The following is a 69,979-nucleotide window of genomic DNA, read 5'->3' as shown; positions in this document are numbered from 1 at the left end:
CAGCATGGCTTGCCAAGTGGTGCCATGCCCGAACCTGGGATCCGGGCCAGCGAACCCAGGGCCACAGAAGCGGAACGTGTGCACTTAACCGCTGCACCACCAGGCCGGCCCTTCTCTTTTTAAAATTAGATAAATCTTAAGCATTTCTGGAGTCAAGATTAGTTCCAGAAAGCCTAAAGCAAACCGTGAAAAAGATATACAGAGCCTCAAATCATTCCAGCAATAGAGTTTTCAACCACAGGCTTCAACATACTAGCCTGATTACCACATTAAAATAACTGAGAATTTGTTTATCTTGTTTCAGTTTAGTAATTTAATTCCCAGTATGGAAATTTGCTAGGATCTTACTGACCAGCTCCAAAATAAATAAATAAATAAATAAGCCCCTCCTCCTAGATACAAAAATGTTTTAACTCTCATTTAAAAGATTCTTAGTTGTTCCTAAGGAGGGTGAGAGTAGGGGACAAGCCAGACCGACTTTTAAAAATAAAAAACCTAATTATTTCACTCACTGATTCACTCACTCAGCCTGTTTATGGAGTTCCCAAAAGAAGGTCAGTTTGGAGCTCAAAGAGTTTGACTGCATCCTGATTTTAGCATCACCTGGCTGTGTGATTTGGTTAAAAACACGTTAGGCCTCTGGTTTCCCCATTTACAAAGGAAGTTGTTCTTTGATCCATGAAATGTGCAACAGAACATCATCAAGCTGAAGGCGTCCACGGCATTAGAGTATGTCAGACAACAACAAAAAGGTCATCTTTATCCTAACATGAAGCCAGGGTAAGAGTGAACAATATAATAGGACTTCAGTCACTTTGTGGCTTGAACAGATATCAGTGCAAGATAGATTTGTATGCAGTATTCTCGCCATTTTCATAAGAAATAACAGGAAAAGTTAAATTGACACAAAGCCCTGCCTAGTAGAGGTAAGCAAAGCAGCGCTAATGCTAGAAACTGGACAGCAATTTTAGCCTTAGGATAGTACACCTGCAAGGTGTAGCTCTCAAGGAACAGCGTCTGCAGCACTAGGAGTTTGGAGAATGGGCTTTTGGCAGAAGAGAGGTACCGGAGCAGATGAAATTTAAATCCCAACCACCGCTTTAGGGGAATGAATGTCCCACCTGGTGTCTAGGCGACAAAATAAAGGAATTAGGCCCTAGCTTTGTTTTCAGATGACAAATTAGCTAGCAGAGCAAGCCAGCTTTCTAAATCAATTCCCTAAACCCACTGCAAGGCCCTCTGCGGAAAGACCTCGCGCATCCCGGTGGCAGCAGGAAGGCGCACCGCAGGCGGCTGGCTCGGGGCCCGGAGAACCAGCGGGGCACCTGGGCGGGGCCAGCGCCGGGCCCCGGGCACTGCCGGTTGCCGGCGCGGTGGACTGTCACCTCCCTTTTGAGGGGGGTTCTCATCACGCCCTCGGCCTCTGGCTGAGGCAGGGATCCTTCGAGCCAGCCGGCGTGAGGCTGCACGCCCGTGACGTCGCCGCCCAGAGCCCGGGCCCTGGCAGGTTCAGCCCTCCGCCGTCCGCCTCGTGCGGGGCGAGTGAATGGAGGCGGCGGCCTCGGCAGCTGACGCCGCAGGGTCACCGCTCCCGGGGGCCTAAGCTCTCCACTTTACTATCCAGGAGCTCGCCGGCCAGCCCAGTCTTGGGTGTGACAGCCAGGGTTGCGGCCTTTGGGGAAGCAAGGGACGATGTGGACATCGACCTCGGAGCTGGAAGGGCATCCCGGGGGTTCAGAGCGCGGCCCAGGCTGCCCGCCACGTGGCACCGGCCTCTTCGAGGCTTTGACCCCAGCCAGAGACAAGGCCTGTCGCACGCCGGACGGAGGGTCCGCGGTCGGGGGCGGGCCCCGCTGGGCAGGCCAGGGCCGGGAGCAGCGCCGCGGGCAAGAGGACCTGGGCTGGTCCCTGCGGCGCCACTCAGCAAAGGGCTGCAGGAAGGGGCGACTTAGGAGGGCCCGGGTCGTTCGTGCTTTTAGAAGCCCGGCGATGGGACCGCCGGAGAGACGCAGGAACTCCTCCCACACCTACCCCTCGACGTAACGAGAATGAGAAATTAATGATTTCCGACAGAAAATGCTGGCGGGTCGCCTTCTCTAAAACCCCTGACTGGCCACCAGGGGATACGGTTCCCTAAGCCTGGTCATAGGAGGCTACGTGTACTAGGCTCCTGCCGAATTCCTTTTCTTGCTTGAAATTATTTTTGCCCGGGATTAAGAAAGACTGTCAAGGTTAAAGTTTAAGCGTTTCAGATGAGGCAGCGCTACAGATGTATACACTGGAAATAATCTCTATTGTCCTGTGGCCTGGCACAAGTATTAAAAATGTTTATTTTCACACATGGAGGAAAAAAGCTTACAATATATGACATTTATTTATTTATTTATTTTTAAAAAGAGAAAAGGCATTGAACTCAAAACCATAATTTTTTTCATTCATACAAATATATGCATGTACATGCACACAAAATAGTTGTGGTATACTTGGTATACTTCAAGTTGGTAACAGTAATTACCCTGGGAGAAGACTGAATAATAAATTAAAAAGACCTTTTATTTTATCTGTATTACTTGAATCTTTTACAATGAAGAATGTATTGATATTTGTAATTTAAAATTTTTCTGCTATAGAATTCCATCTTAATTAAAATGCATATGTAAGGTGAGGTTAATTATCCCAAGTGAAAACATTCTATTAAACTGCTCTGTCAAGAAAGAAGGGTGTATATATAAATCTTGAATTTTTTAAAACAATCTCATTTTCAAATATCTTATCCCACTTACCCCATAAATAAGATCATAATTGTCATGTATCCTGATTTGTGAATCGAAAATATTTGCCGCTGAAACCATATGCTCACTAGACCAAGAATTTCTGGTTTTAGAGCCTTTTAACAATCCTGTTGTCTTTGAAAAGTACTTGTTAAGGTCCCTCTCTCTTTGGAGAATATATACATATATGCCTGACCCCCAGTTTTAGAAAAAGAACTCAAGTAATCTTGACTTCTGCCCCCAAATCCATCATTATAGTGGCTGTGAATATTGGATTTTGTGCATATCTGCTTGTTACCACTTGAAGAAACAGAAGGCCTTCTACAAGATTTCTTCTTCCCAGTCTTCAAAGACCATTTAAAATGAATGTACATAATAGGTTAGTTATACTTTGAAATAAGAAGTCTTTGTGTTTTTAGCTGGCTGAAATATGTAATAGGTTTATACAAATATTTTTTAAATGCTCAGTTGACGAAAACATCTATTTGCTTTCAAAATTCTCTATTGGCCTTTCTTACCCTGTGGGAAGTACATTGAAGGTTATTAGGTGGACAAAGAAAAGAACAATGGGCTGAATTTCATTATATTTTCTGATTTGTTTTCCGTTGTTTTCTTTTTTAAAAGTGTCTCCAATTAAATTTTTTTTAGGCTTCAACTGCTTTGAGCCACTAAGCTTCAAGGAAAAATTACTGGCAGCCATTAAAAAAAAATCAATATGTTAAAAATAGTTCCTTATTTTTTTTATCATTTTAAATGTGAACTCTCCAATTTGGTTTATGGAGCCTCCATTATGTGACCCTAATTTACCCTTAACTTTCCAGTAACCCTCTTCATGCAGCTCTGCACAAGAGGAGCATGTCTCTTCTGGCTAGAAGGCAGTAGAGCCCATGGTCAATGAAGGCCATAGGCTTTGGAGTTTGGACTGACCCAGTTCTCCCATCAACCAGGTATATGTCTTAACCTTCCCGGGTCTCAATTTCCTCATCTGAAATAAGAGCTAATATTTGAGAGTTTAAATAATGTAAGTGCTTTACTTGGATTATCTAATTTAATCACAACAGTGCAATGAGGTAGTTTCTATTATCACTATTATTATTATCCCTGCTTTAGAGATGAGGAAATAAAGGCATAGAGAGGTTACTAACTTACCCAAGTTCATACAGTGAGTGGTAGAGTCTGGGATTTACATCTGTAGACACATCCTTGAGGATACACTACCTTTTATGTCACTTAATGTTTCTTAGTGGGAGAAATTGATTTCTAAGCTTTGCTTTTATGAATGCTGTAAATTTTGTGTAACTGATTGGGTTTACTTCTTTCCATAAACCACTAGAAAACATAAGACTGAATGAGTGGCCCAATTAAGGCGATTATATAGGACTTCATAATAAGCACTATTGTATTAGCCTCATTTCTGGCTCCATTTTATGGATACCTTTTCTCTTTCTCCCTGTGAATTCACATTTACTATATTTTATGTAGCTTTGTAACAACCTGAAATTCTTTTTGAAATCTTAGAGACAGGTGGCTACATATAGTCAACTTTGAGGGGAAAGTGACCAAATATCTCTAGTCAGTGCAGGTCATTTCTAGGCTACTTTATCAGTAAGAGGAAATGGAGTTGTAGGGCTGTCCCTACACCTAGTGCTTTAGTACAGAGATGTTTAGTCATCATCCTCATGCTTAGCTTCTGATGCTCTCTTTTTGGCTCTCTTCTCTCACCCTCCCAGCTGCTTTCCTTATAACTTCATCCTGTGATTCCCCCATCCCAAAGGCATCTCAAGGGTAGCAGGATCATCTGGGAGGGAGTTAAAGGAGAGGCTCCAAGAATTCCCATCATAGAAAATTATACTACATAGTGAATAACTACATTTGACACATATTTTTGACAATTGATCAAAATTAAGTTACTTCTAAGGAATCCTTCTTTTCATTAGTTAATGTCTAATGAGCATTTGCTTGGATACTCAAATTGGTGAAAGATTTTATATGTGCCCAGCAAACCACGTGATGTGTCTTCCACTCAAGGAAGACCCTCTTTTCTTGTCTCTTATGACTCTAGATAGTGCTCAGTGCATTGCAATGGGTTGAAGCAGACCGATCCCAGTCCTTCCCAGTAGAAAGGTAATAGGAGCAGATGGTGTTGGAGGAAGTCTGATTTGGCAGGCATAACATGACATCCAAAGATTACGGCAGTGGCCCATAGGGCATAGTCCAGAAAATCTGTTGCCACCAAGGCGTTACTCTAGGCAGGCAAGATTGAGAATTCAGGCAGACAGTAAATATAGAGGAAGTATATCAACAATATATGTCAATATACTGTTTTGCTTACAACACATTTTGTCATAAAGGATTCAACTTTACTTTGTATGTATTCAGGAATGTGTACTGGCAAGAATGAACCAGAGCCCACTCCTTAAGGGACTCAAATAGGCAGGTTCCCAAGGTTCAGACATGGTCAGTTAGGGCCCAAAGGGGATCTGGGAGTCTTAGCAAAACAGGAGCTCAGTCCTCAGAACCAGAACACAAGGCCAAAGCTAGGCCAGCAATTGAGAGTTGGGCAAGCACTTCTTACATTTATCCTGCTTAAAGTTCAGGTTGGTCCTACAGATAAGATAAGGGTTAAACCTACACACTGGGTAAAGTTCAGGGGAGAGACGGGTGGACCCAGCAGTGAAGAAAGGAGGGTTGCAAAGGCTGAGAATCCAGTAGGACTGACAAGGAAGCCAAGATAGTTCCTTTGTTACAAAAAGGTTCCCAGGTGCTCGGGAAAACCCAATAGATGTTGTATGAATAGGATTTTTGTTAGTAGTATCTGGTCTATGATTATAATGTTATATTTTGCTGGGCTTGACAGATTTTTTACCATTGAGATGTTTATGGAAGAAAGTTTGAATTTGCTGCCAGGCATCTACCTGTGCCCTTGAATGAGCCTTTGGCTCACCTCCATAGAATATTGCTTGGCCTAACAATGCATGCACAGAGGCTCTAGAAGGAGGAAAATAAGGTGGGTCAATACAGTGACCAGTACCTGGATAGTAGATTATCTGGGGTTTGTCTTTCCCATGGGCTTGTAACCGTTCAGAGGCTATACGAGCGTAGCATTCACTCTTCCAGTTATGATCATCCATGCCAACAATAAACAGGAAGGGCCCCTGGGCCTTTTCCAATGGAATAAGACTTTGGTGGTTGGGTTCCTCCAGTGGATTGTTCCAAATATCCATGAAATCCAAAAGGCCTGATTCAGTGATCGCATGTTTTCCTGGGTCATTGCTGAGATTAGGAATAATCATACCCTTGTAATGCAGAGGAGCTATTGTGTTGGCCACACAGGCATTGATAAGTACGGTGGCTGTGATGTTCTTTAGGAAAGAGGCCATTGAGAGACACAGATCACCTCCTTTGGAGAAGCCAAGAAGCCCAACACTAGGTCCTTTCACCTGATGAAGAGAGAGAGAGAACAAGCCTAGAATTCATAAATGGAGGACATACACGAAGATTTTACATTATCTAGGTAGCTTTCTCAAATATCATTTGCTTTCCTTCCTTATGCAACAACCTATAAAGTTCAAGTGTCTTCTAATAAGCAAATCAATTGATATCCTAGTACACAGGCCCTCCACTAATATTTATGGCTTAGGTCAAGAGTACACACAGAGGCCCTTATACCCTATACTTAAATTTTGAAAAGTTATAAATCAAATGAACAAAGTGTTAAATAAAATACATTCTTTTCTCCTACCTTGATAAATATACCTCCATAACAATTTATAAGGTCAGGCTCAAATGTAAAATCTTGGAACTCCTTGGAGTTCTGTGCTGGAACATGGCATAGGGAAGAGCCAACCCCTGGCTCTAGTCCCTGGTCCCTAGCCCACCTCCTTCTCTTCCCATCTCTTGGCTCCATCATGCACCTTGAGGGGACTCTCACACTTGTGTGTGGACACCTAGACAATATGTTTAAGGCCTAGGTGTATTCACATTGCTGGACCCAGGGAAGAGGCATAGGGCCTGGAAGCAGGATCAGTGCTGTTCAGCAGAATATTCTGGGGTTCCAGATGCTAAGGGCGTGGTTGGGGGGCACATGGGTTTTTGGTGGACACATTCCCTTGGTCCCTCGGATTCCTCACCCTATGAATGGAGATGCAGCCAAAGGAAGGCCAGAGTGTGGCCTAAAACAAGAGGCCCAGGCCAGAAGCCCCTCTTGCCTAGGTCTAAGGGTGGAACTGACCTTATATATTGGTCTCTTCTTTTCCCCAGGGCCTTATCTCCCGTAAATAAACCAATCATCACAATTCAAGATCATCTAGATTTTAGCAGCTCTGCTAAGAGACCAGCCCCTGAATTCTAACAGAGTTAGACGATCCTACAGACCTTGCAGAACATCTTACTCCTTAACATTAGAACGTTTGGGTCTTTTTAAGTCCAGATAGGAGCATAGAGTATGTATTCCATTTATAAACATGCCAAAATATTTTAATTAATTTTTTCCAGTCTCAGATAAGAACTTCCTCCATAAAACTACAATACCGTTATCACACTTAACAAAATTAATGATTCCTTAACATCATCAAATATATAGTCCCTATTCAAATGTCACCAATTGTCTCAAAAATGTTTCTTTATAGTCAAACTTTTTCTTGTATGTAATTACATTAATCTTATAAATGAGAAAAACAGAGAGAGCAATTGCCTTATTCAGGATTATAAGGCCACTTGGTGGTAGATGCAGAACCAGAATTTAAGGGTAGTAACTTTTTAGTCCAGCTCTTTGAATTATGGTTTAGAATTAAAGGGAACTAAACAGGTGAGTCTTGAGGGATTGGCGAGAGATGGGTAGAAATGAAAATATAATACTAGTAACGTTTGAAGGAGCCTTTGTGTCTCATGGCATACTTCCAGCCCCTGGCGTCCTGGTAGGGCTTTTAGATCCAGCCCTGTGTCCACTCCAACCCCTCTCCTCTGCGTTCAGGCCAGAACCCACCTTTGGATGCTGCAGCATGAAGTGCACGGCTTCGTCAAAGTACTCCAGGTGCACATCATTTAAATATTCAGGGAGGTCTTCAAATCTGAAATACGCCAGAGCAAGCACAGCAAAACCATGTCCAGCCAGGAGGCTGGCCCTGTATTCACAAAGGCCACCACCAGTTCCAAACAAATCGATGATCCCAGAGAAGGGCCCTGTGCCTGGAGAGCACCACATATCATAAGGAGCTTTAGACTTTCAAAATACACTCTTGGGGTTCAGATTTTGGCAGTCAGCAAAGAGAAATTTTTGAAGCAAGGAAGGCTAGGGCTGGGCGGGTTGGTGGAAGAAGGACTCTGTTTACTCTGCCCCCCCCCCTTTTTTTTTAGTTACCTTCGAGGAGAAGGGAGGAGGAACAAAATACCTTATTTTCTCCAGAATTTTTCATAAATTTTCAAAAAACAATAATATAAATAAACCAAATTAGAAATAACATATGATGATGAGATGTACATTTTCCACAAAATTTGATTTGAGAATGCTTTGAGAGCTGTCACGCACTCTACTATATAGGGGATTATTAGAACATACTCTCCACTTCAGAGCACCCTCTGCTCCAGCCTTAAAGAACACCAACCCTAAGTGTGCCATGTTCTCTTTGGCCCCTGAAAATGGGATATACTGTTCTCCTCCCCTCTCCACCTTTATTGACCTGGTTGACTCCCCATTCTTCAAATCTAAGTTTAGATCCCCCTTCCTGGAAGCCTTCCCAGATCCCCACCAAGGCTGAGTTGCCTTAGATAGTCTTCTCAATGTTCCCACCAGCACCCTAGGCTGTACTTCCGCAGACACAGCACTTACCACACTGATAGGTACCAGTATAGTTGCCTATATCCTCTATTAGGCTGTAAGTACAGTGAGGCCCATGTCTGATTTTGCTAGCTACTGCATCCCAGTATGTAGCACAGTCCTTGACTTAACGCACATTTGTTAAATGATTGAACCCAGCTACATTATTTACAAGAGACTTGGAGATAGAAAACAATGAATTTTAAGTGGACCACATAGTAGACACTGAAATAGTTACAAGATTGACTTGACTGGAATATCACATACCATAGCTAGGAGGTGAAAGATATTTTTTTTAAAGAAAGTTTTTAGGAGATTCTTAGTGAAAGAGTCAGTATGATTTATCGAGCTCCTTACTCTATGCCTGTGAAGCCTCTAGGAATACAGAGATGGGTAAGACCCAATTCCAGCCCCAGGAGTTCACAGTTGAGTGAGCATCCACTAGTTAAGGTTGTGAATTGTAGAAGAGCTATAAGACTACAGCAGGGCTTCTTGTATTGGAGAATAATAATCACAGAATTGAGTTTAGGGATTCTGTGAGCTCTGGAAACTCCAGCTTCTATATAGTACAGGTTTCAGTCAAGAATCTGGTTGGAAGCGGGGGGTCAGGGGTCTCGTTCCCAGGCCACTTTTACATAGCAAAACCCCTTGTTTTAACTTTAGGGTTTCTCCACTAAAGACTAAGTGCACTACAGACGTTTGAATAAGATATTTCTTTGATGTGGGGCTGTCCTGTGCACTATAGATGTTTAGCAGCATCTCTGGCCTCTATCCACTAGATGTCAATACCCTCCCACCCCCACCCCCCAGTTGTGACAACCAAAAATATATCCAGATACTGCCAAATGTCCCCTGGAGTGGGGGGAAATCATCCCAGGTTGAGAACCACTGACAGACTGTTTATGGTAGGGGGAGAGCGGACCATCAGAGAGGTTTTTGTTTGTTTTGTAGGATTATGGGGCACTGCCTCTGTCTGTGGATTTTAGCCTCCTTGGAAATTGACGTGAAAGGAGGCAAAAATCACTCTTGCACAACAGCCGAAGTCATTACCTACTATTGGTATCTGAAACACAGTCACACGGCTGGCACAGAGTGGCTCTCAATAAATGCACTTTTAGTATAGTTATGGGAGTGACAATGCCTCCAGGAAGTAACCTGAAACTTAAAAGAAGAAAAACTTCTCCCCAGAATCCATAATAGAATCTGCAGCGCGGTGACCACTTTAGGAAAGTTCCACAACCATGTGGGTTCCCGGGACAGGCAAGGGGTCGCCCAGGGTCTTGGGACTCCACTGGTCTCTCCAGAACAGCCTGGAAAGGGAGCCGCTCACCTGGCGGCAGGAAGAGCGTGGCGCGCACCCGGCCCGCGCGCACCGGCTCCCGCCGCACCCCGGGCCCCAGGAAGGCGCGCTCGTGCACCGCCCGGCCCAGCAGCCGCCCGGCCTCGGGCTCGTGGCCGTCGAGCACCTCCAGCTGCACGGCGAACGGCGTCTGCACGTCCCGCTTCACCAGCCGCAGCAGGGGCTTCTCGGGCTCCAGGGCCCAGAGGAGCCCCATGGGCTCGAGCCCCACGAAGCTGCCGCCCAGCGCGGGCGCGCGCTCCAGGCCCAGCTGGCCCGTGGCGTCGGCGCGGTAGCGCGCGTGGGCCCGGAAGAGCGCGCCCTTCTCGTCGCGCAGGGACGCGCGCAGCGTGACCGGTTGCCCCGGGGCCAGGCCGCGCACGGCGATGCGCACGGGCTCGTCCCAGAGGCAGCGGCCCGCGGGCTCCACGGTCACCGTCGCCGCCATGCGGATCTGCGCCGGAAAGGGGCGGCCTGGCTCGGCGGAGTCACGGGTTGGCGGGGCGTCTCTCCACCCCGCTGGGAAGCAGGCGCAGTTGGAACCTTTGTCCTTACTCCGTTTGGGCGGGCAGGGGACACTCTCTAAGCTGCTGTGTGAGATCGCCTAGAGTGGGGGCCAATCCCCTCGCGCCTGAGTGGGAGAAAGTGTCTGCCAAGATCAGAGTTAATTACTAATCCTGCAATCCACTGTGCCGAGTGTCGAAACAGAGGTACAGCGACTGTTGAGAGCTAGTGGATTGGGAAACATATTGGCAGTTCCAAGAATCTGGAGTTTTAAAAATCATCCCAGGTAGTTGTAATTCGGGTGATCAGTGGAAAAACATAGTCCTAATCCCTTTCTCATCCCCCAATCCTTTAACAAGCCTTTTTCTTAGAACTAAGGCTACCTGGAATGTCTTCCAGAGCATGTAGATGTTTATGCAGTGAAACTTAACTGGTTTCCAGTCTGACCCTGCTCTTTAATAGCATGGTGATCCTTGGCAAGGCACATAATGAAGCCTCTGAAACCAGATTCCTTATCTGTAAAAGGCTTATTGTGATGATTACATAGGTTAACACATGTGAACACACCACACTGATAGACCTAAAGCAGGTGCTCAGAGTTTTGGTCCTTGTAGGGGCTTTAGCTGGCGTGCGCCTTTAAAAACCATGTGTCTTTGAGGCTCCTTGTTTGGGCTACACCAGCACTCACAACGATAACAGTCCCGGGCTTGGCCAACCCAGCTGGTTTCTCGTGAGAGAGTTAGCACCAAGACCCTCGGGTCTGAGGGAACACGGAGGCCCGGGGCGGGGGAGGGGTGGCGCTCTGATCCTTGGACTGTGGGTCATACAGGGGCGGTCCCGCTTGGCACACTTGCAGCCTTTGTTCCTCTGCCTACTTAAGCAACCTTCTCTCAGGGTGGTAGCTTGTGGTCGTTGCTGTCCAGCCGGCCTCCACTGGACCTTCCCTCTAAGTAACTCCCAATAAACCTATATGTCCTTTTCTCTGTCTCCGGGTCTTGTCTTTGGTCTCTCGGGAGCCTATCCCACACTGCTCACCCAGATGGGCTTGTGGAGAACAGTCCTTAACTCTCGGATCTGGCCACCACAGTGTCCGTGTTGAGTTGTATCAGAATTGTGGCAGGAAACAAGTGGCGCTTTCAAACTGGGCAATTTGAGGAGAGTTTCATAAGGGACTGTTTGCAAAGGTATGGGCAAGGTTAAATAAAAAAGCCAACAAGGTTTGGTGCAGAACCTTGGGCCTGTAGGCTCAGGGGAGAGGATACCTGGCAGGAGCTGTCGCCTTCATGGAGAGAGGCAGGCAACCTATCGTGAGGTGGCAGGAGTGAGGAGAATAGACACCTTGACCTCATTCTCCTCATGCCCTTCAGTATCTTGTGCGTGCTTCTCTTTGGCTGAAGCCAAACATTAGCTGACCCTTCTCACGCACGGAGCAGGCTGGATGGAGTACATGGAAGATGCCCAGGAAACAGAAGCTCAATAAATATTTATAAATGAAACAAAAAGATATCAGACTAGACCCCAGATCTCAGAGTTTAGTGAGAACACCTATTGTTTATAGTGTTACAGGCTGTCGTCAACTAGGAACACTGAGCTTGCAAAGAGTTTTACCTGAGTGCTGTGGCCACCAGCGCAATAATTGGCATCTGCACTCAGATTTCAGAAAAGGCTGGGAGAAACGCGGCTTCTCCCTCTCCCTTCCCTGATGCCGAGGTGGCTGTGAAGAGGCACAGAGATGGCTCCCAGGCACACGAGGGAACAGCAGCTAAGGAGGAGCCTGGGCTGGGCCATTCAGAAGTGCCCTCCTCTGGGGAATTGTGCCCTTGGGGACTCCACAGAAGAAGCAGAGGCCAAGCAGCCAACTGGCAGTGGGACCGGTGACCTGTACCTGCATCAGCTGCTAGAAGAACAGACTTTGCCCTCGAGGGAGGGGAGTGGCCTCAGAGACATTCCAGTGCTTGTCTGGTGACTGACTGAAGTGGCTGTCACTTAACACCCAGATACATGACATCTCCAGTATTACACATAAAAATTAATTCCTGTGCCTCTGTTTAGGCGGAGCGACTTCATGGATGGACAAAAGCCTTTGCATGTACAATTCCTCTGGTTTCCCCGGGCAATGACACTTCCAGAAAGGTTTCTATCTGAGCAAGGGCTCCTGAACTTTGCCATGCTTAATAGCACACTGCCTTTCAATATAAATTCAATATGGAAAGGCTGAGCTTCAGAAATGATTGCTTCTGAGTCCCCTCTGATCAGTAGGCCATCAACCTAAGGAGTACTTTCAATATCTGAATCAGGTTTAGGACGTCTGTTTAATTCCCACCCTAACAGAAGATGACAAATGTTAGAGAACTGAAAGATCTTGGAGGCGAGACTGGAAACCACTCGCTGCCAAGTGAGAGCAAACTGCTGTTGATGTCGAAAATGTACTGGGATTGAAAGCAATGCCCTAGTAAGATCGATAAAAGGATGCCAGTCAGGGGTGATTTAGAAAGATCTTCCTACAGAGGAACACTGGCAGCCACAGTTAACACAAGGTCAGCTAGTTTTCTGTAATCTTCAGTTAACATCTGCGCTCCATGTGCTTTTCAGATAACCCAACTGAGAGCTAAAGGGGAAAGCTGGAGGTGGGGACAGACTCCCAATTACTCCCGTCTCACCTGTGGTCCTGGGCCTGGTACTATTTCATCTTTACAGGTTTGTTGGGACAAGACAGCTCTACATGTTTCCATTTTTAGCAGCCAATATACCACCCTTTTGAGTAAGTCCTTTCTCCAAGTAACAATTAGTTAATTCCAATAATACTGTCATGGTTAGTAGTATTATATCAATGTTAATTTCCTGATTTTGATATTTGTACTATGGTTTTGTAAGTATGGTTAACATTAGGGGTAGCCAGATGAAGGGTAAAGGGAATCCTGTACTATTCTTGCCACATTTCTGTAAGCCTCAAGTTATTTAAAAATAAAAAGTCTTTAAAAAAAGAAGTCAAGGAGTGATGAGACCACTGTAGAGGATAATTGGTCCTCAGTGTCTGACTTGTAGGCCTAGTAAAACCTGTCCACCTCTGATCCTTCCTCCTCCATATCCTCAGACACAGTCTTTTCCATTTGACTGGAGTTTCCAGGAATTTGCATTATCCTTGAATCTGTATCTAAAATCCCCTGAAATACGTGACTATTTCTCTTGTCCAGCACATCTGGACAAAGGCATATGGTTTCTCCAGAGGAATCTGATGTTGTAACGGGTCTAGAGAGCAAGGACATCAGGGTCACGTGTCTTTTACGGGGCCTCACCCTTAGTCTGTATGGAGAGTCTCCCTACAGTCAAAGACATTAGGTGAAACAGAAGGCATAGCTTTTGAAACAGCCATTTACTGTGTGGGCACAAAAGCAGCTTCATCCTTAACCTGGTGAGCCCTCTCTTGCTCACTTCCCAGAACTTTGAACTATGGACATTACCCAGTTGAGTGCTTGCCGAGAGTTTTGCCCTGGTAGCAGCTGTCACTGGGGACCGTGAGAGATCCAGTCCTACAGGTGTTACGTCCGTTCCTTTTGTAGTTTAATTAAATCACCAGTGAGCAATGACCAGATAGTGACTGAAACTGGCAGAGAGTTACCCATTGATGATTAAGTACCTAGGAACTAAGAAGTTTTTTTCCTTTTTGCAATTACTGCTTATAGCTTTTACCCACCCACGGTTAACTGTGCTGCTGAGGCAATATGCTCTCTGACTCCCACTAGGTTCCTATAGATAACATCTTCCTGGAGCGTGGGTCACCATGGTAATGATGTGTAAGCTGTTTTTCAGGAATTATAACTCCTTGTCCACTTCAGGCCGGTTGAGACCACCAACTCATCAACTGGCCCCGCACAGATGTTTGATAGGTGACCTTTTGACGTCAAGAGGCTAAAAACTCCACCCTCAGATCATGCTAACATCACCATTTTGTGAACATGGGTCCTATGAAGAGGCATGAAGTCTGACCACGCTTTCGCAGATCATCAATTACCTCACCTCTCCTCACCTCCAATTACCTCTCTCCGCATTTCAGACCACCTTGTCCCCTATCCCATAAATATCCCTGAGTCCCTATTTTCAGGGAAGCGAATTTGAGGCTCATGCTCTTGCTTCCTCACATGGCTGCCATGTAAGTAAACTCTCTCTATGCTGCAATCTCGTCATCTTGCTGCTTGGCTTTCTAGGCAGGGGGCAAAAACGAACATGGTTCAGTACCACAACTGTTACATGAACGGAAGGAAACAGTGGCTCACAAAAATACATTCTTATTTGTCAGTTCTCTGACGGTTCACCACCAACACAATCCATGCCCTGCAACAGTCTGCCTCTCAGCATCTGGAAGAGCAGGATGTACATATTTGGCAAAACAGGAATGCCAGTTGTTTTGCATTTTAGTGAAAAGCAGACCTTTTGGACAACTGGGGCAGCCTGCCTCAGGCTGGTTCAAATGGCCTCTTTTGGATCATTCCTGATTCCTTCTATTGCGATTCTCTGTGACTGCACTTGTTTTCCAACATCTCATAATTGGGCTCATAGTAATCTCCATAATTTCATCAACACCAAAACAGTTCAGCTATCACTGGGACCGTCAAATACAGTTGAGTCCTCACTGTGACACCCTCACTTCCCCAGTTCAGCCCAGTCCATGTGACTGTCCCTCAGCCTTCATTCCATGACCCTAGTAACCAATGTAAGGTAGGTTTTCCAGAAGTCTGGTTGGATATCACAGTGAGAATTGGATTTCCTAGTGAGTCAGTAGGCGTCTTCTCAATGCGTGTCTGTTAATTGGCCCTTCGCAGCCTTGCTCTTCTTCCTCTAGTGTTGCTGTTACCGAAGCTGAAGTGAGTTCGCTCACCAATTGCGCAGCAAGGCAATTTCTGACACCAGGTGTGGTGGAAGAAAGTAGGAATTTTATTTTTGCACAGCGCTGAGCAAGGAGAGAGGGCAGCTAACGCTGAAATCCCAAACTCCCTGAAAAGCTAAAAGGAAAGGTTTTTATTTGGGGTTTTAGGTAGGGGAGGGGGAGCATATGGCCTTGCTGGTCGGAGAGTTCCCACCAGCCTGTCTTTGGCCTTGAGACACTTACAGAGAGGAGGGAGCCCGTCACCTGACTGGTCAGCAGCTTTCCCACCAGCCTGTATCTCTTTGCGGGGAGGAGATGATCCAGGTGCTTGTCCTTGATGGTGTGTGTCTCCATGGAGGATAGTGGATTCTGGAGCCAGGAAGCCAGAGAGTAAGCAGGGATGAGTGTTTTGGTTTTAACCCCATATATGCTGGGTTTAATGTGGGGAAACTGATATCAGGGTCTATATCATTACTGGGTTAGTTTGAGGTGAGTTATGGAAAAAGACTAAGTCAATTTGCCCTTCAACATCCTGAGGAGAAGAGAAGCCAGAGAACCTGGTGTCGGGGGAGGCCAGCCGAACGCTCCCTGCCCGCTGTGGTTTCGTTCTTGAAAGCCCAGGAAAAACAGCCAGGAGACAGAGCCCTCATCCCCTCATCTTCCCATCCCAAGCTGGAAACTCCAAATCTTCTCCCCAAATAATCTTCCTCTCACAACATCACAGCTTTCTATTCCTCCATGTCCTCTCTCTCGAAGTTGTTTTGTAAAGATTTTATCTGTGAATTTGCCTTGCGAATGGTCACATCTCTCTTTAAATTTAGATAAGGCATATTAGGTGAGAAACCCATGAAGAAGTTACTGTCTAAAGCCCTAGCCAGGAAACTCAGTAGTGTCTGACAGTGCTTACTGGGAGCCTGTGCCTGTTTTCACAGCCAGTATCATTTTCTCTGTTTATTACCTGAGTTTACTACTGGCATCTTTTCAATTTTGTCCATCTCTGGTGGCAAGATCTGACCATTGTGACCACTGGTGGTGTAGGAATTTTAATCATTCTGTCCCATGTAATGGGCAAAGTGGATATCCCTTTGGATTTCTGAAGCGCCTTTTCAAAGTACACCACGTTTAAAATTTTTCCTGATCACCAAATACAAAATGAGCACAAGGAAACTACCAATTATCCCAGCCTATTTCCACACACAGCTATCATTCCTTGAAGAGGGGGAGCCTCACAGTTTAAACAATAGTCTAACAGAATTTCAGGGTCCCTCACAATCTTATATTGCCAGTGAATCTCCCAGAATGTTTAGGGAAAACTTCCTTTACCTGCCATGCTTCAAAAGTAACTTAGATTCTTTTTGTAAATCAGTGAATGAAAGATACTAAACTCTAAGAATTGACATCCTTCAGACAGATTTTTCAGCAAAGCCTTGAACCCGCTCCCCACCCCCTCCCTTTTTTTTACCACAACTCAAGGTGCCATCTTGGGCAGTAACTGTAATAATTAAATATTTCCACTGATGTCTCAGCTCTCAGTCTTTCTCTTTAGCAGTTGAACTGTTTCAAAGGTCCAGGCAGAAATTCAAGATCCCCTTCCACCCTCATTTCAGGAGAGGTAAACAGAGATTTGTCTAACACAAAGTAGCAAGCACGCAAATTCTCAGGATGCAACTAGAAAAAAAGGACATCTCGGGCTCTGATCTATTGCTGCCAGGGTATGAGTCATGTGGGAATAGCATGGCACAAGCCTTGATGTTCCATGGTCTCCTAATAACTGGTGATAAGAAACCTACTTGGCTGCTGTTGTCATTTTCTCATTCAGCCCCCACCTTACCCCCATCAATGAGGAAGTTATATGCACTTGGCCATGGGCACCCCAAGGATCAGTGGTGGGTGACTGAGGGCCTCGAGCTTCCGTGGATTTTGGTACCCGCATGGGGTCCTGATCCAATCCCCCACAGACACCGAGGCACAACTGTAGTTCATTCCTCTTCTTTTTCTGGTTAACCTGGAAATGTAAACATACCTGCTTAATTTACCAAAGTCTCAAGTTAACTAATGTCTTTACTTTCTTTCTAAACACTACCAGACCCTCAGAACACTTGAAATCCAGCAGCTTCCCTCCTGACTGGTGTGCTTTTGTTTTCATGTTTGTTAGGTCTGTCTGTCTTGTTTAAGCCCAGCAGACATTACTATTACTTTTTAAAGTAAAGTTAATGCTTGTTTAGATTTACTCACATATTGACTATGCCTGCTGAGTCTTCCTTTCCTCTTGAATCTCATCCTTTTCATTTGGACTCACTTCACGGCAGGGCTATTGAAACTCTAACGTGCATGTGGATCGCTTGGTGGATCTTGTTAAAATGCAGATTCCAAATTAGTAGGATGGGGTGGGACCTGAACTTCTGCATTTCTGACAAGCTCCCAGGTGATGCTGATGCTGCTGGTATCAGGACCACATTGTAAAGAGCTGAATAGAGCTTCCTTTAGTGAGAATTTGTTGATAGCAAACTCTCCTAGTTTGATCAGAATATCTTTATTTTGCCCTCCTTATTTTCTGGGTATAGAATTCTGTAGCCGCCCCTGACACAGGAAGGGTTAATAATCACTGGAAAAAGCTTGCCAACAAACTGTGACCCGGAGGTGAGAAGGCCGGTTAGCCAATGACGGGTAAGACCCCCTGGGGGGGTAACCTAAGCCAGGCGGCAGCCGCCCGGGGGCACAGATGGAGAAACGATATCGATATTGGGAGCAAGAGGGACCGTTCTCTAAGAGACCTTGCCTGCTCCGAGATAAAAATATAGGAGCACAGCAACAACATGATAATATCAAAACAGAGGCCAAGGGAGGGCTCCTTGAGAAATCACTAAGAATTCTTGGCATTCACTAATTACTTCATCCAGAACACCTGTGTATGTTTAACAGCTGTAAGCTATGTATATATTGAAACGCTGGTTATAATAAACTCAGAGTGGACATCAGCCCTCTCCGCATCTATCCTGATGTGTACATTGGATTGTGACACCGACAAATTCTAGGTTCACACTTATTACGTCTTAGCAGGTTGAAGGGATCATTCTGCTTTCCTTGTTTCTTAGCTGCTGTGATAACTTTCCCTCCAGTTGTTGCCCTTTGAAGGTAATTGATCTATCTCTATATATTTCATTATCTGACTCTAAGTCTCTTACTTTGGTTTTATTCAGTCTATCATGATGTGTCTAGATATGAATTTCTTTTTTTTATTATCTGACTTGGGATTTATTGGGCTTTTTGAAACTGAGGATCGGTGTCTTGTATAAGTTCTGGAAAATTCTCAGCCATTACTCCTTTTAATACCAGTCAACCCTATTTCTTTCTCCTCTTTTTCTAGAACTCTACATCCAATTGGACTTAGGTTAGATCTTCTCATACTATCTTCTGTGTCACTGCGAATTAAAACATATAAAACTTTGACGTTCTTTCGTATTTTCAATATCTTCGATATTCTGTGCTGCATTCATGTGGTTTTAGGGTTTAGGAACGGTGAACATGAACTTAAAAACCAAAACTAGGCCCCGTGAAACCACAAGGTTAGTCTCTTAGTAAAATGTTTCATCATCATAATAAAAACGTCTCCAGTGTACCTCCTTGCCACTAGTCTATGGTGAGGAGTCCCTTTCCCAGCTCCTTTGCCAACACCGTATATTACCTATATGCATCTTACAAAAATTTAAACTGTCCACCTAAATAAAGAGGTAAACTGAGGCAAGCACAAATTCCCGGAAATTAAGTTCATTCAGGAATGGCAGCAAATTGCAGTCTGGGAAATGCATGCCCTCGCAAGCTACAGGTGAGTCTGTTGAAGGGTTTGAGGCAGGTCGTATTTCTGGGCAAGAAGTGCAAAGAGGGAGAAGTCCACCCACACTCCCAGCAATGACTTCGTTGGCTTGAGGACGGGGAGACATTCTTGGCGGATGTTCATTGGCCAGGAGATAAGGCCCCGCCTTCTGTAAGTCAGGGAGTTACGGGAAGTCTGTCTCTCTGTTCTTGTTGGGTCTTCTGAGGGCGCGCGTGAGAAGCTCTTCATTTCATAGCCTCTGGTTCCATTTCAGATTGAAGTCCTTTCACAAGACTTACATATATATATATATTATAGAGGAGGAAGCTTATTTTTTTAAAAAATTAATATACCCTTTTCTTAAGAGCTGTTTTAGGTTTAGAAAAAAACTGAGCGGACAGTACAGAGACTTCTCTGACACCTCCCTCGTCATCCCCCACATACACACATACATACGCACGCTTTCCCTTTTTATTAACAATTTGTAGTCATCAGGGGATGACTATGATGTTGAGCATCTTTTCGCGTGCTTATCTGCCATCTGGTTATCTTCCTTGGTGAGCTGTCCAGATCTTGTGCCTGTTTTTCAGTTGAGTTGTTTGTTTCCTTATTGTTGAGTTTTAAGATTTTTTTTATATTTTGGATACTAGTCCTTAATTAGATATGCGCTTTGCAAAGAATTTTTTTCACAGTCTGTCACTTGTCTTTTCATTCTCTTAACAATATACTTTTAAAAATCAATTCATTTGAGGCAAATTCATTAGTACCTACTATGTACTAGATGCTGGAAATTAAAAAAAAAAAATAAGAGATGCTCCAGATCCTCAGGGATCTTACAGTTGAGAGGGAAAAGGTGACCCATAAGAAATAAGTGGAGGGCCGGCCCGGTGGCGAAGCAGTTAAGTTTGCACGTTCTGCTTCTCGGTGGCCCAGGTTTTGCCAGTTCGGATCCTGGGTGCAGACATGGCGCTGCTTGGCACACTATGCTTGGTAGGCGTCCCACATATAAAGCAAAGGAAGACGGGCACGGATGTTAGCTCAGGGCCAGCCTTCCTCAGCACAAAGAGGAGGACTGGCAGTAGTTAGCTCAGGGCTAATCTTCTCAAAAAATAAATTAATTAATTAAAATAAATTTAAAAAACCCAAATTGAATAGTTTTAAAAAATTATTAAAAAAAAAAAGAAATCGCGGCTGGCCCCGTGGCCGAGCGGTTAAGTTCGCGCGCTCCGCTGCAGGCGGCCCAGTGTTTCGTTGGTTTGAATCCTGGGCGCGGACATGGCACTGCTCATCAAACCACGCTGAGGCAGCGTCCCACATGCCACAACTAGAAGGACCCACAACGAAGAATATACAACTATGTAGCGGGGGGCTTTGGAGAGAAAAAGGAAAAAAAAAAAAAGAAAAAGAAATAAGTAGAGGGGCCGATGGGGCAGTGGTTAAGTTTGCACATTCTGCTTTGGTGGCCCGGGGTTCGCAGGTTCGGATCCCAGGTGCCGACATGGCACTGCTTGCCAAGTCATGCTGTGGAAGTCGTCCCATGTATGAAGTAGAGGAAAATGGGCACGGATGTTAGCTCAGGGCCAGTCTTCCTCAGCAAAAAGAGGAGGATTGGCAGCAGATGTTAGCTCAGGGCTAATCTTCCTCAAAAGTAAAAAAATAAATAAAATAAGTAGAAACATGGCGCAGTAGCTCCTATAACACAGGTGCATACCACATAAATTGGGAAACCAAGGACAGAATGGTCACCAGTAGCTGTTATGGGTCAGAGAGAGATTTACAGAGGAAAAGGCAGGTTATGTTAAGGCAGGAAGCTTGACACGTTTAGAGGGTAGTGTTGTAAGACCGCAATAGTGAGAGATGTGGTGAAGAGAAGCAGGAGGCACATCATGGAGATTTTAATTAGATAAGACATGTGATGAGATTTGGATTGTAGAATGATTACTTTGGCGTCAGAGTGCAGATGATTTGGAGAAAGACTAAACTGTAAGACCAGGCAGGAGATGGAAAGAGCGCCTGAACTGAAGCCTGGCCATGGTTTCCTTACGGAGGGGATAATCTGAGGAAGGAGGTGGCATCCTCAGGTCTCCCTGATGGGGTGGGAGGGAGGCGGAGGGAACCAGCTGGTAAGCAGCAATCAGCTGTTGTCTTTTCTGCTGCTTCTGAATTTATTTTGGTATATATGTAGAGTAATATGTTGTCTCCAATAGTAAGAGTTTATTAATTTTATTCGCATTCGTAATTTTAGATAATTGCCTTTAGACAATACAAATTATAAATCTGTGGAAATGAGTTTAGTTTCCTAATTCCAGTTTATGTAGCTTATACTAAGTTTCAGTAGTCCTGAATAAAGGTGTGTTTATGCGATTTAACAATATCAATTATTAACACACATACAAGGTTATATGTCCTGGGTCATGAAATAAAATGCATTTTTTTGGTTTAGTGAATGAAGTTTGAAAAAGACTGGTGGGCAACTGAGATGTGCAAGGAACACAGAGGGTCCTAACCTAACACTGGCAACTTTCCTGGAGTTTTCTTTTTAAATCTGTATTGCTTTTTTCAAAACTTAAATATTGAGTATATTAGAAGAATAATTGTAAAATATGTGAGGCTTCAACGAAAAGTAATATGGCCAATACCAAGTATTAGTAACGGGACCTCACCCTTACTTCGGAAGCCCCCATGTGCTCCACCCTGCGCCCACTCAGAGGTAATCACCACCTTCAATTTCGTGTTTATTAATCACTTATTTTTCTTTATAGTTTTATCATGTTTGTATCTTTAAACAGCATGTTTTACTTTTGCCAATTTTTGAATATTATGGAAATGAAAACATTTATTTTTTTTTTACTGATCAAAGTTTTTATTTAGCTGAAGGCAAATCCTATGTGTGCATTCTACTTAAAAAATTAACATCTTTATGTGGTATGATATACATACCATACAATTTACTTATTAAAAGTGTCCAACTCAGTGGTTTTTAGTATATTCACAGGGTTGTCCAACCATCACCACTCCCTAATTCCAGAACAATTTCATCACCCCAAGAAGAAAGCCTGTTCCTTACCCATGAGCAGTCACTCTACATGTCCCCACAACTGTCTCCACTCCCAGCCTAGGCAACCACAAATCAACTTTCTCTCTATAGATTTGTTTATTCTGTATGTTTCTTATAAATGGAATCAAACAATATGTGGTCTTCCATTACTGGCTTCTTTCACTTAATGTTTTCACGGTTCATCCGTCTCGTGGTGTGTATCAGTACTTCCTTCCTTATTTATTGGTAAATAATATTCCATTGTATAGATAACAAAATGTTAATTATCCATTCATTGACTGATGGACATTTGGGTTGTATTCACCTCTTTGGTGTCATGAATATTGCTGCTGAGAACCTTTGTGTACAAGTTTGTGTGTGTGTGTATGTTCTCATTTTTCTTGGATACATGTCTAGGACTGGAATTGCTGGGTCGTATGGTAATTCTGTTTTTAACTTTTGAGGAAAAGCTGGACTTTAAAAGTCGCTACACCTTTTGACGATCCCACCAGCAGTGTATGAGAGTTGCAATTTCTCCACATCCTCACCAACACTTGTTTTCATCTGTCTTTTTTATTATAGCCACCCTAGTGGGTATGAAGGGCTATCTCATTGTGACTTTAATTTGCATTTTTCTAACACCTAATGATACTGAGCATCTTTTCATGTGCTTATTGGCCATTTGTATATCTTCTTCGGGGAAATGTCTATTCAGAACTATTGCCTATTTAAATTAGGTTTTTTGTTATTGAATTGTAAGAGTTCTTTATGAATTCTAGATACAAGTGCCTTCTCAGATATATGATACAGAAAATTTTTTTCCTATTCTGTGGGTTGGCTTTTACTTTCTTTCTTTTTTTTTTTGAGGAAGATTAGCCCTGAGCTAACTACTGCCAGTCCTCCTCTTTTTTGTGGAGGAAGCCTGGCCCTGAGCTAACATCGTGCCCATTTTCCTCTATATGTGGGACTCCTTGCCATGTCCGCACCCAGGATCCGAACCGGCGAACCCCCCGGCCGCCAAGAAGCAGAATATGCGAACTTAACCGCTGCGCCACTGGGCCAGCCCTAGCTTTTACTTTCTTGATGGTGTCCTTTGAAGCACGAAAGTTTTTCAGTTTAATGAAATCCAACTTATTTAGTTTTTTTTGTTTTTTGGGTTTTTTTGCTAAGGAAGATTCACCCTGAGCAACCATCTGTTGCCAGTCTTCCTCTATTTTGTACGTGCGCCTCCGTCACAGCATGGACACTGACAGACAAGTGGTGTAGTTCTGCACCCAGGAACCGAACCCAGGCCACCGGTGCACCAAACTTAACCACTATGCCCTTGGTGCTGGCCCCAACTTAGATTTTTGCTTGTGCTTTTGGTGTCTTATCTAATAAGACATATTTATTAATTCTTCTGCAATTTTATTTTTTACTCAATGTTTTTCCTGTTACTCATCTATTTTATGTGTTGGGTTACTATAGTTCGTTAATTTTCCTTTCTTCATTGTATTACATCTTATGAATACTCCACAATTTATTTATCCATTCTACTGTTAACAGCCAATTTGACAGTTTCCAGTTTTTTGCCAGTACAAACTATGCTGCTATGAATATTCTTGCTTTTGTTTCCTGCTGCATATATAAAGAGTTTCTCCAGAATAAATGTTCTCCAAATTGGTCCACAAACCCCTGAGTAAAGGTCAAAACCATTTTTCATAATAGTACTAAGATGAGATTGCCTATTTCACTGTGCTGACGTTTGCACTGATGTGGCAAAGCAAAGACAGGGAAAATTGCTGCCACTCTAGCGTTAGTAAAGTGAGTGTCACCAAACTGCACAACTAGCATTTGTATTCCTCAACACCATGCGTTAGCAGGGGGAAAACAGCCAGTTTCAGTTATGAATTCCTTGATGAAGCTGGAAATTATGAGTTTTATTAAATCTTCCCCTTGAGCACACATCCTTTCGACACTGTTTGACAAGTTGAGAAGGACACAGAAAGCACTTCTGCTGCACCTGGAGGATGAGAGTGATCTCAAGTAGAAGCACTGATGTGATCGAGTTGTGAGCTGAACCTGCCACTCTTTTCGGAGAACACCAAATACTTGAAAGAATGCTTACAAACTATGGTCGTCAAGGCTTGGGTATTTGGCAGACATTTTTCCAAAAGTGAACTAGAGAGCCTGCTGCTTCAGAAAGAAAACCTTGTCATCAATCACGAAATTTAACCTTTTGAGAGAAAATCTGAATTTAGGAAAACCTATGTCCACTGCTCTGAGCTTTATAGCATCCTGACACTTGGACTTATTTTTTTGTTTTTTTGTAATGCGGTCCACGGTGCACATTAACTAACGTCATTTTTCCATGTTGTATAACGAAATGTGTCAGTGCAGCAATTCTGGATTCAGAAAACGCTCTCAGGAAACAAGCTGGATGCAGGGCTCTGCTTACCCCGCATTCCTGCCTTTACTCAGACCCTGACCTCAGAATTTCTTTTCTTTCTTGTCAGGTCATCAGTGATCTCAGAAGATATTTTATCCAGGACTTTTAGTTGTTTTCAGTGGGAGAACTGATTCAGGTACCTAGCCCAGGAAAGAAAGCCCATCCGTTTTTCGATATCAGTATTTAATGTATACATATTTTGATTTAATTTTGTAAGTCTAACTTGGTAGGATATTAGTACAAAATCAACATGGATCCTCTTGCAACCCAGCTTTCTCTTGTCAGTCATCTTGCCGTTTTCTGGTGTTGATTCCCACATTTATATTTCCAGCCCTCATGTCTCCTCTGAGATTCATACTTGGAGCTGTGACTGCCTACTTGGCATCTTCACTTGGATGGTCACTGTGTACTCAAAGTTAACATGACAGAAATTGACATCCTAGTTTTTCTCCCCAAATCTGCTTATCTGCTTTCTCCCCAGCATCCTCTGTCTTAGTAATTGGCACCACTATTGATCCATTTGCTTAGGGAATAAAAACTTGGAGTCATTCTTGTCTGCTCTCTTTCTGTCCCACTTTCTGCTCATCAGCAAACCTGCTGCTCCACCCTGGAATGTATCCCGCATCTGAGCACGTTTCACCATCTGCACTGCTACCAACCCTAATCTAAGATGGTCGTCTCTCATCTGGATGATGACCGTAGCCTCCCAGTCGGCCTCGCCGCTTCAGTGCTACCCCTGCCTACAGCGCATTCTCCACAGAGTAGCCAGGATGACACTTGGAAAGCTTGATTTAGATCATGCCTCTTCCTTATTTTCATCTCCCCAGTGGCTTCCCATAACACCTATTCCCTGGCTACCTCTCTCATTGTCTACTCCTCTTCCCCTCACCTGCTTGGCTGAAGACCAAGCACCCGCTGTGACTACAGTTCTTTGCCTTCGCCGTTGCCCCAGCCTGAAGCTCGCCTCACTCCATCATCCTCAAGCAGGTCTCTGCCCAAAGACCCCTATTAAAGACGCCTTCCCCCACCAGCCCGTGCACAATATCACCTCCCTCCGCCCGCTCTAATCGGATTTTGCTTTTTATTCTTCATAGCATTTGTCATTTTATTTTCTAACTGCCCAACTAGAATAAATGCTCCTTGACAGCAAAGACATTGTTGTCTTTGTTCATCTTTGCCCAGAGCTTAGAACTCTGTCTGTCCCACAGTAGGCTTTCAAGAAATATTTATTGAATGAAGGGGAATGACGGAGGCAACACCAGAAAAGGGCATACAAGCTTTTCTGTGATCTTTGCAGTTCTTTTCAACAAGGGACTTGGTAGATTTATTTCACCTTGACAAAGTGAAACCTGTATTATTCATCCCTAATATCAATCATTTTTGAATATACATAGGAGATATAGAGCTTAAACAGATTGGTTAAACTGTCTTTAATTTTCAAAGAATTTTATTTCAGTATTTATTGATGATAAATTCTCAGAACAAGGTTTAAACATAATAATTCTTTTATGTTATACATTTACTTTATATCTTGCATGTGTAGCAGCTGACACTGGAGCATAAGGTGTCTATTTTTCATTCTCTGACAGGAAATCCATGCTATGTATGATCTAATAATTTTTTAGAGCACAGAATGGAACATGCTAGGAAAACCAACCTTACTTCTTGTCCTTTATTGGAATGTATAGTCCGTTAACATTTAGGGTAATTACCAATCTATTTGAGTTTAAAGCTACAACTTGTTAATTTACTTTCTATCCTGTCTGTTGTATATGATATTTTCTCTTCTTTTGGACTTTTAAAAATTATTTCATTTGCTTCCTCTATTACGTTGTTGTAATATGTCTCTTTTGTTCATTAACATCTAATATGAATCAATATTTTTACCAAATTCTGAAAAATGCATGATCTTGGAACACTTCCACTCCATTTACCCCTTCTTACATATGCTATTTAATTCTGTGTATTTGAAACCCCACAAGACATTATTTGTAAATATTTATTTAGATTTATCTATATAATTAACCTTTGCACTGTAGGGGAGGAAGACATTTCCTCTACCCTGTCTAGGTCCTTCTGGCTGGACTACGAATTAAATTCACATGAGACAGAACAACAGGAGAAAATTAAACAAAGCTTTATAACATGTATACATGGGAGAGATCCAGAAAAACTGAGTAGCTCACCAAAATGGCAGAAGCTCTCACCTTAAATATCATCCTCAGCTAAAGACAAAGGAGGATGTTGGGGCTGGGAGGAGTCAGTTATGGGCAATTGCCAGAAAAGCACAGTAAACAAGAGTAAGGTTATTATGCAGATTTAAGTCCGTGCCTTCTGCAATGATAAGAGATTTAGGGATTAGGTCATCTTCCCCTTTCTCCTGGTACAGAGAGGCAGACACCTTTACAGATGGAGATTTCCCTTTACAAATGTAAATGTATTTTAATAGGGGGTAACTTCTACTTTTCAGAGTTTCTCTCCTGTCTGCAGTTTTTAAAAATAACCAGGCCAAAATAATCCTCATGCCAAAGAGACATGTCTTGAGGTGGCCAATTCCAGTCCCCCACAGCATTACACTCATTTCTTCCTTCATCTCCCTGCTTCCACCTAGAGTCATTTTACTTCTGCTTGAAGAACACTGTTTGGTTTTTCCATTATTGCAGGTATGCTATTTTAATTCTCTCAATTTCTATTTTTCCAGAAATGACTTTATTTTGACCTTATTAAATTTTTTCACTAGAATTTATGAAGAATAAATAATTTCATATTTAAGGATCTATTTTGCTAGGATAGGCTTCTGGATTGTCAGATGTTTTTTCTCAACACTTTGAAGATATCATTCCAATAATTTCTAGTTTCCATTATTGCTGTCGTGAAGTCAGTTGTTAGACTTGGTGTTGCCCCTTTGAAGGGTGTCATTTTCCTGTCGCTGCTGCTAAGGTTCTTTACCTTTGTCTTTCTGTTCAGCAGTGTTCCACTGCATGTTACTATATAACCAACAATTCTGTGGGCAGATTGTCTTTTCCAAAGATAACTGCAACAATAATCTCATCTCACATGCTCTTCTAGAAGCTATCAGGAGATAGAGTCTACATCCACTTTCCTTGCCTCTGAGGTCTTTGTGTCGGCCTCAACCAATAGAGTACATTGAAGTGATACTATGAGATTTCAGCTAGGTCATAAAAAATGCCATGTATTTCTGCTTTCCTCTCTTGGGACATTCATTCTGTTTTTTCTCCTCTCCAAAGCCCCAGTACATAGTTGTATATCCTAGTTGTAAGTCATTCTAGTTCTTCTATGTAAGCCGCCACCGCAGCATGGCAACTGACACAAAAGGGGGTGTGGTTCTGCGACCAGGAAGCGAACACAGACTGCTGAAGTGGTGGGCACTGAACTTTAACCACTAGGCTCTCAGGGCTGGCTTAGGACATTCATGGTTGAAACGCAGGTATCATGCTGTGAGGAATCTCAAGCAGCCTATGAAGAAATCCATGCCCTCAGGAACCACAGCTAGCTTTAGGATGAGGTGGCAGGTGGAAGCTGGAAGGGCTTCAAGGAGACTGTTATTGAGAGTCTAAAGGGCCCCACTGAGGCTATTTTGAGGGTTTAAAGGAAAGCAAGAAAAATTTATTGGAAGCTAGAGGTAACATGTGCAGTATAGTGAAAAATGGGAACTAGACCTAATGAATTCAATGATCTAGCTGAGGTGATTTCTCAATGGGGTATTGGCTGCTTCTTGCTGCCTAAAATAAAATGCAAAAGGAAGAGGTGAGCTGAAGAAGGAACTGTTAAATATGAAGGAACCAGAGCTCGCAAAGTTTGACAATAATACTGTTTCTCCTTCCCAGTCTCTCCAGATGGCAACTTATTCTTTAATTAAGAAAGGACCTCAAGGGGGCTGGCCTCGTGGCCGAGTGGTTAAGTCCTTGCGCTCTGCTGCAGGCAGCCCAGTGTTTTGTTGGTTCGAATCCTGGCGGACATGGCATTGCTCATCAAACCACGCTGAGGCAGCGTCCCACATGCCACAACTAGAAGGACCCACAATGAAGAATACACAACTATGTACCAGGGGGCTTTGGGGAGAAAAAGGAAAAAAAATAAAATCTTTAAATAAAAAAGAAAAAGAAAGGACCTCAGACCAAAGTCAAATCCAGGGAGGGTGTGTGGGAGAGCCTTTTGCAAAGATCTCAGAAAGATTCAAGGTAGTGACTCATACAACGTTTCAGACTGAAAAAAGGGCCTCTAGAGATTTTAAGGTGAGCCTGACAAATCCTGTCTATCAAATGATAGAGCTTCTGGGAATCTGAAGGGTGTTGTCTTGCAGCATCCTCTCAGGGAGCCCAAGGGAGAAAGGTTCTTATCTCAAACAGATTTGTAGTGGTGTATTTTGTCTAATGGAGTGAACTCCACTGAGATTTTTAGAACACACATAATTCTTAAGAGAATTGTTCTGGTGCAAGCAGCGCGAGCTTGAACTAAGAGAGAGTACAAAAGAAAAAGAGGCCTTTGGATTCAGGATCTTGTTATCCAGGGAGCAGACTGAGGAGGCTTTTAGTTGCTAATTTAGTTTTCTTACGGAAAAAAAGGTTTCAACCCAGAGGGTGGACTAAGAGCCTCAGAGAACAACACAGAGAGAGTAAACGTAGCACGAGTGAGCTAACCAGCAACAAGTTCTTAGAGGGATTTCAAAGTTGCTAGGGGCCAGTGACTGTTTTATGCGTCTCATTTTCCCCATTTCTGAACAGGAAGGTCTGAGTTCTCTTTTCCCTTTCCCACCACTGTTTTCTGGATGTGTGTATATGAGGCTAGGTAACCTGTCTCTTCAGTTCATGGGTCTGCAGATTGAGAAGAATGATTCTCAAGGAACTAGACCCAAGACTGTACCTGAGGAGCCTCATCTGTACCTGGATCTGATGTAGATGATGCAATCTGGCACTTGAGCCTGAGCGTGAAGCTAGAGTGGAATCAGACCTTCGGTGGGCCTTGGAAGAGTGACGGGTATATTTTACATGTGGGAGGAAGGATCTCCCTTCTAGCAGGAAGGCAGATTTTCCAGAGATGGTTACAAGGTTTCTCATTCCATAGGGACTTCTAGAAGTTGCACCTTTCAAGAGGCAGACTCTATGTTCTCCTTGAACTTGGGTGGATCGTTGTGCCTGTCTTGACCAACTGACTGTGGCAAGTGTGATGCTATGTAGCTTCCAAGACTAGGTCAAAAGAATGCCATGGAATTCGGCCTTGCTCTTTCGGGATGATCAGTGTTGGAACCCAGCCTTGGTAACCAGTGAAAAGGCCCATGTGGAGAGAAACTGAGACCCCCCCCCCAATGTGTACCCTGCCTGAGTTCCCAGCTGACAGCCAGTACCACCCTCCCTGCCATGGGAGTGATCATCTTGAAAGTAGATCCCCCAGCCACCAGCAGATGCCCCAGCCAATGACACTTGGAACAGAGGTGAGCCATTCCTACTGAGTCCCGCCCAACTTGCAGATGCTTGAGGAAAATGAATGGTTATTGTTTTAAGCCAGTGCTTTGGGGTGGTTTCTTGCCCAGCAACAGATAACGCAACACACCTCAAAACATACTCCTATCAAACAACAGTCATTTATTTGGCTCACAAATCCACACTTTGGACAAGGATTGACAGGGACAACTCTTCTCTGCTTTAGGATATCTGAAGCCTTTGCTGGGAAGATTCAAATGGCTGTGGCGAGAATCATCAGGAGGTTTTTTCACTCACATACTCAGCACCAGGGTGGAGATGACTCAAGGCTGACCTCACTTGGGACTCTCACAGCAAGTGCCTACCAGTGGCCTCTCCGTGTGTTTCGGGCTTCGTCCCAGCATTACACCTTCAAAGCAGTGAAACTTCTTACATGGTGGTTCAGGGCTCCAAGAGCAAGTGTTCCCAGGAAGCAAGGTGCGATCTTCATGGCCTTTGATGACCTGTCCTCTGAAGCCACATAGCATCAGTTCTGCTCTACTCTACTGACTGAAGCACTCAGAAGCCCATTCAGATGTGAGGGGAAGGGACAAGGATCTCCTACTTGTTGTTGGGAGAAACATCAAAGAATTTATGGCTATTTTATAAAACTGCCACAAACGATATTTCTGTGATGTGTTAAGTGTTGTTTTCTTTATATTTCTCTTGCTTGAGGCTTATAGTTTTTATGGACTGACTGGTTGTGTCCCTCCCACCCAGTTCCTACGGTGAAGTGCTGGCCCTCAGTGAGATGGTATTTCAAGGTGGCGCCTTTGGGAGGTAATTAGGTTGAAAGGAGGTCATGAGAGTGAGGCCTCCATCAACTAGTGTCCTTACAAAAAAGGGAAACATACCACAGCTCTTTCTTTCTCCCCCATGTGAGGAGAACTGAATCCCTTGGAACCTGGTCTTGGCCTTCCCAGCTTCCAGAACTGTGAGAAATGAATGTCTATTGTTTAAACCACCCAGTCTATATTTTGTTATAGCAGCCTGAGCTGACAAAGACATTGTGCTTCTTGAATATGTTTCTCGATGTCTTTGACAGGTTTGGAAAATTAGCTATTATCTCTTCAAATACAATTACACAATGCTTTGTCGCCCTGATGTCAAGGCAAGTGAGCAATGATGTCTCAAAGAACATCACACTATGACTTTCCAAAGCGTATCCTTACATCCAGGAGCAAGAAGGAAAATAGGTCACAGTTACTCACTCTTGGAACAGAGTTTAGGCTTAAGTATTCCAGAGACAGATGCCTCCTTCTTTACCCCAAATTCTTCTCCCAAAGGATTCTTCTCTGATCTCCATGAGGAAAGGGCAGTCTGGCTTCCCTTATAGCAACACCTCTCTGCATACTTTTGGCCAACCCCAAGTCTACCCTGCTGCCAGGAGCTGAGCCAGTAGCAATACTGGATGGCCATTCTCTCCCAGTGATGGAAAAGTAACCCAGTATTTGTTCAGCCTTAAATTTCACCTATGGCTGAAAGTGTTAAGTAAAAGAATCTGGAAGAAACACAGATTTTAACAGCAGGGATGCTTTTTACTTTTTGTGTTTATAGCTCTAACTGAATCTTCTACAACAGGCATGTGTCACATTAGTAAAACTAATGAAAACACAACATTCAAAAAAGTTACCTAAATCCATCATTAATATTGACACGAGTTTAATGTTATACAGGCAAAAACTGATTCACATTCGAATCATTACACAGTAGAATGTGACCTTGAATCTCTCATGCCTACAACAGACCAGTGCATTACAATTTGGGGGAAGCTCTCTTCTGGGTCCCTCCAAGATGTTTGCAGAAGAAGGTTAGAATCTGCTTCCAAGCATCTACCTGGGCCTTAGAATGAGCCCTGGGCTCCCCACCCCAGAGCACAGGTTTGTCCACAAGTTTGTGCAGGGAAGCTGGGCACAGGGGGAAGTAAGGAGGCTCGATGTTATGCCCAGCGCCAGGGTAAGAGATGATCTGGGGTTTTTCCTTTCCATGGGCCTGTAAGCGATCAGAGGCTAGCTGGGCATAGAACTCACTCCTCCAGTTATGGTCATCCAGGCCAACGATGAAGAGGATGGGCCCCTGGGCCTTGTCTATTGGTATCATGCTGGGGTCTTCACACCCCCCTACAACATCATTCCGCATATCCACAATATCCAGGAGGCCTGAGAAAGCTACCTTGATTCTCCTCAGATCATAGCCCAATCGTGGGAGGCAAGTCTGCTTGTAGCGTATGTCTGTGCTCCCACTGACGCCTGATCCATTGATGGAAACTGTGGCTGAGATGTTCTTCAAAAATGAGGCCATGGAGAGACAAATATCTGCCCCTAAAGAAATGCCCAGAAGCCCAATGCCTGGGCCTTTAACCTGGAAGAAAAGAAGAGAGAAAAGTCAAGGGTCAAGAACCTACACAACAGAAAAATATTTGTCCAAATGTAAGTAGAGATGCTGCTAACTTGAATCTGTGAATGAGCCACAAGAGGATCAACCTGAGCCGATAGAGCAGTTTCTTCCCACCTAAAGACTATCTGGCTGGACACGTGGCAAACAAATCTGAAACTCACTGAAAAGCTGGGAATTGGTTACAAAGGTTTTAGAGAATCATCCACTAGAGAATGCTGAGTCATGAAGCGTGTCAAGTTCAGGGCCTCATTCAGGTGGGCATGATCAAAGTCTCAGTGTGGCTGGGTATCCAACTGAGGAACCAAGTTCTGTTCCAAGTAGTGAATCATTCATCAGGCCCCATCCAAATATATGGGCAAATGATTAACTTTATAGAAACAAAGTAAAACTTCAGAGTCCAATTAAGTAATTCTTGTCTTCTTTTAATCTAATTCTTATTTATTTTTTTAATTAAAAAAAATTTTTTTTGAGGAAGATTAGCCCTGAGCTAACATCTGCTGCCAATCCTCCTCTTTTTGCTGAGGAAGACTGGCTCTGAGCTAACATCTGTGCCCATGTTACTCTACTTTATATGTGCAATGCCTGCCACAGCCTGGCTTGACAAGCGGTGGGTTTGTCCACACTCGGGATTTGAACCAGCAAAGCCAAAGCAGTACGTGAGAACTTAACCACTGCGCAACCAGGCCAGCCCCTCTTATCTTCTGAATTGGGTGGGAAGTTCTGTCTGATCAATCTGAACATACTCTGATTATCAGCAAATTAAAGAGAAAAACAAGCATGCAGATTCAATAAATAAGAAGCCCCATGCACATAACAAAAGGAATTTTAATATCACTAAATAATTCCTTTAAATAAAATCTGATGAATTTTATTATTAATTAGGCATTATTAATCCATCTGACAGAGAAAGTGGAAAGAGGCCCCAAAAGCCAAGGAAGTCTCCAAAAGAAAGCTCTCTGAAAGAAGAGCAGAGCAGCCTCAGTGCACCTGGCACAGGCGAGGGCAAAGTGACACCCTCTGGAGATCCTTCTATAGGGCATGATACAGGAAGGAACATCAGGAGAACCTGGGTGTGCTGCAGCATGTAGCTCACGGCTTCTTCAAAGTAGTCCAGGTGTATGCTGTCCAGTCTCGTGGGGAGATCGTCAAAGTCATAATATGCCAGAGCCAACGTGGCAAAGCCATGACTGGCCAGAAGGCTGGCTCGATACTCCAGCAGGCCCCCTCCAACACCAAAGATGTCAATGACCCCTGGGAAAGGGCCAGGTCCTAGAGCAGGGAATAGTGTAAAGGGAAGCATTACACCATTTACAGCACCTGCTTTCCTTTCAGAGATCTTTCTTTCTAAATTATTTAGTGGGTTCCTGTGAAGCAAAGGAGAGGAAACAGCTCCCTGAGTCACCATTGAAAAGGAAGACAAGCTCCCCGGGGACAGGAAAACCTACGAGGTACCTTCTCAGTGATGAGCTTACCCCCCATAAGATTCTGTGACAAATGATCTGCAGGGTTCCAAGAATCCTTGGGTGGAAGGCAGAGCAACAAGGTCTTTCCTTCATGACTACATCACAGAAGGAGGAATTTCACTTTTCAGACAGTGATGATTCACAGTGTTCTGCTAGGGGAGTGGACGCAGAACTAAGAATCATGAAACAAAGCTTTATGAGGTGTTGCGTTAACCCTTTGCTTTTTTGGGGTACTGATATTCAGATGCTTAGTGAGAGGCAAGAAAAAGAAACACCCAGAGATGGCTTTAGGTGAGGAAGGCAGTGGAGTCTGAAGTGGGAGCTGTGGGAGAGGAACATGAAGGAGCGCAGAAGGGGCCCCGTGGACCCCACACACTAGACAAGGGCGACGGGAACAGCTTCCTTGAGCGGTCGGGCTGATGCCCGTCGAGATCTGTAGGGTGGTTATCAATAGCGAAGTAGACAACGTACCTACTGACCCTGATCCTTTTTTTCAATCTGCAGAATAACAGTATTTATAGAGATTAGCTGAGATAATGCAAACGCACAGCACAGACACTACCATATCCAGATCCTCTCCGTATTTCGGTTGGGCAGCCACTGATTGAGTCAACGTCAGCTCCTCTGATCTTGCTCCCCAGCTAGAGCCCCGTGAAGCAGGAGGAGCAGAAACGCCTGGCGGCCCAGGGCACCGGCTCGCACGCCCCCCGCGGCGCGGGCTCACCTGGCGGCAGGAAGAGCGTGGCGCGCACCCGGCCCGCGCGCACCGGCTTCCGCCGCACCCCGGGCCCCAGGAAGGCGCGCTCGTGCACCGCCCGGCCCAGCAGCCGCCCGGCCTCGGGCTCGTGGCCGTCGAGCACCTCCAGCTGCACGGCGAACGGCGCCTGCACGTCCCGCTTCAGAAAGCGCCATAACGGCTTGTCGGGCTCCAGGGCCCAGAGGAGCCCCATGGGCTCGAGCCCCGCGAAGCTGCCGCCCAGCGCGGGCGCGCGCTCCAGGTCCAGCTGGCCCGTGGCGTCGGCACGGTAGCGCGCGTGGGCCCGGAAGAGAGCGCCCTTCTCGTCGCGCAGGGACGCGCGCAGCGTGACCGGCTGCCCCGGGGCCAGGCCGCGCACGGCGATGCGCACGGGCTCGTCCCAGAGGCAGCGGCCCGCGGGCTCCACGGTCACCGTCGCCGCCATCCTGGCCGCGCGCTGCCGCCGTCTGGAGCGAACTGAGAGACGCGGGCCGCGGTCGGAGTGGAGTCCTAGGCCGTGGGGAGCGCGCCGGGAGGCCGGCGGGTCAGGCGCCCCCTCGCGCGGGAGCGGTCGGTGGCTGAGCCGCCCCTGGAGGCGTGTGGGCGCCTAGACCCGCGGACCCCGCGCCCGGGTTCCTCTGTGGTGAAGTCTCCCTGCGGGTCTCCTGGCCCTGGGCGGGCGTGCAGGGGCGTCCTCAGCTTCTGGCTGTGGCGCCGAGCCCGCCCTCTGGAAGCTTCTCTGCCTGTGAGCGCTCTCACTTATTGGAGTGGAGCGTGTTGGGTAATCATTAGTAGTGAAACCAGAGCTGAATGAGTGTAGGTAGAATTCCAAGAATTGCTGCTTCTCCGTAGAAAAAGGCAACTTTTTATTCTTTTAATTTTTAGTGAATTATATACATACTAAGAAGGGCACATATCCTAAGTGTACAGTTCAATGAAATTTTTCAACCTGAGCGTGCTTGCATAACCAATCACAGGGATCCAAAAATATCATTACCTGCAGTCCAGAAGCCACCCTCATTCTTGCTCCGGGCACTTCCCCTTTCCCCAAAGTTAATCCGTCCTGATTCCAGGAAAACGGGTTAGTTTTTCGTGACTCTGTGTTTTATGGGAATGAATCCTTCAGTGTGTCTTCTCTGATGTTTTTCTCCTTTTGCTCTGCATTGTTTGTGAAAGTCATTGATACCGTTGGGTGTAGTTATCACCCCCCAGGGTCGCCAACAGTTCATAGGCGTTAGTGGATTGAGACACCACAGACCCGAGCACATGGGGTTTGTACTCAGGCATCTTGCAGCAGAAGGAGGAATGCTCAAAGACCCAAAGTCACGCACACTTTCTGATCAGGAGAAAATAAAGGGAAAGTGGACACAGTATATGGAAGATCTATGTGGCAGAGACAAAAGGATAACAGGGTCTGGCCCCGTGGCCGAGCGGTTAAGTTCGCGCGCTCCGCTGCAGGCGGCCCAGTGTTTCGTTGGTTCGAATCCTGGGCGCGGACATGACACTGCTCATCAAACCATGCTGAGGCAGCGTCCCACATGCCACAACTAGAAGGACCCACAACAAAGAATATACAACTATGTACCGGGGGGCTTTGGGGAGAAAAAGGAAAAAATAAAATCTTAAAAAAAAAATAAAGCATAACAGATTCCTTTAAAGATTCCTATGAGGAAGGACCTGGAATTGTAGAAAGTGAAGAGAAAGCTCTGAAAGTACGGGGAAGAAATAAGTTTCCAGGGGTAGACGGGGTATGGATAGAATTGTTTCAAGCCACAGGGATCACACCCACAAAGTTAAAGTAAGAAACAAATTAACCAACATTTCTGAGCTTGTCTTGCAGAAAAACACGGACACTGCACATAAGGAAATAACTTGCTAACGACCTCCTTCCACCATACATTGTGCAGGCACATTAAGGGACCAGAATGGCCCATCAGTGAACTTTTGACATCACAGGCCAAAAATCCACCACATGTAATTCATGGGAGGCCCGGAATTTACACATGGGACACAGAAAGAAACATGAAAGACAGTCACAGCTGCCCAGAGCACTCTTGAAAGTTCCTCTTGCCCTCTCTCAGCTCCCAACACCTTCCTACTCCTTATGCCCCGATAAATATCCCACAAGCCACTTGAGGGGACAGATTTGAGAGCTTTGCCTCTGTCTGCTTGCTTGATCACCCCGCAATAAAGCCTTTTTCGTTCTGATGAGGATTTTAGGCTGGTTAATTTTAAAACTACAGATGAGAAGCAGGCTCCCAGGAGCAGAGTTTGCTTGCCCTTTGAGAGACATTTGCATTTGTGAAGGAAATCTCCATGCCTCCCCCTCTGCACCAGGAAGAAGGGAGATGACCTTGTCTCTAGAAACTCTTAATCAATGCCAAAGGCAAGAACTTAAATTGGTTACTGTCTGGCAACCTCATGTAACTGATTTAGGCTGGTGGCTTCTGGCCTTTACTTAATCCGATTTGATTCTTATCTAAAAGTTGTGGGAACACCCAATGACCAGACCCCACCTGCACTGATACCATTTTAACTTTTTTACATGTTCTTTCCTTTGTCTTGTAAAGAGATGGCTCACATACCTATGCCTTAAATTTAGCCTTACTCTCCACCCATGTTTGCAGCAGTAGCAGGGACAGCAGCAGCGGCTCCTCCTGCCCGTGGGCCCTGTCCCCACGCAGCAGCCTGACTGCCCATGGGTCCTGTCCCCATGCCGGCAGCAGCAGCTCTGACTGCCCATGGGTCCTGTCCCCATGCTATTCCACACTATTCTCTAAATAAAAGAGCACTACGGCCAGATCTTGAGAGTCCAAGAAATCTTTCTTTCGACTCCTCGTCTCACTGACCCTGCATCAGTCTACAAAACAACTTAACCTTCTGAAATTCTTGGGAACACCCCAGTAGCCAACAAATAATCACAATTAGATCTTATGGGCTCCCTTTTCAAAATCCAGCTTGCACAGCATGCATTTCCTGCTCCAGATAGGGTAAAAGCCTTTGTTGCAGCACCCAGAGCACCACTTTCCTTGCATGGGAAATCAGAGCAATGGTTCTATGGTTACTGCACTCCTTGACATGTCCTTCTATGGGGATCGAGATACACATTGAGTGTTGCCACTCTGTAGGCCACTTTTTGTTTTCCAAATTTGTTGGCACATTCTTGTTAGGATTTTGACAGATTCATGTTACCAACCACAAGTGAGTCTGATTGCCCAATGCACAACAGAATGGCCAGACATCGAGGCAAAGGTCCTTTTGTAGAACTGATGCGGGGTCGGTGAGACGAGGAGTCGAAAGAAAGATTTCTTGGACTCTCAAGATCTGGCCGTAGTGCTCTTTTATTTAGAGAATAGTGTGGAATAGCATGGGGACAGGACCCATGGGCAGTCAGAGCTGCTGCTGCCGGCATGGGGACAGGACCCATGGGCAGTCAGGCTGCTGCGTGGGGACAGGGCCCACGGGCAGGAGGAGCCGCTGCTGCTGTCCCTGCTACTGCTGCAAACATGGGTGGAGAGTAAGGCTAAATTTAAGGCATAGGTATGTGAGCCATCTCTTTACAAGACAAAGGAAAGAACATGTAAAAAAGTTAAAATGGTATCAGTGCAGGTGGGGTCTGGCCATTGGGTGTTCCCACAACTTTTAGATAAGAATCAAATCGGATTAAGTAAAGGCCAGAAGCCACCAGCCTAAATCAGTTACATGAGGTTGCCAGACAGTAACCAACTTAAGTTCTTGCCTTCCCCATTAAGAGTTTCTAGAGACAAGGCCATCCCCCTTCCCCCTGGCACAGAGAGGGAGGCATCTTCACAGATGGAGTTTCCCCCCACAAATGCAAATGCCTCCCAACAAAGGGCAAGCAAACTCTGCTCCTGGGAGCTTGCTTCTCATCTGCAGTTTTAAAATTAACCAGCCTAAAATCCTCATCATAGACTACAGTAAACCCTTTGTGTGGATCATGAAAAGCTACGGGCTGCTCAGAAAGAAATGGGGGTGCCTTAGCACTTGATTATCCTGATGTGAAACCTGTATTGTGGACAAGAAGAAACTGTCAGGACAGAATCTGGAGAGAGAGAAAGGTTTCCCATAGGCGAAGTTGTCAGACAAGGGTGCATTTTATCCTCCTTTCTGCATAATCTGTGTGCAGAACATGTACAAAACACTAGGCTAGACTCAGATGAAGGAGGAGTGAAAATTAGTGGAAGAAATATCAATAGTTTATTAGATGCAGATGACAGCATCTTAGTGACAGAAAGCGGCAATGACTTGAAACGACTTCTGATGAAAGAAGAAAGTGCCAAAGCAGGACTGCATTTGAACATCAAGAGACAGAAATCATGACTCCAGAAGGACTACACAACTTTAACATAGACAATGAAGACATTGAAATTGTTGAAGATTTTGTTTCCCTTGGTTCCATCATCAATTTAAATGGAGACTGCAGCCAATACATAAAGAGAAGACTGAGACTTGGAAGGGCAGCAATGAAAGATGTAGGAAAGATCAGCAAGTGTCAGGAAGTGTCATTAGAGACTAAGGCCAAGATTATCCACACCCTCGTATGCCCAGTTACTATGTCTGGCTACAAAAGCTGGATTTGAAGAAGGCTGACGGGAGAAAAATGGATTCATCTGAAATATGGTGTTGGAGAGGAGCTCTATGGATACCCTAGACCACCAGAAAGATGAATAAGGGGGTCCTAGAGCAAATTAAGGCTGAACTCTCACTAGAGGCAAACATGATAAAACTGAGGCTGTCCTACTTTGGGCACACCATGAGAAGGCAGGATTCTTTGGAAAAGACAATAATGCCAGGAAAAGTGGAAGGCAGCAGGAAAAGAGGAAGACCAAATGTGAGATGGACTGACTCCATAAAGGAAGCCATAAGCCTGAGTCTACACGGGCTGAGCAGGGCTGTTGAGGACAAGACTTTGTGGACATGAGTCGTTCACAGGGTCATCGGGAGTTGGAGCAGACTTGAGGGCAGGAACCAAGTTGTAGATCATTCATTATCACTGCTAAATAGTATTCCATTTTGTGATTGTAAAGGTATTTGTCAGATTTACTGCCTGTGGGCATTTGGTAGTTTCCAGTTTGGGACTATTAGGAGTAGTGCTCTGAACATTCCAGAACATATCTCTTGATGGACATAAATGTTCATTTCAGTGAGGTCTATACCTGGGAGTGGAATTGCTTTACCACAGGGATTGAGAATGTTCAGCCTTAGTAGATATGAAGTCAACCTTTTGAATGTGACGCTAGAAACAATGTAAGTATCATGTCTGGGATGCCCAGCATTTTGTGTATATTTTAAAGTCATAGTTACTCTTTATCAATGTCCCATCTGTTTTACATTAAAAATTGAACATATTCACAAAGCACTAGGAGTATTTTTTAAATATTGCAGAGGAGGAACCTGAGGCTTGGGGAACATTAAGCCACTAAGGATTACCCTGTAAAAAGAGTCAGAGCCAAGGCTAACTCCAAATGTGGAACTCACAGGTGAGCAGCAGTGTTGTGGGCTTGCTCTGGCTTCAGCACTCACTAGTTCTTTAGCCATAAGCAAGTTTATTATCTCTCTAGGTCTCAGAGTTCTTGTGTGTGAGATGATAAAAGGGGATGAAACGTGATAGTGTATGTGAAAATCGTAGAACACTGTAAAGCAAAATGTAATGTTTGATTTCATAATAGCCAGAGATTGAGCCCATCCAAGTTTTCTCGTGGTCTCCAGATAATTGCCATAGGTTTGCATATTGCTTTTTAAACTGCTCTGTAAAAGAAAAATCAGTTCTTTTTTAAAGAAAAGATTATATATTCTTTGAAACAGATGTAAGCAATACTAAAAAGTTTAAAATGTGAAATGATAGTCTCTTCTCCAGTTCCCTGTTTACCCCAAAGAAGGGTGCATCCATCTAGATTTTTTTTTCTGTATGTTACTGTACGTAAGTGTATGGTAGCATGAACATGCTCTATCTACTCTTCTGCAACCTGCAGACTTATGTTTTCATTTTTCTGTATATATTCAGGAGCAGAATTAATAGGTCATATGGTAAGTCTATGTTTCATATTTTGAGGAGCTGCCAGATTTTTCTCCAAGTGGCTGCATTGTTTCACAATCCCACCAGCAGTGGATGAGGGTTCCAATTTCTCCACATCCTTGTGAATACTTATTATTTCTGTCTTTTTTTCCCCCTGGGAAAGCTTCACCTTGAGGTAACATCTGTGGCCAATGTCCTGCTTTTTATTGTTTGTTTTCATGTGAGCCACCACCACAGTGTGGCTACTGACAGACGAGTGGTGTGATTCTCTGCCCAGAACCCAACCTGGGCCTCCAAAGCAGAGTGCGCTGAACTTTAACGACTAGGCTATCAGGGCTGGCCCTAATATCTGTCTTTTTGACTATAAACATCCTAATATGTAGTAGTGTCATTGTAGTTTTGATTTGCATTTCCTTGATAGCTAATGATGTTGAGCGTCTGTTCATGTACTAATTGGGCATTGTTTATCTTCTTTGGAGACGTGTCTATTCAGATCATTGGCCCATCTTTTTAGTTGGCTGTCTTTTTATTATTGAGTTGAAAGAGTTCTTTTTATGTTCTAGATTCAGGTCCCTTATCAGTTATGTGATTGGCAAATATTTTCTCCCATTCTGTGAGTTGTCTTTTCACTTTGTAAGTGGTATCCTTCGATGCATGAAAGTTTTTAGTTTTGACGGAGTTCAGTTCATCTATTTTTACTTGAGTTTTGATGTCCAGACATTGCCTGATCCAAGGTCACAAAGGTTTACTCCTATATATTCTTCTAAGACTTCTGTAGTTTTAACTCTTACTTTTAGGTCTTTGGTCTGTTTTGAGTCAATTTTTGTGTATAGTTTGAAGTAGGGTTCGAAATTCATTATTTTGCATGTGGATATCTAGTTGTCCCAACACCATTTATTGAAAAGACCATTCTTTCCCCCACTGAATTTCTTTGGGACTCCTATCGAAAATCAGTTGCCTGTGGCTGAGTGGTTAAGTTCGCGTGCTCTGCTTCGGCGGCCCAGGGTTTCGCCGGTTCCAATCCTGGGTGCAGACATGGCACCGCTCCTCAGGCCATGCTGAGGCAGCATCCCACATACCACAACCAGAGGCACTCACAACTAGAATATATGACTATGAACTGGGGGGGGCTTTGTGGAGAAGAGAAAAAAAAAAAAAAGACTGGCAACAGCTGTTAGCTCAGGCGCCAATCTTTAAAAAAAAATATCAATTGATTCTAAGTGTGAGAGTTTACTTCTGAACTCTCAGTCCGTCTCCATAGATCTTTCTGTCTATCCCTACGCCTGTACCGCATTGCCTTTATTACTGTTGCTTCGTAGTAAGTTTTGAAATTGGGAATTATGAGTATTCCAGCTTTACTCTTTTTCAAGATTCTGAAAAAAAAGATTCTGGGTCTCTTGAATTTCCATGGGAATTTTAGGATCAGCTTGCCAATTTATGCAAAGAAACCAGCTGGAATTTTGATGGGGATTGCCTTGAGCCTGTAAGTCAGTTTGCAGAGTGTATTAGTTTGCTAGGGCTGCTACAACAAGTCCCACAGACGGGGTTACTTAAACAACAGCAGTTTCCTTTCCCACAGTGCTAGAGGCTAGAAGTTCAAGGTTAAGGTGTAGCAGGATTGTCTTCTTCTGGGGGCCAGGAGGGAAGAATCTGTTCTAACCCTCTTCCCTTGGCTTGTGGGTGACCATCTTCTCCTTGTCTCTTCACATGGTCTTCTCTCCTGCATCTTTGTGTCCTCATCTCTTCTTGTAAGGACATCAGTAACATTGGATTAGCGCCCCCTCATATGACTTCATTTACCTGACTTACCTCTTTAAAGGTGTCTCCAAAGACAGTCACATTCTGAAGTGCTGGGGATCAGAACTTCAACATCCGGCTTGGGGAGCCACAATTCAGCCCCTCACAGGGACTATCACCATCTTAAGGTAAACTAACTTAACTAAGTCAGTTAAGACTCAATGTTAAGTCTTTTTATCTATGAAAGGGGATGTCTTTCCATTTATTTAAGTTTTCTTTATTCTCCTTCAAAAATGTTTTATAGTCTACTTATGAGAAAACCCAAACACTGATACTCTCAAATTATTGTCCAGATTTCCTGGATATTTTTATTATCTGAGATTCAGAAAGTCCTATCTGTTCTTTAAGATCTATATCAAATGCCACTATTTCTCTGAATTCTTTTCCAATCCTCACCTCAATAGTATGTAGTTTCACTCCTCGCTCCATAACACCGCCCTATGGCATCTCTATTCTGCCTTTTCTTATCACCGCCTACCCAAAAGCATTTAAAGAGAAAATCATCTTTGTGTCTCTTGAAATATATGGTCTACAATTTGACTTGGTCATTAATAGGCCCCCAAAGCTCTGCTGCTTCTGCTTTTGATCCCTCATGAGCGACCCCAGAATCCCTAGAGAAGCCTGACAGCCTGATAAACAGGGAGATTCCTTGACGTGTCTTGGACTATCTTGTTTATAGGCAGTAGTGGAAAGAAGAAATAGAGGAAGGATGAAATGAGGACGGGCAAATCACTTACACATGGTTAACAATCAAGGGAAGGGGTGTAGGCATTTTTGAGTCGGCTGTCAGCTCTTCCGAAACCATACTGCCACATCAAGGCCAGGGCTTAAACATGGTTCCAGATGTAGCTTTTTTTCCCTTCTTCTCCCCAAAGCCCCCCAGTACATAGTTGCATATTCTAGTTGTGAGTGCCTCTGGTTGTGCTATATGGGATGCCACCTCAGCATGGCCTGATGAGTGGTGCCATGTCCGCGCTCAGGATCAGAACTGACGAAACCCTGGGCCGCTGCAGCAGAGCGCGCGAACTTAACCACTCAGCCATGGGGCCGGCCCCCAGACCTACCCTTAAATGTATTTTTAACATCTAGGACCCTGAAGAAACCCCCACCCCTGCACTGCAAATCCAGGAATTCCACTGAAAACTTGTAGAGGAGAAAGAAGAGCCATTTCCTTTCCATGCGGCTGGGGCTGTTCTCCTGCAGAGCGCAGGGATGGGCCTTAAGGGAATTCCTGACGATGCACCTGAAGTTACACAACCCTGTGTGTGTGGATGTGAACACACACAGATGTGCATGCTACTGGGTGGATGAGAGGAGGCAAATCGACGGATAAATGGCTCTGTGCCAAAGAAAATGAAGAACCACAGCGATGAGGGAAGCAGCTTAACAAAGGGAGAAGGATCTGCATTTGGGGATACTGAGCCCAGCTCTACATTAACTATGCAAGAACGTCTGTGAGACTCGGTTTCCTCATCTGGAAACTGAAGATGACACCTGCTTCACAGATTAGGATTAAATGCCGAGCACACGGTGTTATAGGAGAAAAAGCTGACAAAACAGAAGGAGCACTTACTGTTTTTGAGTTTCAGGAAAAGAAAATATCAGGAACTGCTTTATTAAAAAAGAAAATTGAAGAAACAGAACACCATAATCATAAATTGAGGCATTTTTTACTTTAAATACATTAAGCTTTAAGAAAAGTTTAATAAGCTTATTGTGGAATGATTTTCATCAAGTGATGTAAATATTAAATCATTTATTTTCACATTAATCACTTTTAAAATCACTTATGTAATTCATCTAAATAATGTTTTACCAGCTTTGGAAACAACTAAATCATAAAGGTCCATATGTGTAAACAGGAATGTAACTTAAAATTTATTTGCACTAGGACAATCATTATTCATCCAAGAAACTATCAAAGAACTAAAAAAGGTATTTGAATTTAAAATTTTTAGTAGTTTTACATCTAGTAGTAATCAATTTACAGCTAAGATTTGTAATTTAGATTCATAAAGGAGAAACTCAAATCTGAGTATACTAATATATGTTGCTTTTCTTTTTTTCTTTATTATTCTCTCTCTCTTTTTTTTTTTTCGAGGAAGATTAGCCCTGAGCTAACTACTGCCAGTCCTCCTCTTTTTGCTGAGGAAGCCTGGCCCTGAGCTAACATCTGTGCCCATCTTCCTCTACTTTATATGTGGGACGGCTACCACAGCATGGCGTGCCAAGCAGTGCCATGTCCGCACCCGGGATCCAAACTGGCGAACCCCAGGCTGCTGAGATGTGGAACCTGCCAACTTAACCGCTGCACCACCGGGCCAGCCCCAATGCTTTTCTTTTTTTCTTTTTTAAAGATTGGCACCTGAGCTAACAACTGTTGCCAATCTTTTTTTTTTCTTTCTGCTTTTTCTCCCCAAATCCCCCAAGTACATAGTTGTATATTTTAGTTGTGGGTCCTTCTAGTTGTGGGACGTGGGACACCACCTCAACGTGGCCTGATGAGCAGTGCCACGTCCGCGCCCAGGATCCAGACTGGTGAAACCCTGGGCCACCAAAGCGGAACATGCAAACTTAACCACTCGGCCACGGGGCTGGCCCCTATAATGCTTTTCTTGAACAGTAAGCAATCATGTATTTATTAATCTAATTAAATTAATTAAACAAATAATAATTAAAAACATAATTACGAGCACCAATAATGTACCAGGCACTGTTAACCAGTGTTACTCACTTTTCTTTTCACAGCTAAAGCCTTGTCAGTTGTGTGCTGTGAGATACTAAAAGAAATGCTTTTTCCATCTGTTGTAGTTTCTCAGAATCACTCTCTTCCCAAACAACTGAACAGGTATGTAGTTTATAAAAATCTTGAAACCTCACTGGTCAGTTTGTTTTAACAGTGATGGGAGAAAAACTCTAAGTCATTATTAAGAAGAAGAAAACTATACATACACACCAATTGTGCAGCTCTTCCGAGGATCAATTAGCATCAGAGACACCGTAGAATGAAATAAAAGATTACAGTTTTGCTGGAATTGTTCCCTTTACCCCACCCAAGTGTTTGTGGAAGAAAGCCTGCAGCTGCTTCCAAGCATCCACCTGGGCCATGGCATGAGCCCTGGGCTCCCCTCCCCAGATGACAGGACGGCCCACCAAGGTGTGCATGGAAGCCGGGCACATGGGGAAGTAAGGAGGCTCTATGTAGTGCCCCGCCCCTGGGTAACAGATGATCTGGGGCCTCTCCTTACCATGCACCTGTAAGCGTTTAGAGGCCTCACTGGCATAGAATTCACTCTTCCAGTTGTGGTCATCCTGACCTACAAGGAACAGGAAGGCACTCTCAGCCCTTTCCACAGGAATGAAGCTCTTCTGGTCAGGTCCTTCCAAAGGGCTGTTGAGGACATCCAAAATGTCTGCGAAGCCCTCACTGGTCACCCTGATACGATTTATGTTGGAACTTACAGGGGGGAGAGTCTCCCCCTTGTAGTGCAAGGCTCCACCAACATTGGCCACAGAGCCATTGATTATGACGGTGGCAGTGATGCCCTTCAGGAAGGAGGCCATGGAGAGGCAGAGATCGCCCCCCTTGGAAATGCCAAGCAGCCCAACTCCTGGACCCTTTACCTGAGAAAAGGACAGAGGAAAAGGGAGAATGAGTCCATGATCAGGGCAGTGTGAGGAGTAGTGCCTGGAATTAGAGGTCACGTGGAACTGAGCCTGAATCTGGGCTCTGCCATTTACAAAGTTTGCAACCTTGGGATATTTACTCATCCTTCCTGTCTTCCTTTCCACAATTTCTCCATCACCGTTCCTGGTGAATTCAACAACTATGTGGAAGATCTACTACGTACTTTGGCCTCTCAGTTCCCTGACCCCTAATCATCTTTTTATCTAGCCCACCTCAGCCACCCACTCCCATTGGCATAACCTAAACCCAGTGATCATCAGTGAGTACATCATCTCCAGAATCTCAGCTTAAGCATTCTACTCTCTGACCACCATCTTAAATAATTCCAGATTAGCCATGCTAGACTGCCCATTAACACCTCCTTGAAACTTTGACTACCGCTATTTTCACTATCAATACCTTTGTCATGTTCTCACTTCCCACCTCATCCAGCTTAGATGTCAAGCCTCATCGTTATTAGCACTCCCTTGCAAGCACTCTAAACTCCTTGAATATTTCTCTTCCTTTGGGCACACTAGCCTGGAAAAGGGCTAACTTTGGCTAAATCCACCTGATCATTTCCTCTAGGTCTCACTGGTGCACATGAACATTGCTGGAGCAATAAATACACATTTGTGCCAACAGGTCTTACTTTCATTTCATGATGACAAATTTGAAATCAGCATCCATATTGCACATCGACCCAACCACACTTCACTGTTATGTTTGCTCTCCGTGTCTCCAAAAGACCATTCCACACCTTCTCCTACCTCCTGAAGTGCCTTCAGCTCTGTTCACCCTCACTTTCAGCTCTCCATCCTCCATGGAGAAGACAGAAGCTATCCCGGAGGAACTCCTCCTCCTTTCCCCTGCCAGCTCTACTGAGCTCCACATGAATCAAGTTCTCTGCCTTCCCTCCCGGTTCCAAAGGAGTCCCTCTGTTCTCATCAAAGGCCACTCCTCTGCTTGGCTTGGGATCCCATCCACTCTGATTCTCCAGGACCTTGCTCCTGCAAATACTCCCTCTCTCTCTCTCTGTCTCTCTCTCCCCTTCATAACTTTCTTCTCTACCGGCTCATTCCCATCCGTGCACTTCCGGGTCTAGTACCTCTTCCGTTTTCATAACAGTCCCTGGACCCCACATGCACTCTGTCCTAGTTTCCTACTCTCTTCACAGTAGAGTTTGTGGGAGAAATTGTCCGCAGCTCTTCTCTTTCTTGTCTTCCATTCTCTACTTAATCCCCTCCAAGGTAATCTGGTTTTGCAACATGCAGCAAGGACTGCTCTTGTCACATTTATCAAAATCTTGTATTCCAAATGGCCATTTAATTAACCTCTCAACAGCAGTCTTTCTTTTCTCGTGGCTTCTACAATAGCATCCTTAACTGTATTCAACCACTTATTCCTCATAAAAGTACTAGGAATTAAGTGATATTATTTTCATCCCAATTGTTCCCATTTCAAACAGGCCCCAAGGTCACAGAGCTAGTAATTTGTGAAATCAGAACTCAAATTTAACTTTTGTCTATCTACAGCTTATGCTGGCCCCACGACGCCCTGTCACCTTTTCTAAGAGCTCCAAAGCTTCCAGACATCGTCAGCTCTGACTGAAGTGGAAAATAGGCAGGGCTTTTCTTCTGATCCTCTGCTACCCTGAGCCTAGAACCCTCAAAACATCTCCTAGTTCCCAGGTTCTGTGGCCACCAGGTGCTTTCTTTAAAACTTACTACTGTTCTCTCAGAGGGGGCACCAGGAAGAGAGGGTTGTTCACACATACACTTGAACTGGGTCCTCTAACACACTTCCTAGAGAAGTTCCAACCTGAGGGTGACTAAGCAGGCAGTTCACAGCTTCCTCAAAGTACTCCAGGTGGAGGCTCTCCATGCTCTTGGGGAGGTCGTCATAGTTGTAATAGGCCAGAGCCATCACAGCAAAACCCTTCCCAGCCAGCAGACTAGCTCGATATTCCAGAAGGCCACCTCCAGCTCCAAAAACGTCCACAATCCCAGGAAAGGGGCCAGGTTCTGTGGAAGAAACAAAACACCAAAACGAACTTTTTCTGAAACTCTTTGCAGTGGTATCAAAAGCCATCTGTTGCCCACCTGGTGATGTCAAAGTTTTCTGTTGACAATCAGAAATGCTGGAAGACCTCTGGTCTTTGAAGGTCCAGACAGCGGCAGAGGCTGAATCCATGTTCCCCTCTACACCCTGAGCCTCAGAGCCCCACACTTCTTTACAAGGAACATGTATTACTTTCTGATTAAAAGTAATTTACATACAGACAACGAAAACTGCTGATCATTGTCCCCCCTCCCCAAAGTGACAGTGCCAAATGCCAGGAGGATGTGGAGCAACTGGAACCCTCATACACTGCTGGTGGAAATGCAAAATGATACAGCCACTTTGGGAAAGACTTGGCCATTTCTGATATAGTGAAACATATACTTACCATAGGCCCCAGCAGCCTCACTGCCAGGTCTCCACCCAAGAAATACGAAAACTTGTGTTCGCAAAATGGTGTATGCAAGTGTTTGTAGTGACTTTACTCATCATCTCCAAGGACTTGAAACCCAAATGTCCTTCAAATGGTGAATAAATCAACGAACTGTACATCCATATAAGGGGGTCCCACTAAGAAGCAAGAAGGAACTATTGATACTTGGAGCAACAGGAATGAATCTCAAAGGCATTAAGCTAGACTCAAAAGGCTACATATTCTGTATGACTCTATCTACTGGCTATTTTCACCATTTACATCAAAGTTTGTATTTAACAGGCCACACTTAAAGAATAACACTAAAGCAAACCCTTTCGACCCAACACTTTCAGAAGTCACCCAGTACTAACCCCTGAAGCTCCCTGAGTCCCTGGGCCCCTTCCCTCCCTGTCCCCTCTCCTGGATTTCATCATTCTCCTCATTTCCTTCGCAGGATTACCACTTCTATGTGTACCTTAGTATTTTGCTTATTTTGCCTATTTTTTGAATTTGATGTAGCTGGAATCATGTTGAACGTGTTCTCGTGGGATTTGTCTCATTTCACACTGTTTGGAGAATCGTCCATGGTGACTTGCAGCTGCCGTTCAGTCACCTCTGCTGTAACTGTACCTCCGTGGAGTCGTCAGTTCTGCTGTTGATGGACATTCGGGCTGTTTCCAGTTGGTTTTGCTCTTACACACAATACCTCTTGGTGCACAAGTAGCAGGAGTAGAATGACCTAGTCAAGTTTCTAGACCAAAACAAATTGTTTCCAGGAGGAGATGAATGACTATATTCCCTTTAGCAGTGTATGCGAGTTCCTTTTGCTCCACATACTTGTCAGCAATTGGTAAGGTTAGACTTCTACATTTTGGCAAATTGTGAGGGTATGAAATGTATTTAGTAGTTTTATTTTGCATTTCCCTGATTCCTAATGAGGATACACATCTTTTTTATTAATTGGCCACTTGCTTTTTATGTAATGGTAAAATTATCCATGAACTTCAGATTTCCGGTTGATAGGAAGAGGCCGTTCTCCCTCATGCTGATTTTCTTTTTCTGTTTCTTTTTTTTTTTTTAAAGATTGGCACCAGAGCTAACAACTGTTGCCAATCTTCCTTTTTTTTTTTTTTCTCCTGCTTTATCTCCCCAAACGCCCCTATACACAGTTGTATATCTTAGTTGCACGTCCTTCTAGTTATGGAATGTGGAATACCGCCTCAAGGTGGCCTGAGGAGCGATGCCATGTCCGCGCCCAGGATCTGAACCCTGGGCCGCTGCAGCGCACCGCGCAAACTTAACCACTCGGCCACGGAGCCGGCCCCTCATGCTGATTTTCTTAAATCTAATATCTGTGGGAGTTAGAAGTAAAGTTGGAAAACACAGAAACTTAAAAAACAATAAAAAACTACCCAAAAAAAGTTTCTTTAAAAACTTAGAACTGTCTTTTCCCTGCCTTCGCATGTTTCCTTTTTTAAATTACAACGGTCTTTTCTCTTCCCTTAGGATGTTTTCTTTTTTTATGTGTGAGGCAGATTGTCCCTGAGATGACATCTGTGTGCCGATCTTTCTCTATTTTGTATTTGGGATGCCGCCACAGCATGGTTTGACGAGCGGTGTGTAGGTCCACCCTGGATCCAAACTCGCGACCCCGGGCCGCCCCGCAGAGTGGACCCACTTAACCACTAGGTCACCGAGCTGACCCCCTAGGATGCTTTTTAACTGGCCTCTCCGTTTCGGATCAGCAGAACATCTCCCCAGCCGGCCTACATTTCACGCCTGTGTCCTTGACAGTGTAAGGCCCCAGGGACCTCCAGAATGTTGGAGCCACCTCCTTCCTCTCGGTAGAAGCCAAGGAAACAGGAGAAAGACTGGCTGATAGAATAGGGAAGCGGGGGGCTCACCTGGCGGCAGGAAGAGCGTGGCGCGCACCCGGCCCGCGCGCACCGGCTCCCGCCGCACCCCGGGCCCCAGGAAGGCGCGCTCGTGCACCGCCCGGCCCAGCAGCCGCCCGGCCTCGGGCTCGTGGCCGTCGAGCACCTCCAGCTGCACGGCGAACGGCGTCTGCACGTCCCGCTTCACCAGCCGCAGCAGGGGCTTCTCGGGCTCCAGGGCCCAGAGGAGCCCCATGGGCTCGAGCCCCGCGAAGCTGCCGCCCAGCGCGGGCGCGCGCTCCAGGTCCAGCTGGCCCGTGGCGTCGGCGCGGTAGCGCGCGTGGGCCCGGAAGAGCGCGCCCTTCTCGTCGCGCAGGGACGCGCGCAGCGTGACCGGCTGCCCCGGGGCCAGGCCGCGCACGGCGATGCGCACGGGCTCGTCCCAGAGGCAGCGGCCCGCGGGCTCCACGGTCACCGTCGCCGCCATGCGGATCTGCGCCGGAAAGGGCCGGCCTGGCTCGGCGGAGTCACGGGTTGGCGGGGCGGCTCTCCACCCCGCTGGGAAGCAGGCGCAGTTGGAACCTTTGTCCTTACTCCCTTTGGGCCGGCAGGAGACACTCTCTAAGCTGCTGTGTGAGATCGCCTAGAGTGGGGGCCAATCCCCTCGCGACTGAGTGGGAGGAAGTGTCTGCCAAGATCAGAGTTAATTACCAATCCTGCAATCCAATGTGCAAGAGGGTCAAAACAGAGGTACAGCGACTGCTGAGAGCTAATGGGTTCGGAAAAATACTGGCAGTTCCAAGAAGCGAGTTATAGAAATCATCCCAGGTAGTTGTAATTCGGGTGATCAGTGGAAAAACGTAGTCCTAATCCCACCCTTACCACTCAGTCCTTTAACAAGCCTTTTTCTGAGAGCCCAGGGTTCCTAGAATGTCTTCCAAGCAAGTACAGGTTTCTCCCGCTACCGGGAGTGTCGCTTGAAGGCCACTTACCTTGTAGGAAAGATCTACATTAGTACCTGCTTTCGCTAAGGCAGTGGAATCCGAAGAGGACTTTTGCGTTTATGAAAAAAGGCACCAAGTGAAAATAGCGTCCAGCGTTTGTCTTCCAGTGAGCCCATACAGACTCTGAGGAGTCGACCATCTGTCCTATTTCAAGCCTTCCTCAAAAGTCACAGCAGAAGATGAACCTCCACCGACCTGCGACAGCAAAGCAGGCAGACACAGAAGAGGGTGTAGACGTTAGGGACCTGCCTGCCCTGATGGATTCAGACAGTGATGGGACGTTAGTAGATGACCCTCTTCCTCTCTCCTACACCCCTGCCCCTCCCACCAGCCCAACTTGGGACACCTCGGCCCAACGTGCCATCTGCGTCACCACCACCTCTCAGCCTTGCAGTGTGCTCACTATCTTCTCGATGCCAGTAAGTGTCTACACTGCTTGATTTCCACCGTATATAGGCTGTGTCCTTATCATGTCATTTCTGCTCTTACTCTACGTTAGTGTTATTTGGTATGATTTGGTAGATTATTTTTTGGGGTGTGGAAATGCTCAAAAGTTATTCCCATATGAATTAATGGTAGTTAGTTCTTTGCTTTACACCATTTTGGCTTAGGAAAGGTTTCACAGGAACGCTCTACTTCTGGATAGTGGGGGGAACCTGTAGATGTTTATGGGAGACCTAGCAGGTTCCAGTCTGACCCTGCTCCTTAATAGCGTGGTGATCCTTGGCACTGTACATAAGGAGGACTCTGAACCCAGTTTCCTTACATGTGAAAGGCTTATTGTGGTGTCACACGGGCTAACATATGGAAACACACCACGCTGATACACCTATAGCAGGTGCTCAGAGTTTTGGTCCTAAACTCATAAATCTGGTCAAAACAGTGTCCGTGTTGAGTTATAGGAGAGTTCTGTCAGGAAATAAGTGGCACTTTTACACTGGGTAATTGAAGAGAGTTTCATGAGGGACTGTTAGCCAAGGCATGGGCAGGGTTAAAAAAGGAAAAAGCAACAAGGCTTGCTGCAGAACCTTGGGCCTGTAGGCTCAGGGAGAGGGGTGCCTGCAAGGAGCGGTGGCCTTCATGGAGTGACCGGTACCTTCATCAGCTGCTAGAAGAACAGACTTTGCCCTCGAGGGAGGGGAGTGGCCTCAGAGACATTCCAGTGCTTGTCTGGTGACTGACTGAAGTGGCTGTCACTTAACACCCAGATACATGACATCTCCAGTATTACACATAAAAATTAATTCCTGTGTCTCTGTTTAGGGGGAGCGACTTCATGGATGGACAAAAGCCTTTGCCTGTACAATTCCTCTGGTTTCCCCGGGCAATGACACTTCCAGAAAGGTTTCTATCTGAGCAAGGGCTCCTGAACTTTGCCATGCTTAATAGCACACTGCCTTTCAATATAAATTCAATATGGAAAGGCTGAGCTTCAGAAATGATTGCTTCTGAGTCCCCTCTGATCAGTAGGCCATCAACCTAAGGAGTACTTTCAATATCTGAATCAGGTTTAGGACGTCTGTTTAATTCCCACCCTAACAGAAGATGACAAATGTTAGAGAACTGAAAGATCTTGGAGGCGAGACTGGAAACCACTCGCTGCCAAGTGAGAGCAAACTGCTGTTGATGTCGAAAATGTACTGGGATTGAAAGCAATGCCCTAGTAAGATCGATAAAAGGATGCCAGTCAGGGGTGATTTAGAAAGATCTTCCTACAGAGGAACACTGGCAGCCACAGTTAACACAAGGTCAGCTAGTTTTCTGTAATCTTCAGTTAACATCTGCGCTCCATGTGCTTTTCAGATAACCCAACTGAGAGCTAAAGGGGAAAGCTTGAGGTGGGGACAGACTCCCAATTACTCCCGTCTCACCTGTGGTCCTGGGCCTGGTACTATTTCATCTTTACAGTTTTGTTGGGACAAGACAGCTCTACATGTTTCCATTTTTAGCAGCCAATATACCACCCTTTGAGTAAGTCCTTTCTCCAAGTAGCAATTGCTTAGGTCCAATGATACTCGCATGGTTGGTAGTATTATATGAATGTTAATTTCCTGATTCTGATATTTGTGCTATGGTTTTGTAAGGTGTTAACATTAGGGGTAGCCAGATGAAGGGCAAAGGGAACCCTGTACTATTGTTGCAACATTTCTGTAAGTCTAAAATAATTTCAAAATAAAAAGTTTAAAAAAAGAGAACAACTCAGGGAGTGATGAGACCACTGTAGAGGATAATTGGTCCTCAGTGTCTGACTTGTAGGCCTAGTAAAACCTGTCCACCTCCGATCCTTCCTCCTCCATATCCTCATACACTTAGTCTTTGCCATCTGACTGGAATTTCCAGGAATTTGCATTATCTTTGAATCTGTAACTAGGATCCCCTGAAACTCTTGACTATTTCTCTTGTCCAGCGCATCTGGACTCAGGCATATGGTTTCTCCAGAGGAATCTGATGTTGTAACGGGTCTAGAGAGAAAGGACATCGGGGTCACGTGTCCTTTAAGGGGCCTCACCCTTAGTCTGTATGGAGAGTATCCCTACATTCAGAGAGACTGGGTGAAATGGAAGGCATAGTTTTTGAAACAGCCATTTACTGTGTGGGCACAAAAGCAGCTTCATCCTTAACCTGGTGAGCCCTCTCTTGCTCACTTCCCAGAACTTTGAACTATGGACGTTACCCAGTTGAGTGCTTGCCAAGAGTTTTGCCCTGGTTGCAGCTGTCACTGGGGACCGTGAGAGATCCAGTCCTACAGGTGCTACATCGTTCCTTTTGTAGTTTCATTAAATCACCAGTGAGCAATGACCAGAGAGTTTGACCAAGCAACTCTTACATGAACAGAAGGAAACACTGGCTCACGAACATGCCTTCTTATCTGCCACTCCTCTGACGGTTCACCACCACCACCATCCATGCCCTGCAACAGTCTGCCTCTCAGCATCTGGAAGAGCAGGATGTACATATTTGGCAAAACAGGAATGCCAGTTGTTTTGCATTTTAGTGAAAAGGAGACACTGGGGCAGCCTGCCTCCGGCTGGTTCAAATGGCCTCTTTTGGGTCATTCCTGATTCCTTCTATTACGATTCTCTGTGACTGCACTTGTTTTCCAACATCTCATAATTGGGCTCATAGTAATCTCCATAATGTCATCAAACACCAAAACAGTCCAGCTATCACTGGGACCGTCAAATACACATGAGTCTTCACTGTGAGACCCTCTCTTCCCCAGTTCAGCCCAGTCCATGTGACTGTCCCTCAGCCTTTATCCCATGACCCTAGTAACCAATATCAGGTAGGTTTTCCAGAAGTCTGGTTGGATATCACAGTGAGAATTGGATTTCCTAGTGAGTCAGTAGGCGTCTTCTCAATGTGTGTCTGTTAATTGGCCCTTCGCAGCCTTGCTCTTCCTTCTCTAGTATTACTGGGTTAGTTTGAGGTGAGTTATGGAAAAGGACTAAACCAATTTGCCCTTCCACATGCTGAGGAGAAGAGAAGCCAGAGAACCTGGTGTCGGGGGAGGCCAGCCGAATGCTCCCTGCCCGCTGTGGTTTCCTTCTTGAAAGCCCAGGAAAAACAGCCAGGAGACAGTGCCCTCATCCCCTCATCTTCCCATCCCAAGCTGGAAACTCCAAATCTTCTCCCCAAATAATCTTCCTCTCACAACATCACAGCTTTCTATTCTTCCAGGTCCTCTCTTTCGAAGCTGATTTGTCAAGATTTGTGTCTGAGAATTTGCCTTGGGAATGTTCGCACCTCCTTTAAGTTTAGATAAAGCATATTAGGTGATAAAACCATGAAGAGGGGCCCGCCCCTTGGCCGAGTGGTTAAGTTCACGCTGTCCACTTCGGCGGCCCAGGGTTTCGGTGTTTCGGATCCTTGGCGAGGACATGGCACCGGTCATCAGACCGTGCTGAGGCGGTGTCCCACATGCTACAACCAGAGGCACTCACAACTAGAATATGCAACTATGTACTGTGGGGCTTTGGGGAGAAGTAGAAGAAGAAGATTGGCAACAGTTGAGGAGTTGTTGGCTTAGGTGCCAACCTTTAAAAAAAAAATCCATGAGGAAGTTACTGTTTAAAGCCCTAGCCAGGAAACTCAGTAGTATCTGGCATTGCTTACTGGGAGCCTGTGCCTGTTTTCACAGCCAGTATCATTTTCTCTGTTTATTTCCTGTGAAGGCCACTGGCATCTTTTCAATTTCGTCCATCTCTGGTGGAAAGATCTGACCATTTTGACCACTGGTGGTGTAGGAATTTTAATCATTCTGTCCCATGTAATGGGCAAAGTGGATATCCCTTTGGATTTCTGAAGCGCCTTTTCAAAGCACACCACGTTTAAAATTTTTCCTGATCACCAAATACAAAATGGGCACAAGGAAACTACCAATTATCCCACCCTATTTCCACACACAGCTATCATACCTTGAAGAGGGGGAGCCTCACAGTTTACACAATAGTCTAACAATTTCGGGGTTCCTCACAATCTCACATTGCCACTAGTGAATCTCCCAATAGGTTTTAGGAAAAACTTCTCTTCCCTGCCAGGCTTCAAAAGTAACTTGGATAGATTCTTTTTATAAATCCGTGAATGAAAATTACTAAACTCTAAGAATCTACATCCTTCAGACAGATTTTTCACCAAAGCCTTGCCCCACCCTCCCTTTTTTTTTTTTTAACCACAACTCAAGGTACCATCTTAAGCATGCTTAATAATTAAATATTTCCACTGATGTCTCAGCTCTCAGTCTTTCTCTTTAGCAGTTGAATTGCTTCAAGGGTCCGGGCTGAAATTCAAGATCACCTCCCACCCTCATTTCAGGAGAGGTAAACAGAGATTTGTCTAACACAAAATAGCAAGCACACAGATTCTTGGAAAACAACTAGAAGAGAAAAAAGAACATCTCAGGCTCTGATCTATTCCTGCCTGGGTGTGTCGTCATGTGGGAATAGCATGGCACAAGCCCTGATGTTTCATCGTCTGCCAATAACTGGTGACAAGGAAACCTACGTGCCTCTGTTGTCATTTTCTCCTTCAGCCCCCAGCCTACCACCATAGTGCAGAAGTTGTATGCATGGCCTTCCTTCCTGGCGTGAGGAACCTGCAGATATGGAGGGCAACTGAGGGCCTTGAGCATGTGCGGCTGTTGGTATCCACAGGGTGGGGGTGGGGCCGTGGGAGTCCTGGAACCAATTTCCAGACGATACTGAGAGATGACTGCATTTCATTCGTAGTCTTTCATTGGTTAACCTAGAAATTTATTTATTTTATTTTTGAGGAAGATTAGCCCTGAACTAACTGCTGCCAATCCTCTTCTTTTTGCTGAGGAAGACTGGCCCTAAGCTAACATCCGTGCCCATCTTCCTCTACTTTATATGTGGGACGCCTACCACAGCGTGGCATGCCAAGCGGTTCCGTGTCTGCAGCTGGGATCCAAACTGGCGAACCCCGGGCGGCCGAAGCAGAACGTGTGCACTTAACTGCTGCACCACCGGGCCGGCCCCTAACCTAGAAATGTAAACGTACCTGCTTAATTTACCAAAGTCTCAAGTTAACTAATATCTTTGCTTTCCTTCTAAACAATACCAGACCCTCAGAACACTTGAAATCCAGCAGCTTCCCTCCTGACTGATAGGCTTTTGTTCTCATGTACGTTAGGTCTATCTTGTCTTGTTTAACCTCACGAGACATTATTATTACTTTTTTAATATAGTGAATGATTGTTTAGATTTACTCATATATTTTCTATATCTACCAGAGAGTCTTCCTTTCCTCTTGAATCTCATACTTTCCATTTGGAATCACTTGACAGCACTGCTTTTCAAACTCTGATGTACCCCTAGATGGCTTGGAGATCTTGTTAAAATGCAGATTTCAAATTAGTAGATGCGGGGTGAGATCCGAGCTTCTGCATTTCTAACAAGCTCCCAGGTGATGCTGATGCTGATGCTGCTGGTCCTAGGGCCACATTGTCACTGTATTGGTGAATAGAATTTCCTTTAGTGAGAACCTGTTGATAGCAGACTCTCTTAGTTTGATCAAAAATATCTTTGTTTCACCCTCATTATTTTCTGGGTATAGAATTCTGGGTTCACACTTATTATGTCTCAGCACACTGAAGGTGTCATTCTGCTTTCCTTATTTCTTAGTTGCTATGATAAGTCAACTTTCAGTCCAATAGTTGCCCTTTGAAGGTAATCTTTGTACCTGGGAGGCATAGTCCAACACTGGTTGGCATCCCATTGTATTCTGTGTTTATGTAAAAGAATCCCAGAGAAGACCAAGCCAAGACAGGAGCTCAATTGTCTTTATTTGTAGCTGTGCTTATCCTGGATAAGATTCCTAGGGGACAGTAAGGGAAACCACAGGAACTCCAGTTACCACCTGGAACATACAACTTTTCTTCCTTGGATGGTTTTTTGCACCCCAGCTAGGCTGAGATTGGTTGTCAGATAAGCTGCTTCATTGGACTTTCATAAATTCAGAGGGTGACTGCCTATCAGTCATACATATTCCATGTGTCACCATTATTAGGATGGCAGTCAGTAAGGTTACACCTTCTCTAGAATCAACCTCTGAAATAATTAAAACATCCAGCCACAAGTCCCATTTTCCAATCCCAGTACATTTCTGATCTCAACAGCCTACTGCTCAGAGGGGTCCCAGAAGCAATCATTTCTGAAGCTCAGCCTTTCCATATTGAATTTATAACTGAAAGGCAGTGTACTATTAAGGAGCAGGGTCAAACTGGAACCCGCTAGGTCTCCCATAAACATCTACAGGTTCCCCCCACTATCCAGAAGTAGAGCGTTCCTGTGAAACCTTTCCTAAGCCAAAATGGTGTAAAGCAAAGAACTAACTACCATTAATTCATATGGGAATAACTTTTGAGCATTTCCACACCCCAAAAAATAATCTACCAAATCATACCAAATAACACTAACGTAGAGTAAGAGCAGAAATGACATGATAAGGACACAGCCTATATACGGTGGAAATCAAGCAGTGTAGACACTTACTGGCATCGAGAAGATAGTGAGCACACTGCAAGGCTGAGAGGTGGTGGTGACGCAGATGGCACGTTGGGCCGAGGTGTCCCAAGTTGGGCTGGTGGGAGGGGCAGGGGTGTAGGAGAGAGGAAGAGGGTCATCTACTAACGTCCCATCACTGTCTGAATCCATCAGGGCAGGCAGGTCCCTAACGTCTACACCCTCTTCTGTGTCTGCCTGCTTTGCTGTCGCAGGTCGGTGGAGGTTCATCTTCTGCTGTGACTTTTGAGGAAGGCTTGAAATAGGACAGATGGTCGACTCCTCAGAGTCTGTATGGGCTCACTGGAAGACAAACGCTGGACGCTATTTTCACTTGGTGCCTTTTTTCATAAACGCAAAAGTCCTCTTCGGATTCCACTGCCTTAGCGAAAGCAGGTACTAATGTAGATCTTTCCTACAAGGTAAGTGGCCTTCAAGCGACACTCCCGGTAGCGGGAGAAACCTGTACTTGCTTGGAAGACATTCTAGGAACCCTGGGCTCTCAGAAAAAGGCTTGTTAAAGGACTGAGTGGTAAGGGTGGGATTAGGACTACGTTTTTCCACTGATCACCCGAATTACAACTACCTGGGATGATTTTTATAACTCGCTTCTTGGAACTGCCAGTATTTTTCCGAACCCATTAGCTCTCAGCAGTCGCTGTACCTCTGTTTTGACCCTCTTGCACATTGGATTGCAGGATTGGTAATTAACTCTGATCTTGGCAGACACTTCCTCCCACTCAGTCGCGAGGGGATTGGCCCCCACTCTAGGCGATCTCACACAGCAGCTTAGAGAGTGTCTCCTGCCGGCCCAAAGGGAGTAAGGACAAAGGTTCCAACTGCGCCTGCTTCCCAGCGGGGTGGAGAGCCGCCCCGCCAACCCGTGACTCCGCCGAGCCAGGCCGCCCCTTTCCGGCGCAGATCCGCATGGCGGCGACGGTGACCGTGGAGCCCGCGGGCCGCTGCCTCTGGGACGAGCCCGTGCGCATCGCCGTGCGCGGCCTGGCCCCGGGGCAGCCGGTCACGCTGCGCGCGTCCCTGCGCGACGAGAAGGGCGCGCTCTTCCGGGCCCACGCGCGCTACCGCGCCGACGCCACGGGCCAGCTGGACCTGGAGCGCGCGCCCGCGCTGGGCGGCAGCTTCGCGGGGCTCGAGCCCATGGGGCTCCTCTGGGCCCTGGAGCCCGAGAAGCCCCTGCTGCGGCTGGTGAAGCGGGACGTGCAGACGCCGTTCGCCGTGCAGCTGGAGGTGCTCGACGGCCACGAGCCCGAGGCCGGGCGGCTGCTGGGCCGGGCGGTGCACGAGCGCGCCTTCCTGGGGCCCGGGGTGCGGCGGGAGCCGGTGCGCGCGGGCCGGGTGCGCGCCACGCTCTTCCTGCCGCCAGGTGAGCCCCCCGCTTCCCTATTCTATCAGCCAGTCTTTCTCCTGTTTCCTTGGCTTCTACCGAGAGGAAGGAGGTGGCTCCAACATTCTGGAGGTCCCTGGGGCCTTACACTGTCAAGGACGCAGGCGTGAAATGTAGGCCGGCTGAGGAGATGGTCTGCTGATCCGAAACAGAGAGGCCGGTTAAAAAACATCCTAGGGGGTCAGCTCGGTGACCTAGTGGTTAAGTGGATCCACTCTGCGGGGCGGCCCGGGGTTCCCGAGTTCGGATCCAGGGTGGAGCTACACACGGCTCATCAAACCATGCTGTGGCGGCATCCCAAATACAAAATAGAGAAAGATCGGCACACATGTCATCTCAGGGACAATCTGCCTCACACATAAAAAAAGAAAACATCCTAAGGGAAGGGAAAAGACAGTTGTAATTTTAAGAAGAAAACATGGGAAGGAAAGGGAAAAGACGGCTGTAATTTTTTTAAAACACTTTTTTGGGTAGTTTTAAGTTTTTAATTGTTTTTTAATTTTCTCTGTTTTTCGACTTTACTTGTAACTCCCACATGTAAGAGTATTTAAGAAAATCAGCATGAGTGAGGACGGCTTCTTTCTATCAACTGGAAATCTGAAGTTCCTGGATAATTTTACCGTTACATAAAAAGCAAGTGGCCCGCCGCCCTGTGGCTGAGTGGTTAAGTTCGGGTGCTTCTCTGGTGGCCCGGGGTTTCGCCGGTTGGGATCCTGGGTGCCGCCCTGGCACTGCTTATCAGGCCATGCATAGGCGGCATCCCACATGCCACAACTAGAAGGACCCACAACTAAAAATATACAGCTATATACCGGGGGGCTTTGGGGAGAAGACGAAAAAATAAAATCTTTAAAAAAAAAAAAAAGCCAGTGGCCAATGAAAAAATTGTTATTCTCATTAGAAATCAGGGAAATGGAAAATAAAACCACTCAGTACATTTTACACCGTCAAAATTTGCCAAAATTTAGAAGTCTAACCTTACCAATTGCTGACAAGTATGTGGAGGAAAAGGAACTCGCATACACTGCTAAAAGGAATATAGTCATTCATCTCCTCCTGGAAACAATTTGTTTTGGTCTAGAAACTTGACTAGGTCATTCTACTCCTGGCACATGTGCACCACGAGGTATTGTGTGTAAGAGCCCAACTGGAAACAGCCCGAATGTCCATCAACAGCAGAACTGACGACTCCACGGAGGTACGTTTACAGCACAGGTGACTGAACGGCAGCTGCAAGTCACCATGGACGATTCTCCAAACAGTGTGAAATGAGACAAATCCCACGAGAACACGTTCAACATGATTCCAGCTACATCAAATTCAAAAAATAGGCAAAATAAGCAAAATACTAAGGTACACATAGAAGTGGTAATCCTGCGAAGGAAATGAGGAGAATGATGAAATCCAGGAGAGGGGACAGGGAGGGAAGGGGCCCAGGGACTCAGGGGGCTTCAGGGGTTAGTACTGGGTGACTTCTGAAAGTGTTGGGTCGAAAGGGTTTGCTTTAGTGTTATTCTTTAAGTGTGGCCTGTTAAATACAAACTTTGATGTAAATGGTGAAAATAGCCAGTAGATAGAGTCATACAGAATATGTAGCCTTTTGAGTCTAGCTTAATGCCTTTGAGATTCATTCCTGTTGCTCCAAGTATCAATAGTTCCTTCTTGCTTCTTAGTGGGACCCCCTTATATGGATGTACAGTTCGTTGATTTATTCACCATTTGAAGGACATTTGGGTTTCAAGTCCTTGGAGATGAGTAAAGTCACTACAAACACTTGCATACACCATTTTGCGAACACAAGTTTTCGTATTTCTTGGGTGGAGACCTGGCAGTGAGGCTGCTGGGGCCTATGGTAAGTATATGTTTCACTATATCAGAAATGGCCAAGTCTTTCCCAAAGTGGCTGTATCATTTTGCATTCCCACCAGCAGTGTATGAGGGTTCCAGTTGCTCCATATCCTCCTGGCATTTGGCATTCTCACTTTGGGAGGGGGGACAATGATTAGCTGTTTTCGTTGTCTGTATGTAAATTACTTTTAATCAGAAAGTAATACATGTTCCTTGTAAAGAAGTGTGGGGCTCTGAGGCTCAGGGTGTAGAGGGGAACGTGGATTCAGCCTGTGCCGCTGTCTGGACCTTCGAAGACCAGAGGTCTTCCAGCATTTCTGATTGTCAACAGAAAACTTTGACATCACCAGGTGGGCAACAGATGGCTTTTGATACCACTGCAAAGAGTTTCAGAAAAAGTTCGTTTTGGTGTTTTGTTTCTTCCACAGAACCTGGCCCCTTTCCTGGGATTGTGGACGTTTTTGGAGCTGGAGGTGGCCTTCTGGAATATCGAGCTAGTCTGCTGGCTGGGAAGGGTTTTGCTGTGATGGCTCTGGCCTATTACAACTATGACGACCTCCCCAAGAGCATGGAGAGCCTCCACCTGGAGTACTTTGAGGAAGCTGTGAACTGCCTGCTTAGTCACCCTCAGGTTGGAACTTCTCTAGGAAGTGTGTTAGAGTACCCGGTTCAAGTGTGTGTGTGAACAACCCTCTCTTCCCGGTGCCCCCTCTGAGAGAACAGTAGTAAGTTTTAAAGAAAGCACCTGGTGGCCACAGAACCTGGGAACTAGGAGATGTTTTGAGGGTTCTAGGCTCAGGGTAGCAGAGGATCAGAAGAAAACCCTGCCTATTTTACAGTTCAGTCAGAGCTGACGGTGTCTGGAAGCTTTGGAGCTCTTAGAAAAGGTGACAGGGCGTCGTGGGGCCAGCATAAGCTGTAGATAGACAAAAGTTAAATTTGAGTTCTGATTTCACCAATTACTAGCTCTTTGACCTTGGGGCCTGTTGAAATGGGAACAATTTGGATAATAATATCACTTAATTCCTAGTACTTTTATGAGGAATAAGTGTTTGAATCCAGTCAAGCATGCTATTGTAGAAGCCACGAGAAAAGAAAGACTGCTGTTGAGAGGTTAATTAAATGGCCATTTGGAATACAAGATTTTGATAAATGTGACAAGAGCAGTCCTTGCCGCATGTTGCAAACCGAGATTACCCTGGAGGGGATTAAGTAGAGAATGGAAGACAAGAAAGAGAAGAGCTGCAGACAATTTCTCCCACAAACTTTACTGAGAAGAGAGTAGAAAACTAGGGCAGAGTGGATGTGAGGTCCAGGGACTGTTATGAAAATGGAAGACGTACTAGACCCGGAAGTGCACGGATGGGAATGAGCCGGTAGAGAAGAAAGTTATGAAGGGGAGAGAGGGAGAGAGAGAGAGGGAGCATTTGCAGGAGCAAGGTCCTGGAGAATCAGAGTGGATGGGATCCCAAGCCGAGCAGAGGAGTGGCCTTTGATGAGAACAGAGGGACTCCTTTGGAACCGGGAGGGAAGGCAGAGAACTTGATTCATGTGGAGCTCAGTAGAGCTGGCAGGGGAAAGGAGGAGGAGTTCCTCCGGGATAGCTTCTGTCTTCTCCATGGAGGATGGAGAGCTGAAAGTGAGGGAGAACAGAGCTGAAGGGGCTTCAGGAGGTGGGAGAAGGTGTGGAATGGTCTTTTGGAGACACGGAGAGCAAACATAACAGTGAAGTGTGGTTGGGTCCATGGGCCATATGGATGCTGATTTCAAATTTGTCATCATGAAATGAAAGTAAGACCTGTCGGCACAAATGTGTATTTTTTGCTCCAGCAATGTTCATTTGCACCAGTGCAGGCCTAGAGGAAATGATCACGTGGATTTCACCAGGGCTAGCACTTTTCCAGGCTATCGTATGACCAAAGGAAGAGAGGTATTCAAGGAGTTTAGAGTTTTTGCAAGGGAGTGCTAATAACAATGAGGCTTGACATCTAAGCTGGATGAGGTGGGAAGTGAGAACATGACAGAGGTATTGATAGTGGAAATAGTGGTAGTCAGGGTTTCAAGGAGGTGTTGATAGGCAGTCTAGCATGGCTAATCTGGAATTACTTAAAATGGTGATCAGAGAGTAGAATGCTTAAGCTGAGATTCTGGAGATGATCACTTGGTTCAGGTTATGACAATGGGAGTGTGTGGCTGAGGTGGGCTAGATAAAAAGATGATTAGGGGTCAAGGAACTGAGAGGCCAAAGTATTTAGTGGATCTTCCACATGGTTGTGGAAGTCACCAGGAATGGTGATGGAGAAATTGTGGAAAGGAAGACAGGAAGGATGAGTAAATATCCCAAGGTTGCAAACTTTGTAAATGGCAGAGCCCAGATTCAGGCTCAGTTCCACGTGACCTCTAATTCCAGGCACTACTCCTCACACTGCCCTGATCATGGACTCATTCTCCCTTTTCCTCTGTCCTTTTCTCAGGTAAAGGGTCCAGGAGTTGGGCTGCTTGGCATTTCCAAGGGGGGCGATCTCTGCCTCTCCATGGCTTCATTCCTGAAGGGCATCACTGCCGCCGTCATAATCAATGGCTCTGTGGCCAATGTTGGAGGGGTCTTGCACTACAAGGGGGAGACTCTGCCCCCTGTAGGCGTCGACCCAACGCGACTCAAAGTGACCAGTGAGGGCTTTGCAGACATTTTGGATGTCCTCAACAGCCCTTTGGAAGGACCCGACCAGAAGAGCTTCATTCCTGTGGAAAGGGCTGAGAGTGCCTTCCTGTTCCTTGTAGGTCAGGATGACCACAACTGGAAGAGTGAATTCTATGCCAGTGAGGCCTCTAAACGCTTACAGGCGCATGGTAAGGAGAGGCCCCAGATCATCTGTTACCCAGGGGCGGGGCACTACATAGAGCCTCCTTACTTCCCCATGTGCCCGGCTTCCATGCACACCTTGGTGGGCCGTCCTGTCATTTGGGGAGGGGAGCCCAGGGCTCATGCCATGGCCCAGGTGGATGCGTGGAAGCAGCTGCAGGCTTTCTTCCACAAACACTTGGGTGGCAAAGAGTTAGGGTGACTCTCCTGAAAATATAACCAGTTACAGTAGTCGACCCTTATCCATGGTTTCACTTTCATCAGTTTGAGTTATAGTCAACCATGGTCTGAAAATATTAAATAGAAAACTCCAGAAATAAAGAATTGATAAGTTTTAAATTGCCTGCTGCTCCGAGTTGTGTAATGAAATCTTGTGCCATCCTGCTCCATCCCACCTGGAACATGAATCATCTCTTTGTCCAGGGTATCCACACTGTAATAACTTTCTGTCACTTAGTCGCCATCTTGGTTATCACACCGACCGCTGCAGTATCACAGAGCTTTTACCTAATAACGGCCCCAATATGCAAGAGTCATGATGCTGCACATTCAGATATGCCAAAGAGAAGCTGTAATGTGCTTCCTTTAAGTGAAAAGGTGAAGTTCTCAACTTAATAGGAAAAGAGAAAAAATTGTATGCTGAGGTTGCTGAGATCTGTGGTTCTTTTTATTACAGTATGTTGTTATAATTGTTCTATTTTAGTATTAGTTATTGTTGTTCATCTCTTACTGTGCCTAATTTATAAATTAAACTTTATCATAAGTATCTATGGAGAGGAAAAAACATAATACATATAGGGTCAGTACCAGCCACGGTTTCAGGCATCTACTGGGGTCTTGGAATGTGTTCCCCTCAGAAAAGGGGCACGCCTGTATTTGAAGGTTTTCAGGGTGAGACCCTAATATATGCTAAGGAATATCAGTTGAAGATAGTTCCTCTGGGGTCTTATTAGAACCCTTTTGGGTTTTTATTCTTTTCCCTTTAAATAGCATTACTATGACAAATAGTTTCCATACCAATAAACAATATCAGGAGTGAAAAGAGAGCTCTAAGTATAAACAACTTCTGTTAAGGGTTAAATATTGCAACATTCCCGATCAGTACAGTTCATTACAGATATTAACGCTGCAGATAAACAGTCTCCTTTCAACGCTTTGACTACTGTCACTACCATCATCCTCCTCCCCACAGTAACCTTAGTGATGACCTTGACATGTGTCCTTTCAGATGTTATCTTGAACCTGCATCTATGCCATTAAACAAGGTGTTTTGTTGCATAAATGTCACTTAAAAAGGAATATTGGTTTTACAAACAAATAAGTGGTGGAAGGGGCACCTTCTACCCAACACAAAACTTCTGCCACAGCAACACGTGGAACTGACAGAGCTTTCTAGTCCAGGAAGGAAAAGAACTGTTGGGGAAGGACGTGAGGCTCCCAGGGCACCTGTTTTAGGGCAATCATTTAATCCTCTCAACATCTCTGTGAGGCAAGTGAAAGAACGTGTGCAAGCACAGGCTCTCGGCCACAGCACTTTAAGGCAAAAGTAATCTGCTCGAGTCACTGACAGCTGTTGACAGTAGTTCAAGCAAAGAGAGAAGATCGTGGCAAAGTCACTTAAAACCCTCCTTCCTAACAATGAAAATTCAGAGTCATATATTGCGCATTATAGCCTAGGAGGTTGTTTCATGTAATTAGTTAGTGGGGCTTAAAAACTGATGGTCACGTTCCAGGGGCCATAAGATTAAACTTCTGGACTCTAGAAGTCTTCAAGAAGGTATTTACAAATAACATTGCGAGACATATTTACGAGTATAGAAAAAGAACAGGACAATTATTAAGATGTAAACATGGCAACTAGAGCTTTTTTGCCTTTATATGGATTATGATTCATATTATTTATATCTCCATTCCCCTTCTGATTTATCATTGAATGTTCTAAATTGCTACTTTACTGAGAATCCTGCCTCAGATTCAGATAGCACCTAAATAAATAACATTTCTTGGGAAGAAAGCTCTTTACTAAGGGTACTAACTAGAGGCTGGTGGTCTTTGGCTCTGCCTAGTCAGGACTGAGACAGAAGAAACTTGAGAGCTAAAAGAAACAAAAGGCAAGCCAGCCCCTGTGGCCTAGTGGTTAAGTTTGGCATGCTTCCCTTTGGCGGCCCAGGTTCAGTTCCCAGTGCAGACCTACACGACTTCTCTGTCAGTGGTCATGCTGTGGCGGCAGCTCAAATACAAAAAGGGGAAGATTGGCAGTGGATATTATCTCAGGGCAAATCTTCCTCAGCAAAAGAAAAAAAATAACCCAAACAAACAAAAGGCTATGAAAGAGTAGAAGATTGTTCTTTTACGTGAAGTAAATGTGACACACCTACTTTTCGGTCACCACAAACCTCAGTGGGCTCAAGGATGCCCCCTCCCCCCATGCCCAGGAATGCCATCGTGGGTAGGTGGTGCTCTCCCTGCACTACTGATTATGCTTTCTGCATGCCTTCCTCAACACGTCAGCAGGAAGCTCCAGACTGGTCTAAGGAATACTCTCCAAAGTAACTTCTTCACTGTTCGTCCTGCTGGAATACCGGGCATCCTCAACGATTCTGGGGCAGAACAGAAAGAGACAGATGTTAGGAGTGTAGAGGACCATGTCCTCTGTAGACGAGGCCCTGCAGGAGGCGGAGGAGAGCAGCCCCTCCTGTAACCCCTTCTGATAGAAGGTGGAGGTAGAAACGAGTGGGGCTAAACAGCCTTTCAGCGTGAGGGTGAAACAGCGGAAAAAATGTGCCACAGGGACAGTATCGCAGGAGGGTGGGTGAAACCACATCCAGTCTGGGGGAGGGGTGGGGCGGACTTAAGAGAAGTGGCATTTCAGATGAGACTTGAAGAATAGGTAGGATTTAAAATTGGGAGTTTATGGCTTTTTTCTAAGGTAATATATGTTTATTGTAGAAAATTTAGAAAATCCTGAAACCTATAAAGCAGTCAAAAGTCGGGCACCTGTGCTTACTCACTACCAAATTGTACAGGACAGAACGTGGGGCGGGGAGGAACGTTTACAATGAGGAAACAAGGCAAGCACTACCTTAGGTTAACATCACCAGTGATCAATCGTGTGGACACCACGTACGGTAGTCCCCCCTTAGCCACAGTTTCGATTTCCAGAGTTTCAGTCCCACAGTCAACTGCGATTCAGAATCGGAGGATCCTCCTCCGACATGTCCTCAGAAGGTCAATAGTAGCCTAACGCTGCATCACAATGCCTACGTCATTCCCCTCCCTTCATCTCATCACGCAGGCATTGTACCATCTCACATCATCACAGAAGATGGGTGAGGACGCTCCAAGAAGATATTTTGAAGAGAGAGAGAGACCACATGCACGTAACTTTTATTACACTATCTTGGTGTGAAACAAGTTGACAACAGTGACTCCATTTTGTACCCTGGACTCCATCTTGTTTAAAAGATACGGAACTGTGCTGATCTTGCTCAGTGGCCAAAAGAGAGTTATTTGGTGAGAAAGGATTTTCTGAAGGACTGTGCAAAAAAATAGACTATTTTGGGTAGCAACAAGATATCCCTGAGTAAGCCAATCAACTGTGACATAAATTTACCCTCCCTAACAAAGAACTGAGATAATTGATCTGGGCTCTGCTTTTTTGCTAATAAAAACTCATGACCTTTATTCCTGAGGGGGACACTTTTTTGTTTTTTGTAAAGATTGTTACCTGGGCTAACAACTGTTGCCAATCTTTTCTTTTTTTTCTGCTTTATCTCCCCAAACCCCGCCCTGTACACAGTTGTATATCCTAATTGCATGTCCTTCTAGTTGTGGGATGTGGGATGCTGCCTCAACGTGGCCTGACGAGTGGTGCCATGTCCGCGCCCAGGATCCGAACCCTGGGCCACCGCAGTGGAGTGTGCGAACTTAACCACTCGACCACAGAGCCGGCCCCTGAGGGGGACACTTTTGTGGCTGCTGGAACCTGTATTCCCTGGTGGCAATTCTTTTCTTTTTTTTTTTTTTGAGGAAGATTAGCCCTGAGCTAACTACTGCCAATCCTCCTCTTTTTGCTGAGGAAGACTGGCCCTGAGCTAACATCCATGCCCACCTCCCTCTACTTTATACATGGGATGCCTACCACAGCACGGCTTGCCTAGCGATGCCATGTCCGCACCCAGGATCCGAACTGGTGAACCCCGGGCTGCCGAGAAGCAGAATGTGCGAACTTAACCACTGCGCCACTGGGCTGGCCCCCAATTGCAATTCTAAGACCCCAAATAAATGCTCTCATTTTGTTTTGCAGTTGTCTCTTTTTTCTAAGTTGACAGTTGTTATAATTGTTCTGTTTCGTTAGTAGTTGTTAATCTCTTACTGTGCCTAATTTATAAATTACACTTCATCATAGGAATGCATGTACAGGAAAAGACATAGTATATGTGGGGTTTGGTAGTATCCACGGTTTCAGGCATCCCCATTCAGGGGGGGTTTGGAATGTATTCCCTGCACATAAGGGGGCACTGCTGTACCCTTGATCTGATGTGTGGACAGTGGCACTTGGCCTCTGTAGTCTTCCTCTCAACAACCCCTGTCTGATCATGAGAAAAACATCAAACAAGCACAAACTGAAGGACATTCTGCAAAATACCTGACAATAGTACTCATAATTGATTATCTTTACAAATTGATTTCTGTGTAGATCTCAGACCGTTTCCCTGTTAACTCAGGAAACATTAAGGCTGGAAATCTAAGTTCCTCTTTGAGCATGATGAGTCACTTCTACACAGTTTAAAAGCAGATTATAGGGGCCGGCGCTGTGGCGGAGTGGTTAAGTTCGAGCTCTCTGCTTCCACGGCTCAGGGTTTCTCCACTTCGGATCCAGGGCGCGGACATGGCACGGTGAGGCGGCGTCCCACATGCCGCAACTAGAAGGACCCACAACTAAAAAATATACAACTAACTACTGGGGGGATTTGGAGGAGAAAAAGCAGAAAGAAAGAAAAAAGAACAAAACCCCTGAAAGTAAATATTATAAAGAAAAAGAGGATTATAGTTCAGCTAGATTATACTTTAAAAGAAAAACAAGTCACAAAGTTAATTTATTTCCTAGCATCTCTGTATAGGAAGCCATTGGTCACTAACCAACGAACACTGTACTTTTACAAAGACAAGAAATTTTTTTCCTGCTGCTATAACAGTACGTATTTTACTTTTCAGAGACATAAAAGACCTTTTGTCTTACAGTTGTTTCAAATGGTTTGAAACATTGTTCGGCTGATGGCGTAAATCAGTAATATCTGTGATTTATGTAAGCCAGTAAAGGTTCTTCTGCCTTTCT

General features: G+C 45.2%; 4 protein-coding genes across 9 annotated transcripts in view; 1 reads left to right on the top strand and 3 right to left on the bottom strand.

The window, feature by feature from the left end:
* LOC106827719 (acyl-coenzyme A thioesterase 6) overlaps positions 1-11,284 on the bottom strand; it is a 13,411-nt gene extending 2,127 nt beyond the window's left edge. The window contains exons 1-4 of one of the 3 annotated variants that reach the window (XM_014835765.3): positions 9,917-11,284; positions 7,756-7,958; positions 5,803-6,211; positions 2,312-5,016 (exon numbers count right to left, since the gene is read on the bottom strand). In XM_014835765.3, the coding sequence (XP_014691251.2) occupies positions 5,012-5,016; positions 5,803-6,211; positions 7,756-7,958; positions 9,917-10,373 (1,074 nt within the window). In that variant the 5' untranslated portion in view covers positions 10,374-11,284 and the 3' untranslated portion in view covers positions 2,312-5,011. Of the gene's footprint in view, positions 1-2,311; positions 6,212-7,755; positions 7,959-9,916 lie in introns of those variants that run through there. The other 2 variants (XM_014835764.3, XM_014835763.3) reach the window with 2 other exon arrangements.
* A 20,413-nt stretch (positions 11,285-31,697) lies between these two features.
* LOC106827717 (peroxisomal succinyl-coenzyme A thioesterase) lies at positions 31,698-35,412 on the bottom strand. The gene is made up of 3 exons (XM_014835761.3): positions 34,637-35,412; positions 33,516-33,718; positions 31,698-32,413 (listed from the first exon to the last, which is right to left on the bottom strand). The coding sequence occupies exons 1-3, from the start codon at positions 35,091-35,093 to the stop codon at positions 31,808-31,810; spliced, it is 1,266 nt and encodes a 421-aa protein (XP_014691247.2). The 5' UTR covers positions 35,094-35,412; the 3' UTR covers positions 31,698-31,807.
* Positions 35,413-44,062: 8,650 nt separating this feature from the next.
* Positions 44,063-51,149, bottom strand: LOC123287150 (acyl-coenzyme A thioesterase 1-like). Of its 2 annotated transcripts, XM_044773964.2 has the most exons (3): positions 50,530-51,149; positions 47,971-48,173; positions 44,063-46,106 (listed from the first exon to the last, which is right to left on the bottom strand). In XM_044773964.2, exons 1-3 carry the CDS (start codon positions 50,984-50,986, stop codon positions 45,501-45,503), a joined length of 1,266 nt encoding a protein of 421 aa, XP_044629899.1. In that variant the 5' UTR covers positions 50,987-51,149; the 3' UTR covers positions 44,063-45,500. The 2 variants fall into 2 exon arrangements, with proteins under 2 accessions (XP_044629899.1, XP_070370119.1); XM_070514018.1 differs by lacking the exon at positions 50,530-51,149 and having other exon boundaries at positions 44,069-46,106; positions 47,877-48,051.
* Positions 51,150-59,267: 8,118 nt separating this feature from the next.
* On the top strand, positions 59,268-69,735 carry LOC106827948 (acyl-coenzyme A thioesterase 1). 3 transcript variants are annotated; one of them, XM_014836126.3, is made up of 4 exons: positions 59,268-59,909; positions 62,207-62,409; positions 64,253-64,628; positions 67,937-69,735. In XM_014836126.3, exons 1-4 carry the CDS (start codon positions 59,453-59,455, stop codon positions 67,972-67,974), a joined length of 1,074 nt encoding a protein of 357 aa, XP_014691612.3. In that variant the 5' UTR covers positions 59,268-59,452; the 3' UTR covers positions 67,975-69,735. The 3 variants fall into 3 exon arrangements, with proteins under 3 accessions (XP_014691612.3, XP_070370121.1, XP_070370120.1); XM_070514020.1 differs by having other exon boundaries at positions 64,560-64,628; positions 67,937-68,105; XM_070514019.1 differs by lacking the exon at positions 67,937-69,735 and having other exon boundaries at positions 64,253-64,983.
* Positions 69,736-69,979: the final 244 nt, after the last annotated feature.

This window comes from Equus asinus, chromosome 7 (genome assembly GCF_041296235.1).
Source record: "Equus asinus isolate D_3611 breed Donkey chromosome 7, EquAss-T2T_v2, whole genome shotgun sequence".
In the NCBI taxonomy this organism is placed as follows: domain Eukaryota; kingdom Metazoa; phylum Chordata; class Mammalia; order Perissodactyla; family Equidae; genus Equus; species Equus asinus.
Note: the sequence above shows the minus strand (reverse complement) of the source record. Positions and strands in the feature narration are given on the sequence as shown.

Excerpts from the sequence above, each read along its gene's own strand:
- LOC106827717 (XM_014835761.3), bottom strand. The coding sequence starts at position 35,093 with ATGGCGGCGACGGTGACCGTGGAGCCCGCGGGCCGCTGCCTCTGGGAC. Across the intron at positions 33,719-34,636 it reads CACGCTCTTCCTGCCGCCAG|GACCTGGCCCTTTCCCAGGG; the intron begins GTGAGCCCGCGC and ends TCCCTGCTCTAG. Across the intron at positions 32,414-33,515 it reads ACATGCTGCAGCACACCCAG|GTTAAAGGCCCAGGCATTGG; the intron begins GTTCTCCTGATG and ends CTTTTCTTCCAG.
- LOC123287150 (XM_044773964.2), bottom strand. The coding sequence starts at position 50,986 with ATGGCGGCGACGGTGACCGTGGAGCCCGCGGGCCGCTGCCTCTGGGAC. Across the intron at positions 48,174-50,529 it reads CACGCTCTTCCTGCCGCCAG|AACCTGGCCCCTTTCCTGGG; the intron begins GTGAGCCCCCCG and ends TTTCTTCCACAG. Across the intron at positions 46,107-47,970 it reads GCCTGCTTAGTCACCCTCAG|GTAAAGGGTCCAGGAGTTGG; the intron begins GTTGGAACTTCT and ends TCCTTTTCTCAG.
- LOC106827948 (XM_070514019.1), top strand. The coding sequence starts at position 59,453 with ATGGCGGCGACGGTGACCGTGGAGCCCGCGGGCCGCTGCCTCTGGGAC. Across the intron at positions 59,910-62,206 it reads CACGCTCTTCCTGCCGCCAG|AACCTGGCCCCTTTCCTGGG; the intron begins GTGAGCCCCCCG and ends TTTCTTCCACAG. Across the intron at positions 62,410-64,252 it reads GCCTGCTTAGTCACCCTCAG|GTAAAGGGTCCAGGAGTTGG; the intron begins GTTGGAACTTCT and ends TCCTTTTCTCAG.